The 72,089-nt window shown below is 43.7% G+C and overlaps 2 protein-coding genes across 2 annotated transcripts in view; both read right to left on the bottom strand.

The window, feature by feature from the left end:
• FHL1 (four and a half LIM domains 1) overlaps positions 1–8,441 on the bottom strand; it is a 47,448-nt gene extending 39,007 nt beyond the window's left edge. The window contains exon 1 of the mRNA XM_024213305.3: positions 8,420–8,441. The gene's annotated coding sequence lies outside the window, so the exon portion shown is untranslated. The remainder of the gene's footprint in view (positions 1–8,419) is intronic.
• Positions 8,442–37,514: 29,073 nt separating this feature from the next.
• On the bottom strand, positions 37,515–67,326 carry SLC9A6 (solute carrier family 9 member A6). The gene is made up of 15 exons (XM_024213292.2): positions 67,075–67,326; positions 66,497–66,574; positions 65,315–65,391; positions 63,358–63,470; positions 60,313–60,418; positions 52,215–52,356; positions 50,690–50,795; positions 50,190–50,278; positions 49,894–50,007; positions 48,020–48,131; positions 47,248–47,401; positions 45,290–45,320; positions 43,403–43,482; positions 41,581–41,686; positions 37,515–40,732 (listed from the first exon to the last, which is right to left on the bottom strand). Exons 1-15 carry the CDS (start codon positions 67,324–67,326, stop codon positions 40,457–40,459), a joined length of 1,836 nt encoding a protein of 611 aa, XP_024069060.1. The 3' UTR covers positions 37,515–40,456.
• Between the last annotated feature and the right edge of the window lie 4,763 nt (positions 67,327–72,089).

The following is a 72,089-nucleotide window of genomic DNA, read 5'->3' as shown; positions in this document are numbered from 1 at the left end:
TTAAATTCCCATTTTCCCCTGCTGCTCGTTGGCCTGGTCCTGTTTCGGTTCGAGTAAGTCTGCCTACACACTTCTGCCTGAAATCCACACCTAGCGAGGCACAGGCTGCCTGCGGGTATGTCTCAGGGGTAGGCGCTACGCTCTAGCAGGACTGGGGATGGGTGGCAGAGTTCAGAGAGGGTTAGTCTGCACTCACAGTGCTGCAGCATACCGCTGAGCGCTCAGTGAAGCCGCTCACTACGCCAACGGGAGAGCGTCTCCCATCAGCACAGGTCCTCCACCTCCCCGAGAGGCAGGAGCAATGTCGAGGGGAGACGCCCTCCTGCCGACACAGCGCTGTCTACACTTGGAGCTAGGTCGGTATAACTGGGTTGCTCAAGGGTGTGGATTTACACCGGCAAAAGTTTCTAGTGTAGACCAAGCCTCAGACTTGAGAGGTCACCTGGGGAGGGCTAATGCTAGCTTTGAACCAAATAGTCCCCTCTGTGTCCCACCCACCAAGGGGATGAGGGAGTGACTAGCAGGAGCTGAGAATGCCAGGAGGATCGGAGGCCATGTGGAAGTGCTCCTCACCCCTTCCCCGTCCCCCGCAACACACACACAGCCTGCAGACATTCTCGTGAACATGGGCTCCATGCAGCTGGCTGTCCCACTCCCCCCATAACAAACTGTATAAACCCCAGCGGCTGGGAAAGGTGGAAAGGGGGCAGCAGAGGCAAGGGAGTGGGGCTGGGGTATGTGGAGAGAGGAGAAGACAGAGGGCTGGTAGGAAGGGAGAAAGAAAGAAAGCTAGTTGACCGTAACAAGACACACACCTAACATCAGCTCAAACCCATTTTAGCTGGGCTTTTTCCAGTCAATGGAAGCAGGGCACCTCCCTCCTTCCCTCCCAGCCTTTGCTTGGATCATTGCCTGTTTAGAGTGATAACTCCTTGGGGCAGGCACTGGGGCAAAGTGAGGTAGCACAATGGTTTGCACAGCTCTCCGAATGTCTGGTTATCGTCGTGCGTTACGGCTGGCAAGGGGCTGGCTTTCTTGTCATCCGGCCGCACTATCTCAAGCGCACTGTATTGTTAGAGAGATGAGCTCAGCGCCTAGTTCAGGTTTCAATCAGCACTGGGCAATCACCCCGGTTACCAAAGCAAATGACGCGCTGGTTTATAATAGATATATTAGTTGTTTGTCTCTTTACAGACCTTAATGCCCTACAAAGTAGGAAATAAATATCATACCCATTTTACAGGTGGAGAAATTATGGCACAGATCAGTTGCATGACTTCTCCAAAAATACATCAGCAGTAACACCACTGGGGAGTGGGGGAGGGGGATCAATTGACTTACTCCAGTGTATTTAGCATGTTATAGTCTCCAACACGTGGCATTCAAAAAAGAGTCAAAAGAAATGTGTCCATTTTGCCCTGTCCCAGAAGTAGAACTGGATGAAATTTCTAATTCAAAATATTTTTTTGACAGGGTAATCTTTGTGTCCGACAGCCAAAAAGAAATGTTAAATCCTTCCGAACACAGAAGTTGGTACAATAAAAGATATTACCTCACCCATCTTGACTTTCTAAACACACAGAAGTTAGTTGGCCCATATATATCCATAAATAATCTGATCTAGGACTCAAACACAGCAAACGCCTTATGCTATTGATTTATATCTCATAAGCTACCGTCAACAAGTCTGGATCCAGGCAGTGTTTGAATAGAAGACCACTAAGGGACGTATAAATGGTATTGGTGAACCAGTCGTTATCATTCTTTCTTCTTGAAACAGAGAGAGCAAAATGAAAACTGAGATTTAAACAAGGAGATGCAGAAAAGAGGGTTCAAAAGAGAAGTCATAGCAGACTGCCAAAAGGCTGGAAAGATTATGAGTGGTAAGGCTGCCAGGTAAGGCCCAAAAGTGGGTCATGCTTAGTCTTTGCTCTAATGGTTATAGAATCATAGAATTATAGGATTGAAAGGGACCTCAAGAGGTCATCTAGTCCAGGCCCCTGCACTCATGACAGGACTAAGTATTATCTAGGCCATCCCTGACAGGTGTTTATCTAACCTGCTCTTAAAAATCTCCAATGATGGAGACTCCACAACCTCTCTAGGCAATTTATTCCCGTGCTTAACCACCCTGACAGTTAGGACATTTTTCCTAATGTCCAACCTAAACTGTCCTAGCTGCAATTTAAGCCCATTGCTTCTTGTCCTATCCTCAGAAGTTAACAGAAACATTTTTTTCATTCCTCCTTGTAAAAACCTTCTATGTACTTGAAAACTGTTATCATGTCCCCTCTCGGTCTTCTCTTCTCCAGACTAAACAAACCCAATTTTTTCAATCTTCTCTCATAGGGCCTCTTTTCTAGACCTTTAATCATTTTTGTTGCTCTCCTCTGGACTTTCTCCAATTTGTCCACATCCTTCCTGAAATGTGGCATCCAGAACTGGACACAATACTCCACTTGAGGCCTAATCAGCGCAGAGCAGAGGAATTACTTCTCGTGTCTTGCTTACAACATTCCTGCTAATACATCCCAGAATGATGATTGCTTTTTTTGGCAACAGTGTTACACTGTTGACTCATATTTAGCTTGTGATCCACTCTGACCCCCAGATCCCTTTCCGCAGTACAGTACTCCTTCCTAGGAAGTCATTTCCGATGTTTGTATGTGTGCAACTGATTGTTCCTTCCTAAGTGGAGTACTTTACATTTGTCCTTATCAAATTTCATCTAATTTTTCATGTAAAAAACAGATAAAGAAGGCGGCTGATAGGGTACTAGTTGACAGGGACAGCCAGTCCCAAGTTAAACAAATAGTGGCTGTTTGCTGATAATCCTGCCAAGTTTGAATGGTTCCCACAACTTTGGGCTTTTCTTTAAAGGAAACTGCATTAATTCTTCCCTCCTACTCCAAATTCCCTTCATCCATGGATAAGCTACAGTCAGGGCCGGCTCCAGGGTTTTGGCCGCCCCAAGCAGCCAAAACAAAAAAAAACACAAAAAACAAAAAAGCCGCGATCGCGATCTGCGGCGGCAATTCAGCGGGAGGTCCTTCGCTCCCAGGCGGAGTGAGGGACCGTCCGCCGAATTGCCGCCCAATACCTGGACGTGCCGCCCCTCTCCGAAGCAGCCGCCCCAACCACCTGCTTGACAAGCTGGTGCCTGGAGCCGGCCCTGGCTACAGTGTTGGTGCCTTCTATGGCTACTCATAGTAGGAAGTGGGGGGTTGGCCTGAGACTGCTGGAAGCACCCAAAGATTGATCATTCCCAAATCAGAGTACTGGGGAAGATTCCAAAGCCAGATCCCAGCTTGGTAGCCAATCAACGAGCACCATGGGGGGCGGGGGGGGGGGGGGGCAAAAATTTCCAAGGTAAAGGAAAGTAAACATTTGGCTGTTCTCAGAAAAAGTATCTGACTCGCCAAACATTAGTGCCTAAACATTGGCAAGCGTCCAGGCTTGCTTTTCACACTGAACCTTATGGGTGAGTGCCAGGAAGTTGGTGACCTTTGCCAAGTGAGAATCTAGAGGGTCTTTTCCCCCAGAGTTCAGATCTCTGGTGAATAGCTTATTCTCGCTAACCTGCAATCTGCAAGATTTAAGCACATACTTAATGAGACAACACGTGGGGTGTAAAGTTAAGCACATGTGTAAGTCTTTGCAGGCTCAGGGCCTTAGGGAATCTGCAGTCGAAACCTGCTGGGCACCTCTATGTTCCTTCAAAGGCAACAGCACTTGGGGGCATTCCAAGCTTTGTAGAACCTAGCTATCTTAGGTACTTATCTGGCCCTTAACCCCACAGCATCTGAACACCTCACAATCTTTAATTTATCCTCACCTCTCCCCTGTGAGGTAGGGAAGTGCTATTATCCCCATCGGGGGCGGGGGCTGAGGGCCCAGAGAAGCCACATTCCTTGCCCAAGGTCTCACAGAAAGTCTTTGGTGGAACAGGTACTCGTTCACGTCTCCCAAGCCTCAGAGCAGCACCCTAACCACTAGGCAATCTTTCCTCCCACAAAATCACACCCCCAATTGCATGGTGACTTTTGAGAGATCTAACTCCAGGTGAAATCATATGGTGCTTTTATTGGTCCAGAAATGACATGATTTCGGTATATATGGGGGTAGAGGGGTGACAGCCCTTACTTGTGCAAAGCATCTACTGGCTTCAGATGCAATGCTGTGGAAGCAGGGACAGTTGGATTAAGGCTAGAATATGGCACCGCCCTCCAGAAATATGCGGTGAAAATAGAAACATGCATTTTATCTGAACATTTAATCCTTCAGAATCCTGGTATCTCAAGAGCCATCTGGTTAAAATTCCTTTCCAAATCAAAGTAATCTAAATGAAACATGAGGTGTTTCTTCCTCCCACAGTCACTCTGCCAAAATCAGAACGGGAGCGACTGAACTTAGACATTTCTGTTGTGGTTTCTCCAGCCCCTTCTTTTATAACTAGACGAAACACATCAATAACGTGAACTCAACGGTTTTGTTTGTAAAGCATAAAATGTCTCCTTTTGCAAAATCACAAGCCCCAATTTGGTAAGGTTTACAATAACAAAAGTACTTCCATTACCTTTGCAAACAAAAATGCTGCCATGTATCCAAAAGTTACATAAATACAGCGGAGAGCTACACAAGACATCACTGCTTTTAAGTTCTATACACAACTACAGTAGCTCTAGAGAAGTCTATGGGCTAGGAGCATGGGGGGATAAGGGGTATGCTTTCAAAGCTGCCAACGCACTAACTCAGGGTCACCTTAAACAAGGACAGGGGACAATGCTGTAATGTTTGCATCTCAACAGGATGCCACATGATAACTTTTCAATATCCTGGCGTGATACAAATGCTGTTCCCTAGAACTCCTGTGGCATGTAGGGTCCAGAGCCGTAGGTCCACCCTGATTCCAGCTACATACTGTCTATTCAGTTCAGTTAGGCTCAACTTGCTGTAAGAGGCCACATGGTTTCCTTTAATGCCAGCTCTGAAATGGACTCACTGTGTGGTCTATGCCTCAGTTTCCCCACGTATGAAATGTGCATGGTAATACGCACCTGTGTTGTGAGTTCAGTGTGTGTCCATCACAATGAGAGTGGAAAGTAGAGCAGTTTGCAGGACTGTTTTTTTAATCCCACGCCGCAATACCCACTCCCACCTGCTCCTGCATTGTTTATCCCACTTCCACCTGTAAAAACCTTAGATCCCACAAATCCCACAAGAGAGACAGATTCCCCCATGTTATTTTTAAAAAAGTTTATATAAATATATACAGAATTCAGACACAATTTTTACCACTAAAAGAATAAAACAAATCTTACTTAAACCATGTAAAAAATACTTTAACTCCTGCTATAACAGACATTTAATCTCTTTATATTCCTCGCTTAAATGTAAGTATTAAAAACTTTATTTAAAAAGAAAAAAGCAAAACTTGATTTACGTTGCTGCAATTCTATTTATGACAAACTGACAAGAGATTTAGTGTTTTCTTGCAAATTACCACCGTCTGTTGGTTTTTCCCCCCACTCAATCCCACCCGCAATAAAGTACATTTTACCCTCTTCTGCTATTATAGCAGTGGGTCCTGTGGGACCCGCGGGATCCCAGTCCCACTGCAGGGCTTTAGTGGAAAGTGCTGAGAGAATAATGTACCACCCAGGATATTAAAACTTCAGCAAAGGACTATAACTCAAGTGATTAAGGCTGGAGTTTTCAAAGGAATTTAAGGGGAATTAAGTGCCTAAATCCCATGGAAACACTTTTGAAAATCCCAGCCTAAAAGTGCATCAGTAGCCTAAGTTATTGCTGATGGGAGGGTACAAACTAGGCTCCAAAACCATATCCAGCCTGCAGCATTAGAGATCTATATTGCAGTATAGTCTAGAATCCACAGTCCCAGATCAGCACCCCAAGTCAGTAGGCGCACTACAAACACAGCACATTAGCAGTCCCTGAAATGATTGTTTCTGAGTAACTTCAGGGGAAGGGTGTCCACAGCCTTCAGAAGTCCTTTCTAAAGGACACAAGTTTCTCAGCAATTCACATGTAACACAGAAACAGTGATGGGAACTGTACACCCTAAGATGGAATAAGCCCCTTTTAACGTAAGCATTCGGAGCCCGAAACATTAGTTTCTTGGCGAGAGAGGGAGTTTTTCAAAAGTGTACATTTGTTATAGCTTTCTACAGTCCCTAGTGCGATGGGGCTTGGTGGGTCAGCACTACCTCAAAACAGATACATGACAATTTATAAAGTACTGCCCTAAAATTCATATCAGCATCAGTCCCAGGCAGGTCTATTGCTATAGTATCCAGCTGTTCAGTGCTACACTTAACGACACATCTCCTGAGCTTGTTCATGCCACACAGCTGGATAATGTAGGTGGGTCTGGTTTAATTAAGATACAGTTTCCAAAATAAATGACAGATGTTAGTGTGTTTATTTTCAAGAGCTCGAAAACCTTACACATTATCTCTTTTCTGGACAAATACCAATATTTACACTCTGTGGGAGACTTGCGCCAGCATATATGGATGGTTGCCATAATTCACTGCAAAAATAGCACTTCTGTAGAAACACATAAAGAGCCCAATCCAACAGTCCTTGCTCAGCCGAATCTCCCAGTGAAGACAATGGTAGTGTGGATAAGAAATGGACTGCACCGTCAAGCCCAGAATTGGCACGTAAGCCTAAACAGATTCATGCTAAGAACTGAGCAAGGCATTCTTTGGTTCCACTGGCTTTTTATTTTTGCATGTATGATGTTAGCTGTAGAAACCCTTTACTGCATTTTTTTAGCAGTTATTGCACAAGATTGAATTTTTATTTACTTAAGTTTTTGAGCAGAAATTTGGAATTGGGCTGCATTCAGGAATGCAGACTTGAAAAAAAAGGCTGTTGTCTCACTTCCTTAAAAAAACAACTTAGAAGTTATAAATTCTGAAGCCATATTTGGTTACATGTATCATCTATTTACTCAGAGGTGGTTTGCACATATCACGGCTTAACAATGTAATCAATTTCCTCTTCTGTAAAAAACCACCTCTTAGTGAGAACTTTTCAGAATGAAGGTAAAAAAATAGATCGGTGAACAAACCATTTTAGTCTGACTTGTTAATGTTCTTGTTACAGGCTAGAGTCTGATGAATTCAAATTAAGTTGGTTATATATTAACACAACCGCAAGATCATTTTCTAGACGGCAAACATACTCATACTTGCACTCCTGAGCAAAACATGATGCTGCAGCCATAAAATGTGAACAAGACAGAAATCATATTCATTAACACACCTTTTGCCTGCTTACTAAAGACTGGAAATAGAAGCCCCAATCCTGCAAATACATCTATGAATAATTTTACTCATGTGAGTAATCCCTTTGAAGTCAAGATGACAAACCTTGTCTCTCTAATATCCGGGGACCAACACGGCTAGGACTACACTGCCCAGGTGTAAAGTTATTCTCAGGTGTGTTTGCAGGATCAAAACCATGAACACGTCTCCAATTAGCAGGACTGTGTAAGTATCTACCTCTATAATGTGGGGAGCAGAAAGGGGGGTACAACAGACATTGACTGACTTTTTAAAATTATTACTTGCATTAGCATCACAATTATATAATCACATATATAACCAGGTCTAGTTTTCACAACTTACTTCTAGGTTTCACTTGGCTGCATTACCCTGTATCTAAAAAAACCCAATTATCATACCATCCCTGAAAAAACAACGGGTTTGGGGTTCCACACACAGGTATGATTAGATGTTTCAGTCAAGTCAACCACCCTTTTGCCCCCTTCCTACAGAAACGAAGGAAGCCAGCCCTATGTGCCAGGCCTTGCTGCAAAGCAGCCGGTGGAAATACTTGCTAAACACACAATTTACTGTCAAATCAAGAAAAAGCTTGAAAACCCAACAAACGCGCTCTTGGCTTGCAACGCTACCGCCTCGCAAGAGGCTGACCTGAGTTAGGAGACAAGAAGGATGCAGCAGGAGACGGGGAGCAGAGCAGCAAATGTTTGAACGCTCAGTCGCCTAAACCCACCAGCACAGAGACTCTTGGAGTCACTTTCCCAGGTGCATGCAGTGGAAAATACAGTGTGTGTGTGTGTCTCTCTCTCTCTCTCTCTTCCTACTGTATTTCCCACTGCATGCATCCGATGAAGTGGGCTGTATGCTCCCATAAGTTCTCCTGTTCTTTTGGCGGATGCAGACGAACAGGGCTGCTGCTCTGAAACCTTCCCCAGGTGATGATTACTGCTGAAGGAGCTGCTTGCAAGAGAAACAAGCCAGCCTAGGCAGAAAACCCCCCAGCTCCCCAGCCCCGCTGCTCTAGCCCCTTCCCCAGCGCGCCCGGCCCCGCTCTGCACCGCGGGGAGGCTGAGGGCAGCCCGGGAGGGACCCGTGCACCTTCTTACTGGCTGGCGGCGGAGCCCGGGAGCGGCGCGCGGCGGCGGCTGCCGGCAGGAGGGCGGCGGTGGGACTGAGCGCCGGGGCGCGCGGAGTCAGGGGTGGGCGGGCGGCGCGCGCGGCTGCTCTGGGCCGGGTGCCGCCCCCCAGGCGCGCGCGGGGAGCCCCGGGGGTTTGCAAAGGGCGCGGGGCGGGGCGGGCTGGTTGCACCCCCCAGGCGCAGGGCTAAGGAGGTGACTGCTCTGAGCAGGCTCCCCCTGGCCGCGGGGGGGATGGTGGTGGTGGTGGTGGGGAGCGCAGGCTGCAAGCAGGGGTCAGTGACCCTTAGATGGGGGGGCAAGGAGGGCACCCCCTAGAGAGGGCACAGGGTGCTGGGTGGGAGGAGCAGGGGCCTCCTCACAGGCTGAAACTGTGAGTAGCCACCAGAGCAGCCTCCAGGAGCAGTGACACAGGAAAGCAAGCTAGGTCTGCCTCTGTACAGCACCTGACACGGTGGGGGCCTAGATGCTACCACAAGACAAATAAAGTGGCAGTCGGGCCTGGCCCCAAGTCACACGGGTTCCCTGCTGACCCATCATCGTGCCAGATCGGGGAAGTTAGCCAGCCTTGAAGCCCATCCCAGCGCTGGGCGCTGCTGGGTACCTGCTCGCCACAGAATATGCCCGGGACTTGCTGGTGTTTTAGATTGTACGTGTCTGCCCGGGCTGCTGTAACAGGCATTAAATATCATTAAACAGATTCCGTGTATTTAACAGACACAGTCTCGGCATCTGTGTTCAGGCTGCGTGATTCTAGGTTGGTTATTCAGCAAGGTAGCACAGGCACATTGGCCATAACGCTGGGGACCATTTAGCTAATTCACTTACAGTAGGAGTCAAACCCATCGGTCCTACTAGAACTGGAATACATTAATTTTCTACTATTCCCAAGTACTTATTTTCCTAGCACTGTTTTGCAAGGAGATGCAGTGCAAACAAACAGCATATTCCCTCTCTGAGGGGAATTCATCTGTCTCAGCCATCAGCCTCCGCTGCCCATCCAAACATACACTAAAGCTTTTATTGATGGTTTAGTTGCATTATGTTTCATGCTTGGATTGGTATTCAGAGTTTCCAGTACAGAGAAATATGTGTTGTTTAAATAAGAAGCCTGTAGGGAATGAACAAATCCAGACTAAAGAGAGTACAGCATAAACAAAACTCTGAGAAGAAGGGATATTATTTCAAATGGTATACTTAGCTCATTAAAAGGAACAGTATCAGGTTTAAAAAGATTGTGTCTGTTTAAACAAATCTCCTTACCCATGTTACTGACACCACCTTTGATCGTTAAATCTGAAAACATCGACATTTGCTTTTTGCTATTTATTCTGCTTGTTTCTACTTGCCTTTCACCCAAGTTGGGCTATAAAAATACATTTGTCACGTTCACTTTTGTGAAAGCTTCCCTTTGTGGATCTCATTTTGCTGGGTGGCAGGGTGCATGGAACTTAGTGTTTCATTTTCATTTTGAAAAAGCTTTTTCTGTGCCACAGGGAGTTATGGGCCTTCTGACAATCAAGAGGATGGCAGGGGGGCCTGTTGGCTAGGGCTGGGACTCAGGGGACCATTCAAGGATCAGGGCCCAGGTTTCCCTGGAGGGATGTTTGTTCATCTAGTAAAAGGAAACTGAAACATTGCCATATTGTCAAAACACACTCCTCAGAGTAGCATTTGCATTTTCCAAGCCCTTCTTCATTTTACTATAATTTTCCATAAAGCAGGGGACTTTCGCAGGGTCTACTAACCCACACAGTCCCGATTTAACGATGCCTAGCATGTTAGAGAACATGCATTAGTTGTGATGATTGATGGTTCAAGGCCCAAATTATCATTACTGAGAAAAGCTTTTGTCACACATCCATAAAATACGAGTGTTTGAAATACCAACATTTTTCATACCATAGATTAGTTGAAATTTAATATTCTGTAGGGTCAATAATGTGTATTTTAACTTGTAACATGGTGGAATAACTCAGCAGGAACAAAAGGAATATGTAGTCAGCAAGGGGCTTTTCTCAACGATTACTGGCTGATGAGAAGTCAAAACAAAACAAAAAGATTAACAGAAAACTCCCATAGCCTGGGGCATGATGCCATCTTATGACCCAGGCTGCCTTTGCACAGGCAAAAGCAGCCTCCATTATCTCTCTGGTAGTTGGGGAACATTTCCTGACAATACAAGAACAAGGGGACAATTAAATTAAACTAGCAGCTGACACACTCAAAACTACTACAAGGAATTGCTTTTTCACACAATGGACAATTACCCTGTGGAACTCACTGCCACAAGATATCACTGCGGCCAAGACCCTTGCGGAATTTTAAAAAAGGATTAGACATCTAAATGGACAACAGGAACATCCAGGGTTATAAGATAAAAAAAACACCTACTCAGACTGGAAGGGATATAAATGTTCACATTTTGGGGCATAAGCCAAACTAGCTATTGGACAGGAGTTGGGTGGCTCACTTGGTGATCACCTATTCTGTTCATTCCCTCTGAAGCACCTGGTATTGGCCACTGTGGGAAGACAGGATACTGGGCTAGATGGACCATTGGTCTGACCCAGTATGGCCGTTCTTAGGTTCTTTCTCCATGGGCGGTTTATCCCATTACTGCCTCCACTGCTGGCAGCATTTCTTCCTCTGAACAGGTGGCACTGGCCATCATCAGTGGACAATATTGACCTCTGGTCTGATCCAATACAGCAATCGCTGTCTCCCCCATGCGGCCAGTTTATAATCCTTCCCCATGGACATCGGCACAAACTGAGCTGAGGTTAACGCCTTGTTTCCCAGAGATCAGCTAGTGCCCCTGCCTGAGTCACAAAGCTATGAAACATTTCAGAGTGGATACTGCATTCCTAGTGCACCCAGAATTCCTTCCGAAGTCACTGAATGCTTTGGGTGCAGAAGGAGTGCAGGACCAGACCCTTAATTGAAATGGAAGGCAATGCTTTGTTATCCTTTGGTTAATGGGTTTGGAAAGATATGTGATCCCCTTGCAGAAGGCGTGTCCCAGCTGGCGAGGTCAATGAGGAGACTAAGAACCAGTCTGGAACTCTGACAGGGTTACATACAGGGAACTCCCCTACTGACTTAGCTTTTTCCATACTTACACCAAAAGATTATCTACACCAGATGCTGTACAGGAAAATTACTCGGTAACCCGCAGTGTCTGCAGGACAATTCCATTTAGCAGCAATTTTCAAGGTTTCAAAATTTGTTTTTCATTCTAATGTGGAATGAAAATAAAAACCTTTCCAACATTTTCACGGAAATGAAATTGTGTCAAAATATCTGTTTTCAGACTGAACCCTGAGTTTTTCAATTCAGGGAGGTTTTCCAGGTTCAGGTCACATCAGACAAGAGCCCAGCCTCATTGCTAGGGTACTAGCCTAATCCAACTTCATGTCTGAATCAGAGCAGAGTTTTTCCCATCCCAAATCACTCTAGATCAGGCAGGAACTTGAACCTGGGTCTTCCACATCCCAGGGCAGTGCCCTAATCACTGCACTATAGAGTCACTCGCTGGTAGACTTGCTCTGAACCTTGTCAAAACCAATACATTTAATCAAAACTTCATTGAAGATATTCGAACCTGCTCTACCGATAACATACAATCCCGACTGTGGGCTTGTCTAGACCCAGTGTTAACACGTGGGAAGCTGGGAGGACGCACCCAGTGAGGATTGCTGAGAAACTGCACTTCCACAACCAGACCCCTCACTTATGGAATCCAACAAGACTCAATTCTCTTTCCCACCCTTTTCAACATCTATGTACAACCACTAGCTGAACGGTTCAGACACCACAGACTCCAGGGCCAGCAATATGCCAATGACACAGAACTCTACCTATCCTTCACCACGTATGACTATATCAATACCACCAAGATGTCCCAGTGCTTGGATGAGATCAGCTTGTGGATGAAGAACAGCTGGCTCAAGCTGAACCCGAGCAAGACAGAGGTGATGCTGGTGGACAAAGGAAAGCATTTTGAAGAGTCTTGCAGCCATGTTGCAGTCTCCTTTGGTTGAGGATGCACACACAGTTGAGCAATTTAGTCCATAGTTTTGGGGTGCTCCTGGATTCCTTACTGACACTAAGCTCTCACATAGCAGCATTCAGTAGTAATGCTTTCTACCATCTCCCATTGGCTAGGAGACACCATTCCTTGCTGGCAGACAATGACCTGGCCTCGTTTATTCACTCCTTTGTCACCTCTCAGCTGGACTACAGCAATGCGATATACCTGGGCATGAAGCCTGCAGCACTTAGGAAACTGAGTTCCCTGCAGCACATCTCCTCAGCAACACAGGCTACCATGAGCACACCAGACCTGTCCTCCTCTCTTTATGCTGGCTTCCCATAGAATATCCAATCGAGTTCACGGTCTCGGTCCTTAGCTTCAGGTCGCTCAATGACCTGGGCCAAAGCTATCTAAACGATCAGCTAGATCTCTGGTATGAAAACTCTGGTGAACAATTCCCCTCCTCTGGCACCATGGAACTCTCCACTGTAAGGGTAAAGCTTGTCTGTGTGGGAAACAGAACTTTCTCGAGGGCTGGTCCAATGAACTCCCCCAGGAATGAAGGACCATCACAAACCTCACTACCTTCCATGCCAAGTTCAAGGCACATTGCTTTGACTTTGGCTTCTCTAACATAAATACATAGCCGCATGTACATTAAAAAAAAACCACCCACAAAAACAAGACACTCCACTCCACACACTTCTCATCCTGGGGAAAGGATGCGAGAACAGATATTAATCACTTTGCTCAATGCATGACTGGAATGCACGCAGACACTATCGTCATGAGTGTGGTATAAAACCCAATATGAAACAGAATCTCATGTCTCAGTTCATTATACCCTTCCCTGCTCCCTTGCCTCCATCATCTCTGGATGGCAATCTTAAATTGTAAATGCTAAGCTGTAGACGATTCCATTCGTATCACAATGTGTCTGCTCCGCAGATATCTTCAGTATGCTCGCAACATATTCAGAGTCACCTCTGTGAGTGTGGGGGGCATAGCTGGCCTGTTGATGGGCTCTTTGCTTTATTCAGAGTATTATACATCAGATTTGTAGTTTTAGGGGAGTAAAATCCTGTCTTTAAATCCATAATCAGAGCAGAACTGTTTCCAGCTGTTTAACTTAAAATCATATTTGCTGGAGTAATGAGATAACAGATAGCTATTTAGGGGATCTACGTAACATACTAGATGTTAATATCACAGCTTGCCAGTGATTACCTCTGATTGAAATGTTACTTTTGATTTATTCATTGTTCCTCACAGGTTTATGTTTAAGGCCCCAATCCTGAAATCAGATGCACATGGGTGGACCCTGATGCCCACATCCACTCCCATTGATTTCATTCGACAGCGTCACTGGCCTGAGGGCCCACCCACACTGAAGCAATTGCAAGGTCTACGAATCCAGTCCTGGAACCACCTACGCCCAGGCGTAGTACAACTGCAAGTAGCCCCACTCACTTGCTTGAGTTGGACAATTTGTTATTGTAATTGGAGGTTTGCAGGATCTGACCCTAAATCTGTAAGTTGAAATAACTAATAGATCTGACAAGAAGAAATATTTAAATACTCATACTATAAATTAATCTATTCCTGTGATCTTAATTTGCTTCTTGACAAGACATGAATTGATTTAGCGAGAGACAGCAAACAGCTAAAATAAAGAAAAGGCAGGTAGGTGAATCATCTTTTAATTTTAAATAGGAAATATTTTCCTATTACAGTTTCACATACACTATGATGCCAGAGAAACCTCTGTAAGTGAATTATACTCGAGAGGAATAATAAATAGTAAAAACTGCACAGTAGATTTCAGATGTATTAAGACAGCTCTGAGTCACTCTGGTGCTATGGTGCCGAAAAATAATCATTCGTTGTGTTTACTGATTTTTGGCCAACATAATAAAAATGGAGACAAATGAATCCTTGACTTGTTAGCCAAACAAGAATGAGCTCTGAGCACAGCGACTTGACGCCGATTCAGTTGTTTGAGTCATTGAGGAGCTAACTGCAGGAGAACACTTTATTTGGAAATCCTGGAGCTTGGAAAGATGGCAAAGGGAGTCGCTTTTCTGCAAAGTGTTACACGGAACCCCAAGTAGCAGCACGTGCCACTTGGTCTCCTGAGATCTCAGAGAAACAGTCTGTGAACCCCTGAACTATCCTGCCATTTTCTTTATTGCAGGAAGAGGAGGATAGCCAACATGACAACATTTGTGGACTAAGTCACACTGCCATGGAAATACATATACAAAACTCCTAGGAGACAAACTGATTACCTTTCAGGTCATTAGCCAAATTTACCAAGCAGGCAATTTGCTGGAAAAGCTGAAAGGAAACATTTCAGAGTCATTTCTCACAGGGACCAAGGGTGGGGTTGTTTGGTTTTATGACATTGTGGTTAAAGCATCAGTGATGTAACACTTTTTCCATGGAGCTTAAACACATAAGCACACTGTTTCCCAAGTTGTTCTAAGCTAGTGCATCACAGCTTGTAAATCATGTATTACTGGGATGTTGTGATCCTCAGATGAGAGGGGTTAAACTGCCTAAGTGCAAAGAACTACTATCATGAAGATTATATGGTGTCATTACCAAGACAATGTTCAGTCTTGACTATTCAGCCTATTTTAGAGATATAGATTCACCCTGGGAAATACCCAGATGACCTCGCTATGATTTAATGACATACAGAGCCCTGTAAAACAAAGGCAATTCGGTGACATCTTTCCTGGGGATAGTACAAAGCAGAGACTGGAGAGCCATATACTGCTCTCATTTAAGTCAATGGCTAAATACGCATGGATTTCAATGGGAGCTGCTTTGGGCCCTGAATTTTAGCATAGGTAAGAGAAGCAAGGTTCCATCCTCCACCCCACCCCCTCTCACCCCCCACAGTCAGCTAAGGAATCATGTCACATTTAAGTTTATAATAGAAGTTACCATGATACTGGCAGAACCTTGCTAGTTTGCAATAATGTCTGTGTGATGCACCACAAATTACAACGTTTGTGAATTAGACAGAGCCAAAATCGTCTCTTGCCCACATTCCAGTGCTAAAAATCAAGAGATTGGCTTCTTGAAAATCCTAAGAATTAAATAAACATTGGGTTTCATTTTATTTGCCTTCTGGTATCTGAGCCCTTTGGATTGACATGCTCAAGCTTTTCTCTGCAACCACCAGGTACTCTTTTTTTAAAATGAAAGCTGAGAGTCTCAAGTCATCACATGACTCCAGGAGCTGGGATTTAAAAAAACAACAACACCCTGTATGTTCTCTTCAGTAGGGTGTAACAGGCTGCAAATGAAAGTAGGATTTAACCCTAAGGGAGCAAACAATTATAAAAGTAAGTTTATCACATCACCAAAGACCCCCCCCCCATCATTTTCATAATTGTGGGTCTATTACCCCGTAATTTGACATTCCTGCATGTACCCCAGAACTTGACAGTACTGCAGTCAGCCATTTTCTATGTTCAGCCACTGCCAGCTGAAAACCAAACATCACATAGCTAGGAATAATCTTCGGCCTTTGTGAGACAAGGTCAGACAGCTGCATACTTGCAGTTTGTTAATCAGAACGGGAGGATGGGACAGAAAGTTAGGGAAGAGAGTGAGTGAATAGCAACCTTGGTTTTAGGTATCCCTGATACATTATTGTTATAGCTGGAAATACTAGAAATGTTTGGAGATCATGAGTAGTTTGTTGAAATTAGGAGAATGGGTGACCCAGTAGAGGTTATGATGCTGACCCACTAGGAGTCATTATAGGTTATGTGCTTTGTTAGAGTTAGCTATAAAAGAGTAGGTGAAAATAAATACCTCGGAGCAGTCAGAGGAAGCTTTTCTGCGAGCAAGGAATTGACATCTAAACTGCCCATCAGCTGGATAGAAAGAGCACCCGGCTGGAAGCCCGGCTGGTGATCACTGGGAACCATCTCAGACTGTGGGTAACTATATCTGGGATGTCCTAAACCTATTGCGTATATATGTGTGTGTGTGTGTGTGTGTGTGCGCGTAATATCTAATAACTAGATAAGAGCACACTTGCTTGTATCAATCACTGATTAGACAGAAGTGCTGTGTTCCCATTGATTTATTTCTGACACCAACTGGAGAGAAACAGTAAAGTTGGCACTGCTTTGGGTTCTGAAAAACCCTGGGTAACAGGTCAGGACAGACCTCACCTGTGAAAGTTCTCTAATTTAGTCTAGAAGAGTAGTGCCGGCCCTAACCCTGCAATGAGCTCCATGCATATGAAATCCTGCACCCTCACAGAGCCCCAGGCATCTGTCCGCATAGAGATCATTGCAGGAATGGGACATTAATAATTAATATCAAACTTCACTGCAGCGCTCTGCTTTGGAAACTCTGGCGAGAAGTGGGGAGCCAAGCAAGGATTCTGACTAAGCTCGCAAGTGTGTAATTAGCACAGGATGAACTGATGAAGTTCCCCTGTATTTACTGGGCAAAATAAAAAGATACATGGAAAGTAAAGGTATGGTCTGCCCATAAAATAAATCAACTTCCTACCACATTCTGTCAAAACACAAATGTAGTGTAGCATTACCTACACAATGCACTAAAGAGAAATCCCAGACTCAGGGGGCAAATGTTTTCCGAGCACTTGGGAAGTCACCAGCTAAAAGGATTAAGGGGGTTAGTTAACACAGTGAGCTATTAATCTGATCACATCACTATGGACATCTGTATAGCAAGAACGGATATAGTTCACACCTAAAAAGCAATAGGCAGGGATTGCTCAGATTTTAGAGTAATGGAAGCAGCGGTATCCTGTATGTGTCACCCTTTGGCATATGCCATAAATATTTCTCCAAGTACAAGCTGCTCTCCCTGGGCATGGAAAATTACTAAAATGACCTCCACTTATAAAGATGATGATGCATCAGACCCCAACAAAGAGTTACTCAGCCGGTATCTTTCTTGCCTCAGCTATCCTACATTTGGAAAGGGCAACACAAACCCAGGTTTCTACCCATGCTCTCCAAGTTAATATAAATCTGCAGGGAATTTTGGCAGTCTCCCCAACTATTCATCTTCCAACCCCTAGGAGGTTATTCAGACTCTACAGATTTTCTGCAAAGGTTTGGCTTTTTGGTTTCTCTTATATGGTCATTAGAGTCCTAGCATTTCTGACCAGGTTACTGCTTAGAACAGCGGTTCTCAAACTGTGGGTCGGGACCCCAAAGTGGGTCAGGACCCTGTTTTAATGGGGTCGCCAGGGCTGGCTTATACTTGCTGGGGACAGGGCCTAAAGCCAAAGCCCAAGCCTCACTGTCTGGGGCCGAAGCCTGAGGGCTTCAGCCTTGGGCAGTGGGGCTGAGATTACAGGCCCCCTGCCTGCGGCTGAAGCCCTCGGGCTTCAGCTTTGCCCTCAGCCCCGGGGCAGTGGGGCTTTGGCCCCCCCACCCGCGGTGGCAGGGATCGGGCGGGCTCAGGCTTCAGTCCCCTCTCCTGGGGTCGTATAGTAATTTTTTTTGTCAGAAGGGGGTCGCAGAGCAATGAAGCTTGAGAACCCCAGCTTAGAAGGAGAGATTAAGATAGCAGCTTGCTGGACCAAGACAATTTATACAATCCTGGGATGCCTGGCAGAACCCCACAAACTAAACCGGGGTGGGGGGAGGGGAGCAGCCAGTGTAATTAATGTCTTTAATTTAGGACCTGATCGAGCAAACTCTTAAGCACGTGAGCAGTTTTTACACACACAGGACTGCCCCTGTGAATAAAGTTGCGCACCTAGGACCTGATCCATTGTCTGTTGAAGTCAGCTGGAGTCTTTCTATTAACTTCAATAAGTGCTGGATCAGGCCCATGCTTAAATGTTTGCAGGATTGGGCCCTTGGTTTCAGCAAACATCTCAGTCATCTGAATAATTAAAACATTCCATAAAATATTTGAATAGGCAAAATAGACAAAGCATAAGGTCTCATGATTACCCAATCACTTCTTGATCGTTATCTGCAAAGATATATTATTGGATGGACACCTGTCTGGAAGAGTTAAAGTAAAAAAAGAGTACTAATGATGACAAGGTAATGAAATGTTTTGAAACCAGTTTTATTAGTCTAAGGTTTTACTGTTAACACAGATAAGGGATTTAAAAATCTATTCATACATTGCTTTTTAGCCTTACGGTATGATTTTACCCTAACAGCATGCCTATAAATTACTATCTATATTTCCACTCGAACTTCATTTATCCAGTTTTGAAAAGAGGACTTCCAGGCACCAAATTAAATTTAAACAGACTATTTTATTAACTTTTGCTTTAGATTTTGCTTTTGGACAACATTGCTGCAAGGTACCACCCGGGGCTAACTTATGTATAATAAATATTGGAACAAAGAAGGTTCCAAAGGATGACAAATGTATTTTTGTTTAGTCTTCAGCTAAAATCAAATCAATTCAAAAGCTGAGGATGGTGGAAAAACAAATACAACTGGGATGAAAACTGAAATGAGCAACAGGCGTGAAAGAGGAAGGCTGATCCAGTGATTAGGGTGCTTGGACTCTGCCATGGACTGCCTGGGTTATCACGGGTAAGTCACTTACTTTTGCCGTACCTCAGTTTCCCAGCTGTACAATGCGGCTCACAGAGGTATTGGGAGGATAAATAAAACAAGGTGCTCAGATACCATGGTAATGGAGACCACATAACAATCTAGATATCTAGATAGATAGCAACAAGTTGGGAAAAGTGTCAGATTTATAGCCTTGATGGAGACACCCAACTCAGACAGGCAGATGTTCATTACTGTAGGAAGCTCTTAGGCCCTGATCCTGCAAGGAGAAGGACGGGACCTAAGCAGCAGGTCTGATTTGCCCCTGCAGCACACTGTCACTGAATTTGTGCATGGATGAACTTTAGGCACTAAGATATTTTTCAAAATCAACCACTTTACTAAGTATTCAAACTTCTTAAAACAACATTTTACTATTAATCCCAACCAGCTAGGTGGCATTAGGTTGGTATTAACTATGAGGAAAGTGTTCACACTTCCACGCTCAGTAATCCAAGGGTCTAGTGCCCAAATTCAGTGAGGTAGTTAAGGTACTTGACTTAACGGGGCTACTCACATAATTAAATTTGGCCGTGGGCTTAGGGAAGGGACTTGTTCAGGGTCACACGGGAGATCAGTAGCAGAGTAAGGAACACAGCGCAGGCCTCCTGACTCCCAGGCCAGAGCCCTATCCACTAGACCATGCTGCCTTTTGCTAAAGTATGGCAATAGCCCCAAAGTCGTTGATGTTAGAATGATAATAAAGAAGACTACTCTTTTGTCACTCCTCCTGGTCCATGCTATCTACCTCACAATTGCCCTAACCCAAACATAAGGTAGCTGCCTGCATTAACTGAGATCACTAGTCTCTGAGGGGCAAGGTTGGCTCTGAATGCTAGTTTAAGAGACACGTGCATTGAGGAAAAAGGCTCCACTGACCCGGTGTCAGATTGGCTGCAGCATCTACGCAATTCAAAGCATTTTGTAACTCTTCTCAGGTTTTTTTCATCATTGCATGATTTTTATGGGTGACCCCCTTCCTGGAAGGTGCGTCTACCTGGGAGAAGAGAGACACAATCAGCGATTGCTAGGTTCTAAAGGGGCATAATCATCATCTTGAAAAAATCACATTTCTGTGTGTATCCAATGTAACTCCTAAAATGATTACAGCTGAAAGACGTGTTGTTTACTTCTTGCATTCGACAGCACTTTGTGTCTAGTCCTTTCACTTTCCCCCAGAGTCAACATCTCCCTTGCTCAAAAAGCCTTTATTAAAAATATCATTTTACAAAAAAGAATGATTGGATTTAAAAAAAATCAAGTCTCTGGCTGCACCTCCTGTAAATAATACAAATCACATAACATAAATTATTTACAGAAGCCCGTAATCAGAAACTGGATTTAAAAAAAACCACACATTAGTTCCAAACAAATCAACTTGACCATGGCTCTTTAAACAGCGCGATTCATTTTAGTTTCACAGTTATGCAGAAACTAAACCTGTTTGTGCTTTTCACAGGCTTTATTTCACATACAAAAAATACATAGCCATGGGAAAACTACAGATGATTTGGCACAAAAGAAATTATGAATGCCATTTCCTGGCTAAAGCATTCTTGGCGCTGTAACAATGGGCTCTGAAGGTACTTGGAGTGCAGCCCTCTTTAACCTTATGTAAGAGCTTGTCTACATGTGAAAGTTGCTCTATTTTAACTTCAGGTGTGAAGTTTTAAATTGATTTAGTTTAACTGGAGCAAAAAGGTAAGTGGACATTCTTACATTGGTTTAAACCAGGCTCATTTTGGGAATAATTAGACTTAAACTAACCTGAAATAAGATGCTTTGGAACTGAAGTAACAGGGTCCACTCAGTGATTTGCACTGTCTGAACTAAACCAATTAAAAAATAATTTGAAGTTAAATTGGTGCAACTACTGCGTATAGACAAGGCCAAAGAGATTGACTTCATATCTGGCTGTGGATACAGAGAACACCTCTCCCTGCCACTTACTGGAGTAAATTGTCACTGATAAAAACAGACAATGGTGATTTTCCTCAGGCAGTCCCACGCCGAGGTTGGGAATGTGGGCAGAGAGGAAAGAACAGAACCAACAGTGGGAAAAAGAAGATTGGCAGTGGATGCCTGAGGCCCTCAGAAGAATGCAGGAGTTATGTACAATCTGGTCTGATTTTGACAAATGATCGTCCGTTGGGAATGAGTAAAGCCACATGGCGAAGGATTAGCTGAAGCAGAATATGCTTCTGCCTTTGCTGACTGTGAGCCTGAGTACGGCCAGTGCGGGTAGCAGCAGGGGAAGGGTGGTGACAGGATGATCCTGCGCTGGTGAGAGTGCTGCCATGTAGCCAGTGAGTGTTTCTGACTGAGGAGATTTCAGAGCCATTAGCGATTCTCTTTGAAAAGTTATGGAAGACAGGTGAGATAAGGGCAAATGTAGTGCCCACCTGTCATAAACATACAGCTATGGGTAGCATAAAATCCCTCCTTTACCTGTAAAGGGTTAAGAAGCTCAAATAACCGGGTTGGCACCTGACCAAAAGGACCAATGAGGGGAGAAGATACTTTCAAATCTGTGGGGGAAGGTTTTTGTTTTGTCTCTTTGTGTTGTTCTCTCTGGGTCAACGAGGAAGCAGGGCAGGGAAAATACATCTCCCAAAGCCAGACCTGAACTAACGGCCTCTAAGATTACAAATTGTAAGTAATAGGAAGGAAATGTGTTAGGTTATCTTTTGTTTTAGCTTGTGAATTTTCCCTATGTGAAGAGGGAGGTTTATTCCTGTTTTTTTGTTACTTTAAAGTTTTGCCTAGAGGGGAATCCTCTGTGTTATAAATTTTATTACCCTGTAAAATTACCTTCCATCCTGATTTTACAGAGGTGCTTCTTTTACTTTTTTCTTTATGATAAAGTTCAGCTTTTAAGAACCTGATTGGTTTTTAGTGTCCTAAAAACCCAAGGGCTGGTCTGTGCCCACTTTGTTAACCTATTTGGTTGGTATATTATTCTCAAGCCTCCCCAGGAAAGGGGGGAGAAGGGGCTTGGGTGGATATTTTGGGGAAACAGGAACTCCAAGTGGTTCTTTTCCTTGAATCTTTGTCTAACTCACTTGGTGGTGGCAGCAGTATTCATCCAAGGACAAGGAAGGATTTGTGCCTTGGGGAAGTTTTTAACCTAAACTGTTAGAAATAAGCTTAGGGGGTCTTTCATGCAGGTCCCCACATCTGTACCCCAGAGTTCAGAGTAGGGAGGGAAACCTGACACCACCTATAAAAAGGGGAATAAAGGCAACCCAGGGAATTACAGACCAGTCAGTTTAACTTCTGTACCCAGAAAAACAATGGAGCAAATAATTAAGCAATCCATTTGCAGACACCTGGAAGATAATAAGGTGATAAATAACAGTCAGCATGGATTTCTTGAGAACGAATCATGTCAAACCAACTTAATAGCTTTCTTTGACAGGGTAACAAGCCTTTTGGATGGGGGGGAGCGTTAGATGGGGTATATCTTGACTTTAGTAAGGCTTTTCGTACATGACCTTCTCATAAACAAACTAGGGAAATACACCCTAGATGGAGTTACGATATGGTGGGTGCATAACTGGTTGGAAAACCGTTCCCAGAGACTAGTTATTGGTGGTTCTCTCAAGCTGGAAGGGCATATCGAGTAGGGTCCCACAGGGATTCGTTCTGGGTCAGGTTCTGTTCAATATCTTCATCAATGATTTAGATAATGGCATACTGAGTACACTTATAAGTTTGCGGACAATACCAAGCTGGGAGGGGTTGCAAGTGCTTTGGAGAATTTGATTAAAATTATCTGGACAAACTGGAGAAATGGTCTGAGGTAAATAGGATGAAATTCAATAAGGACAAATGCAAAGTACTCCACTTAGGAAGGAACAATCAGTTGCACACATACAAAATGGGAAATGACTGCCTAGGAAGGAGAACTGCGGGAAGGGATCTGGGGGTCAGAGTGGATCACAAGCTAAATATGAGTCAACAGTGTAACCCTGTTGCAAAAAAAACAAACATCATTCTGGGATGTATTAGCAGAAGCGTTGTAAGCAAGACACGAGAAGTAATTCATCCGCTCTACTCCGCGCTGATTAGGCCTCAGCTGGAGTATTGTGTCCAGTTCCAGGCACCACATTTCAGGAAAAAATTGGACAAATTGGAGAAAGTCCAGAGAAAAGAAACAAAAAATATTAAAGGTTTAGAAAAGATGCCCTATGTGGAAAGATTGAAAAAATTGGGTTTGTTTAGTCTAGAGATGAGAAGACTGCGGGGAGGCGGGGAGAATTATAACAGTTTTCAAGTACATAAAAGGTTGTTACAAGGAGGAGGGAGAAAAATGGTTCTCGTTACCCTCTGAGGATAGGGCAAGAAGCAATGGGCTTAAATTGCAGCAAGGGCGGTTTAGGTTGGACATTAGGAAAAACTTCCTGTCAGGGTGGTTAAGCACGGGAATAAATTGCTTAGGGAGGTTGTGGAATCTCCATCATTGGAGATTTTTAAGAGCAGGTTAGACAAACACCTGTCAGGGATGGTCTAGATAATACTTAGTCCTGCCATGAGTGCAGGGGACTGGACTAGATGACCTCTCGAGGTCCAGTCCTAAAGATTCTGTGAGTCTAATAATATGATTCTGCCTAACTGCAGGAGTAGGGCTTGAAGCTGGGCCTACACATTTTCTGAACTTCTTCCACCATTGCACTGCTTGTGGGCACAGCCCTGGTGGGAGCACCGGGGTAGACTGCCAGCTAGTGTAGCATAGGTGAGGCTGAAGTGGAGAGCATATAGCGGAGGCCTCTCTGTTGAGATGAGAATTGCACTTCGGCTGTGCCTGTCTCCTCAGATCGACCCCTTCCCTGCCCCCCTCTTTTGTGAGTAAGGGAGCAGGTGTGCAGGGCGCTGAGGACTCTGCCAGGTCTTAACCCCTCTCACACCCACACACAGGCCAGCTGGACTACTAGAGCTGACCATTGGAGCTGGTCTCCATTCCACCCCCCACCTCCCAGAGGAAAGGACCCTAGAGGCAGAGAGGGAGGGCAGAAGGGGTGGGAGGCTACACCAAAGACTGACTGACCACTGGTCAGAACAGAGCACAGGGCACGGAAATTCATGCCAGCACATCCCTCTGGGGTTCTGGTGCACACAGGTCTCAGTTGTACACCCAGAACAACCTCCAACTGTGACCCTTCGGCCAGGTGACAATGGCAGCAACAAGGGCCTGGTTCAGTCAGTTTAAGGGCCCACGTCCACAATAAATAAAACAATGGCTCAAGCCCCCGTGCAGAGCCAAACTCCTACTTCTGCCTCTGGGGAACTAAAAGAGAACCTCCCTGGACCCCGATCAAGATGGTTCTTCCCTGTTCACCAGCACCCAGAGTCTTTGGGAACACAGAACCACACATCTCTTCAGCTAGAAGGAAAAGGAAAAAACAAACAAGAAACATGTGAGAACCACACTGCCAATATTTACATGCACCAGCACAAGCAAACCCCGTCAGTGAACAAGCAGAATGACCAACCCCAGGGCCAGGTAGGAATTGTCTGGTTTGTTGAGGTCCAGCACTCTTAGTGGCACAATAATCACCACCCACCGAAAAGCCAACTCACAGCTCTGAGTCATCTCCTCCAGTCCAGACACAGCCGCACCACCAGGTCCTGCTCCGATAAGCGGCTACCTGGCTGGTTCTGCACCACTGCTGCTGGTCCAGTTGAACCTTGCTACAAAAGCAGCTGTCAAGTGGACAGGAGGGCCTCACTGCACAGACAGCTGTGTATTACTGCTGCAGGTCCAATCACCTCCACCCTCTGAAGCCACCTGTCCATTACTGGTGGCCCACCCTCCCCGTCAGAATCATTCTACACAGGCTTCAGAACTGAACAGGACACTGGGCTAGCCTCTTTGCTCCCTGAGACAAGAGCTCCTGGTCTTTAAAGCAGACCTCTCTACTCTCTTTTGTTGAGTTTGAATCCCATTCCCAAACCAGGGTCCACTTCCTATAAAGTCAGGGTGACCCACTTACTCTGGATGTATCTTCCACAATTCCAATGCCCTTTCACAAATATATTCATAGTAACAATCTATTATTAGCTGTGCAATCGGAACACTGACAAATCCCAGCTAATGCAACAAAATACAGTGTGTGGAACTATGGGTAACCACCAGTATAATTCATGTCAATGGTTCTGGCCAGAGCTGGTTTTTCACTTCTTCCCTATAGAGGGAGCTGAGAGTTCCATCCCTCTAAGCCTTCTAGTTTTGAGGCTTACACAATTCTCTTATGTACCCTACTACAGGATCAAGGCTTGTGTTTCCCGCATCAGAGAAACTGGGAGATACTGGCCACAGAGAATGAAGACCCTGGAAGTCCTGAGCCAGGTTTATCCCTGGTGTAATTCTACTGAAGGCTTCCTGACTGCATCTTCGTAGGATCCACCCAGCACTAATTCTGGAAAAACCCAGTTTGTGAACAACTCTGTGTGATACAGCAGGACTGTGACTCAAAGCAGCAGCAAGGTCGTCAGGGAATTAATTCCTCTTCCATAGTGAGCAGTTCAACCTCTAAAAAGAACAGGAGTACTTGTGGCACCTTAGAGACTAACAAATTTGCATGGGGTGCTGCAGATGCTGATCTAGTCTCACTGGACTTAAAATGTTTCATCTGTATGCACCTTGCAAGTTCGTAGCTTCTTCGCCATACAGTCTGCACAAATCTCCTGAGCAGCCACGCTTCTGTCATGGAGAAATTCTGTCTCCACCTCTCACAGCAGAGACCAGGGCAAATATGTGTTGATGAAACAGTTATTTTAAACTGCTCAAAGACACAAATAATTTAACTGCACAACTTATTTGAGTTTTCATGGGTATTTGTTTAAATAAAAAAATTCCTGCAGGTTTTCCAGAAGTGTCCATAAAATCTGGGGAGGAGGGGAAAATTTCCATTACATCTGGCAACCTTCTGCACAGATTTCCAGTGGCCCATGCCAGCCGTTTTTTCAATTCTCTCTTACTACAGATTGCAGAGGGACCTACGAAGTATAGGAAGATTTGCACAAGATGTCCTGAAAATGTCAATGATCTCCCTGCAACTGTCTGGGTGGAAACCACCCGCACCCCCCAAGACATTGCATTTAAAATGCCCCTCATCTGGTCTAGCTCATCCAGTGTTAACTAGAAGTTATAACAAACAAACAAACAAAAAACTGGTCTAGCCATCCATGATCATATTGCATTAAAACACCCCCAACATGCTGTGCAGAACAAGGGGCCTGCAGGCCAGGAGGGAAGTGCATTTGCAGAGCTGCGTTGGGAGGCCCATAAATGGAGCAGCAGGAAGTTCTACTAGGCAGACATGAGGTGCCTTGGGACAGCTGGTGTCCCCAAACAGGAAGAGCAGGGATGCTGCAAAGGAGATGCACATGCAGAACTGGGCTGGGGGCTCGTTGGGACAGCAGGGGGCCATGACTGAGCTGTGCGAGGGGCCCAAGACTGGAACAGCACAGGGTGCTGCATGGCAGGGTTGATGTGCACTGACCCAACAGGAGGCTAGGATGGGCACAGCACTCAATTCAACAGGCCTCCAATGCATGCATCTAAGAGTTGGCAAAAAGTCGGCCTCATACAGTATTGGTGGGGGGAATTCCACAACTATTACCGTCTTCTACTGTCTAAGACTGGGCTCCATTTCTGTGCTGACCCAATTCAGTAGTCAGAGCAGGTGATTTTCTCTTCTTCATAACACTGACATTTTATCCTCAGCATTGCTCTGCCCTTCCAGTTGGATGTAATACATAGTAATAGCAAAGAATAAAGAACCTAGTCACAGCCATTAATAAAGCTGACATGATGCACAAAGATGACAATTTTAGTTTATACATTTTAAGATTTTGAGTTCTACATTCCCGAGTGCTTAGGCAGACATAAAGGGAAGAAATATTCACACACAACCTTAAAAGTGGATGTGACCAATGACCATACTATTCTATGAAACACCCAGGATTAGGGGATTATGACCATATATGGCACTCCAGATTGTTGGCTGCATCTTCCTACCTCTCTTGTAACGGAAGAGGCTAGTGGAATTTCTTACAAAAGGGTGATTAAGAAACACAAAATTCCCTGTATAAATGTCTGTCTAAATATTTGATGATGCATTAAAAAGACTTTACTTTCTGAAGGGCCTCATCCTGAGAGATTCTTCCAAAGACGTTAATGGGAATTGCAGAAATTTAGCATATCGCAGGATCATGCCCTCAATGCCCAAGATTTACTAAAACTCCAGGACAAATTAAAGTATTGAATTGTCTCTGTTCATGAGGATGACCATCTATCAACTGTGTGAGGCACTATATACCATGGGCCTCAGTTACACTCCTGAACCTCCATGGGCAGAACTTACCCCATGGTGAAATCACTTCCCCAAACTCTTATTTATAGATTAGAAGGTCTTCAGAGCTAGATCTGGAAAGAACCAGGGAACAAATTTGATGCTATTCTGGTGCTATTTAAACAGGGACAAGCTCTGATTCTGTCTCTCAGGCTTTAGCTAGTTTTCTCTCAATCCACTGAAGGATCTCATGGTTTAGGCTTACTTGTGGGGTTTCACCTCTCTGAAGCAGCCAGGTTGCTGAGAGCCCACTTCATTTCTCATCAGGCTCCTCTGAGATAGGAGGGACTTTCCAGAGGTCATAGAATCATCAGGGTTGGAAGGGACCTCAGAAGGTCATCTAGTCCAACCCCCTACTCAAAGCAGGACCGATCCCCAGACATTTTTTACCCCCGTTCCCTAAGTAGCCCCCTCAAGGATTGAACTCACAACTGTGGGTTTAGTAGGCCAATGCTCAAACCACTGAGCTATCCCTTCCCCCCGGAAATTCACAGCAGCGCTGCATTGCTTATTTTTTGCCATAAGCAAACCAGAACTGGGGCACTATAATAGAGAAGAGTGGAGGGTCAATGGGAAAATTCTTCTTGCACAGTCACTTAAGGCTTAGAACAGGAGATGGGGAGTCCAGAACATTCCTAATGTTGCCACCAAATTGCTCAATGACCTTGAGCAAGTCCCCTAGTCTCCATGTCCTTATCTACCTGATGTAGAAGCTTAATTACTTAATGTTTGTCAAGCACTTTGAGATCCTCAGCTGAAAGGTGCTATGCTAGTGGCCACAGCGCTGTTCAGGGCTCACAGAGGAAGCCGAAGGAATCCTGTCAAGTAATGGCCAATCTGCACATCTGGGAAATGTGGTGTTTCTGGGTCTAACCAAATGCAGGCCTGTTACTATGCATTGTTGCTATGTCAGCACTGGACACACAGAATACACAAATATTCCCAGCTGGTCTGCACTATCTCACTCGCTTGACAGATTTCATTACAGCACTTGGTGAGAATTCAGTCTCTCTTCATTTTTCTCCCATCATCTCATGGTCCAATTATTTCCTAGTTACAGATAGATGAAACTAGACATTCCTGCAGTTTATATATACAAATACACTCAGCACCCTAAATATCTGAAACGGTATCACATTTCCCCCCACTGCTGTGTTAGAGAGACACTGTCAAGATGTTTCCTCCCAAATATTCCCCATCTCTGTGACAAACACTGATTTGCCCAAGAGCTTAGGGGAGCGACAGAACCAACACAGCCCCTCCAACCACGAAAGGGGAGAGGCCATGCTTGATTTAGTCCTAAGTGAAGCACAGGGTCTGGTCCAAGAGGTGACTGTAGCTGAACTGCTCAGTAATAGTGCCCATAATGGAATTCAGTTGAACATCCTCACAGGAGGGATAATACCAAAAAACAACCAAACAAACAACCCCACCACGGTGAGACTTAGCTTTAAAAAAGGGAATGGCACAAAAATGAGGACACTTGTTAGCTGGAGATTAAAAGGAGCTGTCACAAGGGTTAGTGCCTGCGAGCAGCCTGGGGACTATTAGAAACACCATAAGAGAGGCTCACACGAAATGTAAATCAGAAAAGACAATAAGGGGACCACGGTGGCTGAACAGCAGAATGATGGAGGCCGGTAGAGGGGAAAAAGGCATCTTTTAAAATTTGGAAGTCAGATCCTCGTGAGAATAAGAGGAAGGAGCACAACCTTGGTAGGTTAAGTGTAAATGTATAATAAGGTAGGCCCAGAAAGAATCTGAGAAGCAATTTGCTAAAGATGCAAAATCCAACAGTAAGAAATGTTGTAAGTACATCTGAAGCAGGAAGCCTGCCCAACAGGCAGTAGGGCCACTAGACGACCAAGGTGGTAAAGGAGCACTCAGGGAACACAAGGTCGTTGCAGAGAAGCTAAATGAATTCTTTGCATCAGTCTTCACTGCAGAGGATGTGAGGGCGATACTCACACCTGAGCTATTCTTTCTGGGTGACAAATCTAAAACACTGTCCCACACTGAGGTGTCAACAGAGGGTTTTAGAACAAATGGATAAATTAAACAGTAATAAGGCACCAGGACCAGATGGTATTCACCCAAGAGTCCCGAAGGAACTCAGGTATGAAATTATGGAACTCCTATTGCTGAACTCAGCTTCTCTAGCACATGACTGGAGGGTAGCTAATACAACACAAATTTTTAAGAAGGGCTCCAGAGGTGATCCTGCCAATTACAGGGTGGTAAGCCTGACTTCAGTACTGGACAAATTGGTAGAAACTATAGAAAAGAACAGACTTATCACACAGATAAACACCATTTGTTGGGGAAGAGTCTACATGGCTTTTGTAAAGGGAAGTCATAGCTCACCAATCTATTAGAATTCTCTGAAGGTACCAACAAGCATGTGGATAAGGGTGATTCCCGTCAATATAGGGTACTTGGACTTTCAGAAAGCCTTGAACAAGGTCCTTCACCAAAGGCTCTTAAATAAACTAAGCAGCCATGGGATAACAGAGAAGGTCCTCTCATGGATCAGTAACTGGTTAAAAACAGGGAACAAATGGTAGGAATAAATGGCCAGTTTTCTCAATGGAGAGTGGTAAACACTGGGGTCTCCCAGAGACCTATACTGGGAGCAGTGCTGTCCAACATATTCATTAATTATCAGGAAAAGGGAGTGACAAGTGAAGTGGCAAAGTTTGCAGATGATGCAAAATTATTCAAGATAGTAAATCCAAATCCGACTGTGAAGAGGGGAGCTCACAAAACTAGGTGATGGGCAACAAAATGGCAGATGAAATTCAACATTGACAAGTGCAAAGTATTTCACATTAAAAAAAATAATTCCAAGTACACATATATAATGGTGTCAAGTATCAGAGGGGTAGCCGTGTTAGTCTGAATCTGTAAAAAGCAACAGAGGGTCCTGTGGCACCTTTAAGACTAACATATATAATGGTGGGGTCTAAATTAGCTGTTACCACTCAAAAAGGGATCTTGGAGTCACCATGGACAGTTCTCTGAAAGCGTCCAAGGTGGTCAAAGAGCTAACAATATCAGGCGCTATTAGGAAAAGGATAGACTGTAAGACAGAAAATATTATAATGTCACTATATAAATCCATGGTACGCTCTCACCTTGAATACTGTGTCCGGTTTCTGGTCGCTCCATCCCTCAAAAAGGATAGTGAAACTGGAAAAGTTTCACAGAAGAGCAACAAAGATGATCAAGGGTATCAAGACTTCCATAGGAGGAGAGACTAAAAAGATGAGGGCTGTTCATCTTAGAAAAGAGATGACTAAGGGGGATATGAAAGAGGTCTATAAAATCATGAATAGTATGGAAAAGTGAATAGAGAAGTGTTTGACACCCGTTCCCACAATACAAATACCAGGGGTCACCCAATGAAATTAACAGGCTTCAGATTTAATATACACAAAAGGAGTACCTTTTTCCACAATGCACAGTTAACCTGTGGAACTTATGACAGCTCTTATGATCTTATGCTCTAAAAACAGCCAGCAAAGACTCATCCCATGCCTCAAGTCCCACAATCCTTTGAAGTCACAAGTGGATGGGAGGTGCAGGATGATTTCTTTGGCCACACTGTGGGCCTCTGAGCAAAAGAATCTGAGACCGGCTACCTTACATTATTAAGACAAACTATTTTAAAATATTCAATCATTTGCACCAACCCCCTACTTCTCACAAGGACCATTTGCTTGGGATGCTGCAAAGCAAGACTGTTAGTGAGTGTTAAGTGCTTTGAAATCTTCACTCTTCTATCCAAAACGCTCTTTTCTGGGGGACGGGGGGAAATGTGGGTTAAAGCAGAGAAGTTGCTTCCTAAGCGCTGTGATTGTTTCAAGCCTGAATGATGCCACAGAGGGAAGAATAGAAGAGCTTAGGAAGGGGCCTCGGGCACAGAAACTTGTTACTAAGGGTGGGAAATTCAACAGCACTGAGCGTTGGTCAGCAGCGCTAATGGGAGCAGAGTTTGGCGAATACGGAGTGCGGTTGAAAATCCCACTGTAAGTGGCTAAAATTGGTGACACCATCAGCTCGTCTTGCCCATTCACAAACTGCTGGTTTCTTTCTTTTTTAATCTCTGGTCTACAAGAAAAAGCTAGCCCAAGTGCGAAAAGCAGCAGGATGAGGGAAGGGAAAGGCAAGATTCACCAAACAGGTGCAGAATGCTGAGAAATAAATCAGGTGCTGATCCAGCCTGGAACCTCCATAAACTCTCTCTCTCACACACACAGGCACCCAGCTCAGAAATAACCAGATCCAGGCTGCACTAAGGCCTTGGCCTCTGTTCCTTAGTTATCGGCGGAAAAATACCCACTGACTCAATGTAACCACAGCCCCAAAAAGCAAAGGGTCAGTCACCGTGAAAATGTATCACTCACAATATAGCAGATTTCAACAGGCTTCTCCATAGAAAGGCAAACTGTATAGGCAGCTAGGTGTTGTAGTCAAGGGGTGGTGTATAGCACTTCCCATAAACGCAAAGGCCAGGAGAACGAGCACCTGCTAATTGATGAAAAAGTAATAAATGTCTTAGCCGCCCAGGGTATAAGGCATTGTGAATGCTGCCGCCACAATCATTGTGACAGGGATGCCAATGGAATTGAGCTTCGGGGACAAAAGCAGGGACATACATTTGCCTCCCCACAGCTTTCTCGTCATGCAGGGCACGACCTGCGAAGCACACACCCGCCCAGGAGTGGGAGGGGAAGATCGAGGTCTGTGCAGTTGGTCTCTGTTGCAAGAGCACCATCTAGTGCACCCAGGAAGGACGCCCACAGTTCAGACAGAGAAATGGCAAGAAATGCAAGATGATTAAGTAGCTTGATTTTTTTTGCTCCACTCAAAGGCTTTTGGCCTGGTAGACAAGATGAGACGCAGGCTCTCAGGATTGCCAACTGCTTGAGCATTAAAATACAGGAGTGTTCTGATTAACAATCCTGAATAACTTTGAGACAGCAAACACTAGGCACCTTAATCTGCAGTGTAAGGCCTCGTCTACACACTCACTTGCAACACTTTAATTAAACCAGTTTAGTTAAACCAGTGCAAACCCTTATGTGGAAACTCTTGTTTTGGTTTGAGGTCACATCTACGTTGCAGGTGTTATCGGGGCAGAGCTACGGGGCTGTAACTATTCTGCTGGAGCCCCCTAGTGTAGATGCTTCCAACAGTGACCGAACGGGTGTGTCCATTGCAGTAGGAACTCCACCTCCCTAAGCAATGGTAGCTAGGCCGACAGAAGCATTCTTCCGTTGACCCAGCTGTGTCTACACTGGGGGTGAGGTCAGCATAGCTACATCGCTCAGGGGGGTGGATTTTTTGACCTAGCGATGTCGACCTAACTGTTAAGCACAGAGCAGGCCTAAGAGTTATGTAACCGGTAGCTTAAACTTCTTCCTAAGCAGCTTAAACTAAACTGAAACAAGCTTGGTTCAAACCGAAATAAGAACATCCACACGGCCTTTTGCACCAGTTTCACTACATCGGTTTAAAACCATACCTTCTCTGACTGTCCAAACCAGTGCAACTCCACCTGTAGACAAGCACTGAGAGGAATGCTACGGGGGAGGAATAGCTCAGTGGTTTGAGCATTAGCTTGCTAAACCCAGGGTTGTGAGTTCAATCCTTGAGGGGGGCCACTTAGGGATCTGGGGCAAAAATCAGTACTTGGTCTTGCTAATGAAGGCAGGGGGCTGGACTCAATGACCTTTCAGGGTCCCTTCCAGTTCTATGAGATAGGTATATCTCCATATATTTATATTTATTTAAGCTACTGCAAATTCCAAGGAGGGGGAGTTGGCAAGATACAATAACTTATTCTACCTTAAAATTTTCCCCTCCTGATGCTGGTAGTTATCTTAGCCTCCTGCCTCCCCCAAACAAGAGCTGCAACTAGTGAGATGTGGGTTGTTTTACAAATCCCCAAGGCTAAGTTTGGGTGGTATTGCACAATGCTCCATGCTGCCTAGCTGCCCTGCTTTTGTAAGCAGACCAGGTACTGAAATAGATAATAAAATTGATTCAGGGAGCAGGAGCCTTGTATGTTTCATTATCTTTTCTGTTCTGCAGAACAGCACAGACAGTGGAAAGACAGTGCAGTATGAATGAATGCGGCTGTGTATTCCCACACCGCTGACGTCTAACTTCAGTCCGACTTGCCTTGACAACGTTTTTTAAACAGGTTTATGTTACACCGTTAAAATCAAGTTCTGTTGAGTTGAAATGTCCACGTAAGGGACATGCTGTGCTCCTTCGGAGGATCTGCAAGAATAAAAACATCTAATAAAGCATTAGTCCAACTGCTAAAGTGCTTCCTTTTGTGCGTGGGTTGTACCCACAAATACTAGCCGGGGTCTTGGGGTTGTAAATACTGCATGATGGACCAGTTGTGCTGCGTGTCAAGTCCTATTTCTATCTCCCTATTTCTATCACTCCTACACAACAGAACTGCTTTAATCTCTTTACAGGAAGTGAGATAGCATTCCACTGGGTTGGATTAGTCAGCCCTGTATATCTCTGACAGAGAATGCTTCATATAAACCTGTAGAGAAGGGGTTCATGAAGTGCTTTTCCAGGACATGTGCAGGAAGGAATAATCATGGGCTTATGGTTAAAACAAAGGCCTGAGAGTCTTCAGTCATGGGTTCAACCCCAAGTTTGGCCACCCACTTGCAGTGCCCCTGAGCCTCAGTCTTCCCATCTGCAAAATGGGGAGAATACCTCCCACGCAGGGGTGTTGTGCAGGTTGTTTTAAATACACCTGGAGATCTGAGGATGGGAGATGCAACAGAACTCCATTGTATTGCTACCACTATGTACCACAGATGAGTTGGTATTGTATTGTAATGTCCTATTTCAAAAGATGGGTCAGTTATGCAACCTACTGAACACCAGTAAGGTCGTATCTTCCCCAGGATATCGGGCAATGTCCTTCCACATGCCTGCAGAATAAAAATCTCTAGGTATGACAGAGGGAAGGAAGGGGAGGAATTTTTCACTATTGATGGCCTGCGACAATGTTGTTCTCTGGACTGTGGGTACATGAAAAACAGCCAGTGTATTTCTGGATGTCACAGGGTTCACTCACCACTTCGGCACCTCCTGCTGGCCTTCACAGGGATTAGCTCTGCTAGCCGGTGTGCCCTCTTCTGGTGGTGCCTCGCCCCTCATTGGCTGCACCTGCAGACCCACCTCAGTGCAAGTACTGCAGCATCCTCTTCCTGACTCAACCTTCTGGCCACGTCACTGTTCGTGTTTATCTCAGTTCTAAAGTGTTGCAGTGGCGAGTGGGGGGGGGGGGCCTGGGCACACCCACTACTCCGGGTCTCGGCCTAGGGACCCTGTAGCTATCAGCCTCCCGCTGCTTCTCCTTAACTTCTCACCAGTGCTGCTTCAAATTCCCTGGCCCATTTCCCCACAGCCTCAGCACCTTCTTCACCCTCTTCCCAGGGCCTTGAGCCTGCAAGTCCTAGCAGCCAGCCAGGAGTGCTCTCTAGCTCCCATGGTCCCTGATAGCAGCTGCCCTGTCTGAGGCGCTACCCTCCTGCAGCCCTCTAGGAACCCAGTCCTCTCCCTTGGGCTCCTTGCAGTAATGGAAATACTCTGTCCTGAAACTCCCTTTTATATGGACCTGCTAGGCCCTGATTGGCTGTTCTTCACAGCCCCTCTCCTATTGGCTGCTCCCTGCACAGCCTGTCTAGGCTGCTTTTAACCCCTTCTCTGCCAGTGTGGGGTGGACGCCTCATCACACTGCATGCAAATTTAGCAATAGGCGGTCAATGAAGATTTATGAATGGCACAGGGCTACAGAGAATAAGGGATTTTCAGCCACTCAAAACTCCAGAGTTAGGTGCTCATCTCACTTTGGAAATGAGAACAACCCCCAAATTACATCTCTGAAATTTCCATAACATCTGTCATGCTGAAGGACCTCTGAGGCCTTAAACAGAAAACAGGAACCACTTCATCCAAGCCCAAGCCACCTCAGCTGGGGAACACGATGGCTGCTCCAACAACACACGGCTCCACAAAACCAGGTAGGACACAAAGTGGGAGAGGAGCGTGGTATCAAAATGCAGCTGCAAGGGGGAAATCTGGGTGAGCAGAATGTAATTAGAATTCAACCAGGATCCAGGGGCTAACATCTGAGTGGGGTCTTCAGAACCCACAGGTGGTCAGCCCCTTTGTCTTATGTTGTCTCCTACAGCAACACCTCCAGCAGCACCATGACTCCTAACTATACGGTAGGACCCTGATTGATTCAGTGCAGTCTACAGAGGTACTACCTAATGACAACACCACCACAACTTCCAGCTGTTTCTGAGTGTTGCAATGGCCACTTACCATATGACCAGTATTGTCCCATTGTTCCCTTGTGTTGTCTGTGGTATTCACCTACTGCCTCTGATCTTAGACAAAGATTGTCAACTCTTCCAGGCAAAGATGGTCTTTTTGTTCTGGGTTTGTGCAGCACCTAACACAAAGGGCCCTGGGTCGTGGATGCTACTGCAAGAATTACAAGCAATAATATCACCAGCCATTTCCCACCCTGCTTACCTTCCACACTCCAAAGTTGTATTGATGTTGGGACAGTCAAGTTGTGAACATCTTTTAATATTCCAACCTACTGCTCCAAATAAAATAGTTCTAATTGGAAGAAACCACACGCTATGCAATGTCAGTGATTTGCAGCAGTGGCTGATCACTTCTCCATTTATCACACGGCTGTGAAAAATTCTTTTAACAATGCAAAAATGTCATGTCTCTGTTACATTTGTTATAGGTTTTTATTTCCCTGTGAATTAAAGAAACACTACAGACTTATTCAAGAAAAAAAGAACTTTTTATAGGCCTAGGATCCTTCTTTCACAGTACAATGCAACAGTAAAAAATTTAGTCAGCGTAAACAGAAGGTGCAATACTGATCATCAACTATCACAAGCCAACTGCACAAACACCACAACTACTGAAGTTAATGCCATTACTGGACAATTCAACAATACTAGAAGAAATCAAAACTTGATCAACAGTGCTTTTTCATGTGCAAAACCCAAGTCAATTCAATTTACAGATGAGAGGATTCCCAAGGGGTGACATCTCTAAATCTTTATAAAAGCATTGTAAAATTGTGTATCTGGGGCTGTTTTACATATTTGGCAAAAGATCTACAGGCTTGAATGCCAGGGGTGCTAAGCATTCACCACTTCCTTTGAAGTAAGTGGAAACTGTAGGTTCTCAACACCACTGAAGATCAAGCCCTCTGTATTCTCCACTACAACAGGATAAAGGAAATAGTTTACTGTTAGTTTGAGCTGTTTCTGTAAAGTCACTCCTGAATCTCAGCTTTGATTGATTCACTCATTCCGTTTTTATTTTTAAAGCAGTCCTTATATTATGTTTAACGCACAATATAATTCCTGACTACACAAAAATATACACACTGGAATATTTCTCTAAAATACTTCAATAATCAATTAAAATGTTAATTGACATCAAAAGCCTAGGACTGTAGTAATGCGTTGGCAATTCAAATACTGTAGCTAATGTATTAAAGTTGGAGAGAGAAACACATTAACAACAGTTAATTAATAGGAGTTAATTCCGGCCTTGTGATGATACCTGGAATTGCCAGGTGAGTCTTGATTTCTCACAGGGTTTTAGGCTATAGAGGCCATGCATGCAGGCCCGAACTCCAAAATCAAAGGCCTTGTCTAGGGTAGGATTTAAGGTACGACAGTAGCATATATTAGCTAACGCCTTCTTCCTAACGTGTTTTAAAAGTTGAGCATTGCCTAGTTTTGAACTCGACCAGTTCCAAACATAAAGGCTGCGTGCAAACACCACACCTTTCGTCCTAGGCTAGACAAAACCAGTGAGGCTTTTGCCACTGCTTCCAAGAAGTACCAGATGAGGCCCTAGCTGCTAGGGACACTTCAGCACACTCAATGCAAAGTGGGTGAGGTAATATCTTTGATTGGACCAGCTTCTGAGCTTACACAGAGCTCTTCTTGAGACCTGTGTAACCTCAAAAGCTTGTCTCTTTCACCAAGAGAAGTTAGCCCAATCAAAGATATTATCTAACCCACCGTCTCTCTTTCTCTCTCATAAGCGGGACCAACACAGCTATAACGACACTGCAAACCGTTTTCAGGAATTGTCGCTTAGGAATGTCTACGCAGCATCTGGGAGGGTGCTTCCCCATGCAGGTAGACAGACACATGCTAGCTCGCCTAGAATAGTAGAGTGGCTGCAGCGGCACAAACTGGTAGTACTGAAGAGTCGGGCAGAATTGGACGGGGATAGCTAGCTGGAGCCATCACGGCCACACTGCTATTTTAGCGTGTTAGCTTGAACAGAGCTAGTGCATTTGTCTACCTGCATTGGGAAGCACCCTCGAAGCCGCAGTCTAGACGTACCCTTATAGGAATTCTGACTGGGATCGGAGTGATTGGGTATTTCCCCACTGAAACTACTAAGTGGGCAAAGCTGGGGGTCTCCAGTGCTCTGATAGCAGTGGAGCCTGCCGGGGAGAGATTGGGAAGCAATCTCAAATTGCTTTGAATAGCTAGTAACTGAAGAAATCAGATGATGCACTCTTATCAGAGGCATATCTGAACAACTATAGCTGCGTTTTCCACATTCTATGGGATCAGCTTGGATCTTTGTAAATTGAATTCACAGGCACCCAGCTTACAGAGGAAAAAACAGGAGGTAGTTATTTAACCTACCTCTTTTTAAAAAGGCAAAATAAAAAAATATTTGCTGTATAATGGTGCGGCAGCCAAAAATCAACACATTAACTTTTTTCTCTCTTTTTTCTTTTTTTAAACACATGAAGTTAAGATACAGACATAATATAAAATTCACACTGCATGGAAACCCTGCATAGCAGGGAACAAACTGGCTAGCACTAAACAACAAATGGGTATGTTAACAGCTAAAACTGCCATTTACTGGGTGCAATGAAGATTCTTATTTCCTAAAATGTAAACGCAGAATGTACAGAGTTCTAGAGGAGTCCTATAGAAAAAAAACTGTACATTTTGCTTGAAAAGGAAAAAAAAATTCTTGGGGATATTTTAACTGCAAAATATTAGTTCCACTTCGGTAATTTTAAGGCAATGTTATTTAGACCTGAGAAAATGAAGAAAGGTCATTTTATTTTCTGAACTATAAATATACACTCAGTCAAAGTCTAAATATTTCCTTGTTTCTCCTCCCCTTTGCATGAATGTCCCACTCCACAACAGTGGTGGGGGGTAAACATCCAAAGAAAACTGTAATGAGGTCTCAGGTCCTGATCTGAGAGGTGTAGAGTACTCTCAATTCCAAGCAAAGTCACTGGGAGCTGGGAGTGCTCAGACATCTCTTAGGATCAGGTCCCGCGCTACCTTGAGGAAGTGCGTTCTTGTTTTAACAGAGTGAGTCAGTGCTAACTCTGAAATCAGTAGCGTGTGTATTTGTGACTGTGAAAGGACTGGCTGATTGTGTGGCTAAAAATAAATTAAAATTATACACAGTTACGTTCTAGGCTGGAACTTTTTTCTTGGGGAAAGCAAGAAATAAGAGTTCTCAGCTTCGTAAATTTTCACTGCACCTTTAGCCATTCCCATCATTGAAGAATAAATCCCAGTACTCTAATGTGAAATAGCAAATTGTTCTGTGCTCTTCCTTGGAAAAATGTAAAAACATGGAAACTCACAAACATTTATTATAAACAGTAAGAGACATGAAAATGAATCAGGGAGGAGATTATAGTAATTCCTTAGCATGCAGTGTATCAAACAAAGTGCAACAATTTCAACTAGACAGGAGTACGGACGACTCCCTTTCAGTACCACCTCATTTTCTAAATACCTCTGAAGAAATCTGCATGTACAGTTTCAATCTACAACCTTTACACTTCCTGTTTGGATAGGTGTGACTCCGTGGTATAGCATGGAACTGCAGTAGACTTGTACGTTTATTTAGTTTCCTCAATGACTAATTAGTAAAAGAGCTTCAATCGCATGAGACATGGCCCCTTCCCAAAATTCAGAACTCAATCACCTGTTAAAAATGTGTTTGTTATCTCTAGAAAAGCTGTTTAAGCCACACCTGAAATGCAAACTCACCAACTACAGAGCCTGTGCAACAAGCCTGATGCAGCTTGTGTGTGATCAATTCTTTCCCTCAAATACTACAGCAAAACACAAACTGACGCTCTGGGTCCCATACATCATGGTGACCCACCCTGGACCAGAGGAAGGCTGGGAATGGCTTCTGCTTATTCCCCATTATCTAAACAGTGGCTTAGTAGAGTAGGTGAGTCACTTCAGAGCATAATGCTCCCTTTCCTTCCCAGGAGCAAAGCATTCTGAGTCAATGATGCCTTACAGCTCCTCCTGGCCTGGATAAATGGGGACCCCAGCTCAGATTCAAATACAGCAGTGCAGAGTATGGCTGGCTGCTAGACCATCAGGCCAATCTTTGAGCAGAGATTTTGCCAATATTATAATGTGAGTATTTGACAATCAGAGATATGAGAGACCAAAACAGTCATCATGTGACTAATAAGCAATTTACATCTTTAGCTGACACCTCCCTAACAACTCTAGGTAGGGCAAAGCAAAGGCAACATTTCATTTGTCATTCCGGTCTGTGTCAAGCTGAATTCTGAGTGCTAACAACAGAGAAATCAGCCACTTTCCCTACCTAGCTGGGACCTAAGGCCATACATCACACCACTTGAAAAGAAGTCCACCATGTGCAAAAGATTATTATGCTAAAAACTAGTTTCTTTCTACACAGTGCAGACAGCCTGGTTTTCAACTTAAGAAACTGCCGCTTGCTCTTCACAAGCCATCTTGTAGAGAATATTTATATTCTTCTGACACCATATAAATAATATTTATACAGCTTAGACATTCTGAGACATGCATTAGATTTTAGGTAGTACATATTTCTTCGTGATCACATATGCAGATATTATTGTCAATTAAATTGAGCAACGTCAATCTTACGCTGGGCCATGTCTTGCACTATCTACCAAACTCGACGGAGGCTCGGAATCATCCATGGGAAGGACCAGGCGTGTTCCCCGTATTACAAGTTCATGGTCCCCAAATGCCAGCTCCCGATCCAAAGCATCTTCAGAACTGTTTCCCACAATCCTCCTCGACGTGCCACCGGATGTGATAGAATCTGCGTTCACAGTAGAATCCCCGTATGTCAAACTGATGTCTCCGTCATTCAAAATAAGGTCAGAATCATCATCCTTCAGCTGCTCTTGATTCTGAATGATAAACAGAATCAAGACTTTATTTGCTTATCGGTTTCTTATACATACAGCTAGAATTGGTCCCAAAGTCTGAGAACAACCAACAACAGACGAGAAGCAGTATCCAGTGATGGATTCACCTTCACATCTCTGACCACAAAGTCCTGCCCTCAAAGACTTCCTCAATCCAAAGACACAGGCATAAGATATTAGCTTAACCGAGTGAGGACAAGAAGGGCTTTCATGTCAATGTTTCTTCTGAGCTGTCACTTCTCACTAAACTCTTGGTAGGGACAGAGTCCATCATAAGAAGCTATCATGTACAACAGTTCACAAATGACCAGATGCATTATGGGTACTAAGAACTGCTGTTGTCAGGATTCTATAAACAGTTTGACCCTGACTGGCTATTTTCTGGTTTCTAATTCAATCCATCCACTGTGGTAAATGTCATGATCACCGCGTGGTATGGAAGACACAACCACCTCCAAGGCCATGGTCACTTTGTGACCAATTATTTTCAGCTGTGAAGGCAAAATGCACAAAGAAGGTACTTCATCTGCCAGACTAAGCATCTGACTTTCCATAAAGCTCCCAGCATCAGCTGTTTCATGGAGCAGGAGTCCCAAGATAGTTCCCAACAGTGACCTATGTGTTGGCAACACATTGTTGAAGAGAAAAAGCTGATGAATAAATACTTTTACTATATTCTATAACTTTAGATAACAGATGAAAAAACCCAAAACACTGGACTTAAGGAATCAGGGTACATCCTCCAGAAAGTGGACAGAAAGATAAATACATCCGATTCACACAACACTGGGGTAGAAAGAACACATTTGGCAGACTAGTACTAGACTTACTTCATAAGCCTGAGGACTCGTCAAGCATCTGGCAACAGGTCCGCAGCAACTAGGCAGTGTCGTTGTGAGAGGAGGGCCACTGTGCGTTAACAGAGGCTTCAGATAGCTGTGGGGTGTGTTAAGGCAGAGATGGAGCAAGGCTGTATTTATAAATCAAAGCACACAATGCCATGGGGCAGAAATACGAAGCTGAGACAGGGCACAAAATTTAAACATTTCTGTTGATTAGGGAGCCAAGAAAGAACACAGCATCAAGCAGCCCTGCTGAGAGCACCGCATCAAGCAACAGAGGTAAGTCAGTCAAGTCTATGCCTGACCCTTTGCGTAGCTGCTGATTCTGCTATTTGCTGTGTGCATCCCTTCGCACACGCTATCGCTGTTCTTTGGCAAGCGTCTCCGGCAGACTGTCTCAGGGCGAAATGTCACTTCATCTTCTATTTTCTGGGTGTGTTTAAGGGCAAACAGCAAAGGTTTGGGGTGGGATTTTCAAGAGTGCCTAAGGCATTGTCTTCTCTAGGAAAGGAGGGGCATTCTTCTCTCGTGTTAGCTACTGCATGGAACTAACAAGAGGTAAAATAGTGAAGACGAGGCGGTTAGCAGTTTGCACACAAGTTAGCAGGCCAAGGCAAACCCTGGGCTCTCCCAGTCTTTACCTCAGCCTCCTAACTCGTGTGCTAACTACGAACCGCCCTGGCTTCACTAGGATTTCCTCTCGAGCCAGTTCCTGCACATTAGCTAACGTCAGGTGAGAACACATCTTTTTTTCCTAATGAAGATGTGCCCTGTGTGACTGAAGGAGCATAAGTTCCAATGACTTTTAGTGGGACTTGCGCTTCTAAGTTACTTTGGAAAATCCCATCACTGGGTTAGCAAAAGTGTTGAAGAGACTCAAACCATGACCGGATTCCAAATCTAGTTCCGCATCCACATGCCGGAGCTTGCGCCCAGCTGTTTGCCCCTGCATGATGCATTCGCTTCCTTCCTACATGCTAGTCAGTGGTTTTCCCCCGGAAAAAACGCTGCAGCTGCTATTGGCACAGGCAGCACAGAGACCTGCTAATGCTCAGCAGAACAAGCTCAATGTTGAAACCATTTTGTTTCCGAGAGGCTTATGTCGCCTCTTTATTTAAAAAAAGCCTTCTTCCCACTTCCTGCATTAAAGAATACAGAGCATTTTACAAGGACTATGGTGCTTCAACTAAAATACAGCAACCAGTTCCAAACATACATTGTAAAGGAGGAAATCTAGATATTTGGGACCATCCAAATGAAAGACACAAGGAAACACGATTGCAACCAAATGAACGGGGAAACCAGCGTAATGAACATACCAGACCACAGTCCCAGTTAAACACCCTTTTCTAGAAAGGGCAACACCACCACTTTTCCAGCAGACAGCACCTTTCATAAGAGCCTGGCAAATCACTTCACTATTAGTTCATTGCGATGCATTAGGACAAACGAGACAGCCACAGCGAAAATTCAGAATGTTTTCACAGGACAGGAAAGGGCTGAGAAAAGCCTCAGAACTTATTACTGGACTCTTGCCACAAGAACCACACACACACGGAACTTAAATAATTCCATATCGTGATCCTTATTGTGAGCCTGGCTTTGAGCCAAGCCATTCATATAAAACTGTGGGTGGTAAGAGTTGGATAAATTCTCACAGGTGCAGACATTATAAGAAGTAAAGAAGAACAATGGATCAGTTAACGCTGGCTACTCCACTCCCAGGGGACAAAGCATGCGCTGAGTTAACAGGGTTACTCAGATGGGCCAGATTTTGGCTCTTATGTGTTCTTATTTCCATGAAGGATACTTGTGATCAAAGTTGTACCACAGCCTGAACAGCCAGGCACTTTCCGCTTTTGTACTCCTCCTTTCACTTTCCGGGACACCCTGCAACAAGAGTCATAAGTTAAACGATGACTGCACAATGCAATTCTCTTTCTCTAGGAACAGGATCGGCATGAAAACCCATTGTTCTGATGATATGTGTAAGTCGAGGAAGAGGGGTTCTCCAGCTTTTTCATACAGAATAATGAATTAAGGTGCTAACACACACATCTTCTTCTTTTGGCAATAGTGTAACATCCTTATGGTGCCTTCAGCAATTGCTTACATGGCAATTAATACTAGTGAGGTATTTCATCTGAAGCTTCTTTTAGCACAGTTTAGCAAGCAGAAATAAGAAGGTGCAGCCTGTACCATGTGACCAGCCAAAAAATCTTTGCAAAAGAAGTGTTAGTACTGCTCAACCTCAGAAACCACTTCCTTCTACCACCTTTCCAGCGCAAACCCTCACTCCTGCGACTGTTTAAAGTGGAATTACACATCATGCCCAATAGAAGTGGAAGTGGGGGTGGGATAGCTTAGCTCAGCTCAGCTCAGCGGTTTGAGCATTGGCCTGCTAAACCCAGGGTTGTGAGTTCAATCCTTGAGGGGGCCATTTAGGGGTTTGGGGCAAAAATCTGTCTGGGGATTGGTCCTGCTTTGAGCAGGAGGTTGGACTAGATGACCTCCTGAGGTCCATTCCAATCCTGATATTCTATGACTTCCCTTCCCCCTTGTCTAATGTTATTTGTCCCTATAACAGAGCCAACTTGTTGGGGCAGAGGCTATGTTTTTTAATGCCCACCAGTGCAGTGTGCTACTTTTGAAAAATCAAGAAGCTGAACAAAGAAAATGTCTGATCCATTGCAGTGTTTGCTACTCAAATGATATTTCTTAAAGAAGAGATTTTTATATGCAGATGCTTCACATGGATTCACTGTTTTTGCCATTTGAACAACAATATTTTTCTTCAATCAAATATTTCATAGAAGTTTGGCTTGCAGACTGATGGGTCTGGGCTCCTCCTAACAGTATCTTAGTAATCACAGAGAGCAGAATACCCCCCTACAGATGTTGTTGTGCATGGGATCCTCGCAAGCAGAACCCCAGTGATTTCAGTGAGAACTCCAAATACAGAGCAGCTCAGGCCCTAACAGTGCAGGTGTCACACCCACTTTAATAATTCTGATGGGGCATTGCATGAGTCTTCATCTTAGAGCTGTAAGTATTTCCTGTTTTACAAAATAAACAAATGCAGTAAGGCAACAGAGGTGCGAACAAACAATAGTGTGTGACAACCCGAGGGTTAAGAATAGCATGGCAGACACAGAAAAGAAGATATCATCAAAGGAAACTGCTGTAAAGTGTTACATGTTGGAATGAAGAAGAGGAAGGGTTTAAGTATTATTAAAGATCAAACAACTCAGTAGCAAGAAAATTAGGGTTCTGGTCTTAAAACCCAGTCACACTCCAACTTTAGGGCACTCTATCTATAGCATGTCTTGAAATTCAAAATAAAATGTGTAGAGGTTTTTTGGCTCCAATGCTTATGTTTAGAAAAGCTTTTTTACAGCAAGGGAGAGAGGGACTGTACCAGGGAACAGATGGAAGTGACAATATACAGAGTGTTGTGATGCTTTTCCCACTACCTTCTTTCGGGTTTAGTTATCTTAGACGTGTCCCTTCTTTCATATTTTCACCTAATGGCACTAAAAGCCTCCACCTACCCCAGAGCTGGAGTGGAAGAGAGAAAGAGCACTCGGATGTACGTGTAAACCACTCACATGGTTCTATGTAACCTTCTGCCACCAGACATGTGGTGCAAGTCCCTAGATAAAGGTTCATGTGGAAGCAGTTAAGGAACAATATTTACCAAGTGTTCTTGATCCGAATCCACACCGACCCTGTGGAGGAGAACACAAGGAAATGGTTAGCGTGAACACAAACAAACCCACAGCCATGCGTGACAGTCTTTAGAGGAGCTCTCTTTTAGGTTTGGATTCATAGCAGGTTAAGTACATTCATCAGCTTTTCCTATCAGAGGGGTAGGGTCAGATTTGGCTCCACTCACATGGGAGAGATTGCCCATAATGGACAAACATTGATACGCAGCACAACCCTAGCTCAGAATTTCCAAAAAGCAACAGAGGGTCCTGTGGCACCTTTAAGACTAACAGAAGTATTGGGAGCATAAGCTTTCGTGGGTAAGAACCTCACTTCTTCAGAATTTCCTGTTTCCACACTCTGATCAGCCACGCCCCCAGGCCTGGATTAGCACCAATCATGGCAGCTCAAGGCTGACGTCCATCGATGTCCCTATTCAGAACAGCACTTAAAGCACCTGCTTAATTTTAAGCACATGCTTAAATCCCACTGACGACTATATAGGTGTGCCATGTGCTTAAACGTTTTCCTGAACTGGCGCCAGAGCTGTGTGAGGAAAGTGGTCTGATGTGCCTGTACTGAGCATGGTTCCAGAGCATGCTAACGCCCCTCACTCGCAATATTCAAAATCCAGCCCTCTCTCCCCACAAGTGTGCTAACAGCGCTGCATAAGTACAAGTAAATGCATTCAGAGGCCACGGTTACAATACACAGGACTATGTGGGGGTGCCAATAACCATGAATATGATGCTAGAAAAAGTTGTCCAATGTACCTCGCCTGTTTTTTGCTCTCACAAGGGGTGGGACTCAGCAGAGGAGCACTGGAAGGGGAGGGTGAAGCGTGCTCTCCCCAGAGCGTTACTCTGGAGGTGTAGTACTTCTTGTATTCCATCCGGGGGGGGAGGGGCGGGGGGAGCCGGCGGAAGGAAGCATGGTAGATGCCCAAGATAAAGTGACTGAGGTGTTTTGATGACTCTATCTGGACTGGCCTAAGTTGTGGGCAGGGTTTACGAAAATGAACCTGCGCACTGATGCCCAAGGGTAACCACCATCAGGAACACCTTATTTCAGAACCCAAGTTACCTATTGCTTCCACTCTGCTACTGAGTATTTGCCAGTTACCACAGTACAGTATGTATCTACAGCGACACCCAGTGGTGAAGAGGATTCATTTCACTTGTATAACAGAGCAGTCTTCCATACAAACATAAGAGAACATGCAAAAATTGAACGGCTTTGGTTTTGCCTGGAAGTGAAAAAACAGGATTCCAGGCTTTATTCAGTCTTTTGTATTCTCATTTGAAAGGGCTGGAACATTTTCAGACTCTCAGTAAAATGAATGGCAGTTCTCCAAAGGTTGGCTCCTCTGCACACCCATGCCTTTTGGTTTGGTGGCTCTGCTGGGAGGCACCCAGCATGTATATTCAAAGCACCCAAACATTTCTGGTGTCATCACTTGGTGCAGAAGCCATCGAACACAAAGAGAGTGTGTGCGCATATACAGGGCATCACATAAGGCAGCTTCTACCCTCCTTAAAATCCTAAATTCTGCATGTTTGGGAGAACAGTGGTAGAGAGGAACAAAAGGAGATGAGTTTCTTTGATCTCCCCATCATCCACACCTGTGAAAAACTCCTACGGGCTATAGGACCCCAATGCTTAAGCAGCACTTACTGCTGAGTCTCAGACAGCTTAAAGTACACAGCTGAAGGTGGCTGCCTCCATGGAAACAGATGTCAGACTGCCATAATGGGATAAGGGGATTAGAAATGACGACTGTTTCAGTTTTAAGGCCCAATTGTGAGATTCCAGAGTGGGGAAATCACAGAGACTTGCACCTTGGAAGGAACCAAATAATACTGAGTCCTGCTACAATACTGCACCGGATTCCAGGGGGATCACTGCATTCTAGGAAAAGAGAGGATGGGGGACAAAGGTCTCACTCACCTGATATGCAAGCAAGATAACATGGCTGTAGTGCCACCGCCAAAAACCCATACGGTGAAAAACACAATGAGGAGTGTTGTGCTGAACATCATCTGTCTAGCGTAGGTGGCAGTGTCTCGAATAGCCAAGGCAAAAGCCATGGCGCCTCGCAATCCTGAGAGGAAAGGCAAAGTGGTGAACTCCAGTAGCCTCATGAAATCTGCAGCCCATGCTGGTTCCCACTGTCCATCTCCAGGTTTCTACAAGCCCCAAACAGGGGCTTACTTAATCTAAGAGGCGTACCCTTGGCATCCTACAATCCTCTCCCTAGACTAACCGCACCCATTCTGCCTGCCAGGTTACTCTTGGCTGCAATCAAGTTCTCATCATCCTTTGCATTTCCAGAGCACCTGCCACTGGAGATCTCAAAGTGCCCCCATGAGTTGAGTGAAGCTGGCATTACAATCCCCATTTTAAAGATGAGGAAAACAAGCAGTGAGAGGTCAAGTGTTTTGCCCAAGGTCACAGCTGGTCATGGCAGAGCTGAGAATGTATCCTGGCCCCTTAAGCACTAGGCCCTTTTGCATGTCAGAGAAGAACTGTACTCAAAACTGATACATTTATATTAACTAGTTAGGATGTGGATGTCTGATGTGCAGCCCTGGTTTCACACGTAGCCCAGCTGAGTGTAAAGTTGGAGGAAGAATGTTTCAGGCTGTTGACACAGGGTGGTTACTTGTGCATTCATGAGAGGGAGTGGCAGGGAAGAGACACAGGGACTGCGGTAACGTACCGGCAAACATCATCATGTGCTGGAGATTTGTTCCAATCTTGTTTCTTCTCCCCAAATTAAGTAAAAAGGACAGGGGATAAATATTAGCAGCTCTTCCCAGGAAGATGGCAAGCTACATTTGTACACACATTAAGGACATTTTTTCTTCAGTTCATTTCCCAATATACCCTACATCTGCATTCAAAGTCAATTTCTACTGTACACCAGGATTCTTAAGAAACTTGAAAAGTGTCCCGTCCATTGCAATTAATGGATAGTAACTCAGCTTCAGGTGCTCCGATATCCCGGTGAGGGGCAAACTACAATCTTATCTAAGCAGAATCCAGGACTGCAGTTCAAGATAATCATAAAGAGACAAGTATAAACAAAAGAAACGAGACAAAGAATACAGTGCAAATTACATAGCAGGGAAGAGGGGGGAAAAAATCACTAGTTCTCCATTCCATACCCTCCCCTCCAGCTCTTGTTCAACCTCAAAAACTATTAGCTGCATATGTGTCACCTAGCAACAGTTACAGCAACTTTATCATCCTCAGGGACCTTTCTGGAGTTCAAGGTATCCCGACTACGTCCATCCTTCTGCTCAAGTCACTCTCCCAAGGGTACCAGATTTCCAAACTTTGCTGGAGTTTGAAGGACACATGCTCTAGGGAAGCGCCAGGTCCTACAGATTATCCCGTGAAATGAAAGCTGTAAGAGTCCAGCCAGCGGGGAATATTCTCACACAGTTTTCACAGCCTTGGAGATCCAACCCCTTCACATTTTTGCCTTTCCCTTTTAAACTGTACCTTTTAATACTGACGCCCCCCCCCACGGTAACAATAACCTTGTAGCCAGGTTCCAGTTCTGCCTACAATAACATGAAAAAACCCTTCCAGCTTTTATTTTCTTTCCCGAATGTCATGAATTGCATGAGACACATTTTCATCATAGTGCTCATGAACGTCCCCATTCCCTAAGCCAGTTTCCACTGCAGAGGCGCAATATACTACTCTTGTCTATTTCCCCAGGCAGGACTTCTTTGCTCTCCATCCCCTTGGCACATTGGCACAGCCTTGCAAAAAATCACGACCATTTACCACACCCGCCACAATATCTCTTCTCCAACCCTGACAAAGAAAAAGCTCATGATATTTTACTCATCCATCCAAAGCAAGTGACTCAACCCAGGCAAACGGGAGAAGACAATTTTACAAGGCTGTCCTGGTTTCCCTACAATCCCAAACTGAACGCCTCACAACCCTCACTCTTTGTTCTGAGACATCCAGATTCCCTTTTATTTGTCTGAGGACAAGCCCCCCGTCTGCATTAGCACAAGCCCATGCAGAACAGCAAAGCCTTTAGCGCATTGCTTGTAGGCACCAGCTCACGCTTTCATGCTGCTGATTTGAGAGGAATTTTTCAGATATTAACCAAGCTTAACAGTCGATCCTGATCAACAGAGAAAGTCGGATGTAAATGGCTTTTTCTACCAGGAAGCGTTCCATCTTGCAAAACCACTACAGTTTTATTTAGTGCCACAGGAACACGTGATAACCCTTAGTTCCTCAACAGCACATTTACAATTCAATGCAGAGTTTCAGGCTGAGGTGGTTATAATATCCACCGACATGGACTCAAGTAACAGACATAAAAGCTTGGCAAAAGCAGAAATTGACATCTTTAAAAATCACCAACCGAGACAAAAATGCATAAGGGCTTGTCTATACAGACAGGTCGTGTGCAGTAAGCTGGGGTGTATATCTACAGCACACTCACCCACTATGCACCAACTGGCTGTGTAAACCATGTTACTGTGCATCAAATGCTCCCTACTACACCCTGACCTACTCCTGCCTGAAACGCCCACTAAACTGGGTTGCTCCAAAGGATACAAAGGCTCCCACTATAAAAGTAGGGTTGAAGTCGTGATTCTGGAAGGTGAACAATGTGAGTCCCATGTAGGAGAAGATGAAATTTTCTGCCAAGAAATTCAGAAGCTCAAACAGCTAAAGAAAAAATAAACGTAGTTAGTTATCTTGCAATAAGACAAAGGTGCTCTCCTGCCTGTAAAATACGTCCACAAAAGTGATTTTTAATAAAAGCCAGGCACATTCAGAAAACCCAACTAGTTCTTGCAAAGGAGAGAGAAAAGTGAATTTGATATTCACAGAGGTTGAACAGTTCTTACCTGTTTAGTTCTATGCTGAGACTCTGTAGACAAGTTGTTATAGGTATAATGGGCCTGGGTGATTCCACAGAACAATACTGCTACCACACCTGGGGATCAGAACTCCACAGTCAAACTTTTGTACGTAAAATGGGAAACAAGAGTTACTTATTTATATTTCCTGATTTTTATGCAACACTAAAATATTGAAATAATTATAACTTTTGCCTTCCTTTCTTCTAGTCTTCTCTCCCAAGAGACTCATGAAATGTACACAATTTAAATTTGGGGCGGGTGGGGGGGGAGGGGGAAATCACTAGATTTTTTCCCTCTAGGCTACATGATAAGTTTTGTGCTGTAGTGTAAGTTACTTGATGCTGAGTGAGATTATTGGCTGCAATAAATACATTTGAGCATAGGGAAGCCATTTAGTAGTTCAACACATGTGTTAATGTGTCTCTCAGCTATACGAATCCCTAACTCTCCTACCCATTTGCAGCAGCTAACACGCTGTATCTTACCTGTAAAACCACATGCTTCAGCCAGCAAGAATGTGCTCCAAGACATCAAGAAAAACAAACCAGTTTCCAGCAAGGGGAACTCACGGAGTTTGGTAAACTTGGTGACGTTGCAGACTGTTAAGGACAATATATTAACACAGCAGATTGTAGCTACACTACATACAACAAATAAACAGGAAGACTCACGCTAGAACTTATTTTCTGAGTATCAGACATTTATATTATGGTAGAGCCCAAACCTATCAGGACAAATTTCCAAACAGCAAAGGTGAGAGGCAGAGAGAGACCATACTAACAGCAGGGCAGTGGCAGAGTAAGGACATGGTGATAAGCCCTTTTTTTTTTTTTTTACACTGAGTTAGGGTGGGAGTATATTTATTGACTTTAATAACTGTTGGATCAGTCCTATGGCAATTAACTTCACATAATCCAAGAATTGAGATGTAATGTAAACTTTTGATTTAAAGAATTACAGAAAACTTTCTTGATGACTTACTGTCCCCAACTTGGTAATATACATGGGCATTCATATTTCAGGTGTACCTAAAATCACTACAGAAGTATTTATCTTCCCTTTAAAATGTTGATTGTGCCAGGTACAGTAGTAACTCCTTGCTTAACACTGTAGTTATGTTCCTGAAAAATGCAACTTTAAGCAAAACAATGTTAAGCGAATCCAATTTCCCCATAAGAATTAATGTAAATGGCGGGGGGGTTAGGTTCCAGGGAAATGTTTTTCATCAGACAAAAGACTATATATATGTACAGTATATGTACAGTATTGCACAACTGATTATTTTTAGTCTAAAGGGACAAATGTTATTTTGAGTGCTGAAGAACTGTGTATGCAGAGAAATCAGAACAAGGAAAATTAAGCATGTTTTTCTGTCAAAGTGAATTTTAGGGGTGTGGGGAGCTGATGGGGGGCTGCTGGTCCACCCTGGTTCCAAGCCCCCACCAGCTAGTTCCAACGGGCTGCTCTTCCTGCAAGCAGTGGACAAAGCAGGCGGCTGCCAAACAATGTTATAAGGGAGCATTGCGCAACTTTAAACGAGCATCTTCCCTAATTGATCAGCAACGTAACGTTAACCAGGACGACTTTAAGTGAGCAGTTACTGTATATATATCAGGCCAGATCCTGCTTGCCTGACTCACACAAGAAGTCACACTGAATTTAACTCCCAATATACCTTTTGTAGAGCTATATAACAAGTGCAGGACTTAGATAAACTAAGCTGCAACTTATGAACAATGGGTAGTATCTGAAATCTCCTTTAAATAAAATGAAGTGGTCTATATTAACTGTCCCAATGATATAATGTTTGTGATGTAGAAAGAAACTGTGCACTGCAAGGAAATCAGACCATGTTCTGTACAATGGGTAACATTACATGGCTTCCCTCTAATCACACAACTTTAGTAGCTTTCATTAAACTAGAACAGAAAATCATAAACGCTTATGATTATATGAAACACATTCTAATAGCATGGAATACGCTTTCTGAAATACCAGTGAAAAGGATATTAAAGCTGTGACTACTCCAGTAGCAGCTCCCATTGCAAAAGAGCCACTGAATATCCCAAGGAAGATGCCAATGGACTTAAACATTGCTGTGACATCAAACGTGTGGCTGTTGTCGCCCGCTGGCTGGTATGCTACGATTGAACTGGAAGAAATGAACACTCCTTAGTTTGGAAGGAAAGAAAGGTGTGTGGAGCTGCATGCTAATCTAATGGCTGTTGCCATGGCTTCTACTGATGACGATCTCGAAAAGATGGAGAAACATGGGATAAAAGGCAAAAAGGGGACTTCAAGTAGTGTGCTGAAGCCACGCTGCGACTGCACCTGACTTCTCAGCACACATCGCACCAGCTCGAGGAACCAAATCAAGCTCTCACTGTACTTTTGGAGCCACCTATACTACTGGGTTTTGAGGAGGTTTATTCTACTGTTTGTCACCCGCAGGTAGCCAGGAGGCAGGAGCCATTCCATGAGGATACTGACCCCTCACCACGGTCATCCATGCCTTTGCCATTTCCATGCCGCTCTGCTAAAATATGCTCTACTTGGGGCTACCCTTAAAGCCCATGTTGGCACTTCAGCATAGTCCAGAATGTAGCAGCCCACCTGTTTCCCAGAGTGGGTAGTGAGAGCATATTACACCTGTGCTCTGTGAACTATGCTGGCTCAAACTATAGTGCCCCATGTGACTCACCTTCTCTTGGACCCTATCTCCCTAAAGAGCAGCATGATGCCTGGGAACAGCCAAGGCCCATTTACCAACAAGCCCAGATGGTCTCACTGGCCGTGAGAAGTTTCCAGGGAGGCTCCCCAACTGTGAAACTTGCTCCTCCTGATGATATGCAATACCCCAAATTTAGTGACCCTCTCATCCTGGCGCAAGACACGTTTTTGGACACTAAGCTGTGCACAATTGCTAGTTCATTTACAGTTGTTTGGCGGCATGGGAGGAATACATGGAGAAGGGCTGTTTGTGATGCCCACTGTGTGAAGTTTAAGTTAACAGGATGCTGCAGCTATCTATGATGTCCAGACAACACGGACATGGGCACATACAAGTCAAATATACTATTCCTACTGTCGTCTGCTGTCCCTGAAGGCATAGATTTTAAGGCCAGATTGTATCTAATCTGACCTCATGCATAACATTGGTCATAGGACTTCCCTGAATTAATTCCTGCTTCAAGTCCAATAGCTGTGGTTGGTCTAAAGCAGAGCTTTTCAAAAAACATCCAGTCTTGATTTAAAAACGTCCAGAGTTGGAGAATCCACCACCACTCCTGCTAAGATGTGCCAGTGGTTAATTAGTTTCACTGTTAAAAATTTGCTCATTTCTAGTCTGAATTTGTCTAGTTCCCCTTGTAGTTACTTATAGACTGATCAAGTCACCCCTTAACCTTCTCTTTCACAAGGTAAGCAGGCTGAGCTCTGTAAGTCTCTCGCTGTAAGGTGTTCTCCAATCCTTTAATCATTCTCATGGGTCTTCTCTGAGCCCTCTCCAATTTTTCAACATCCCTCTTGATTTGGGAACACCACAACTGGACCCAGTATTCCAGCAGTGATCGCACCAGTGCCAAACAAAGAGATAATATAACTTCTCTCCTCCTACTCAATGTTCCGCCCCTTTAGTCACAGCATCACACTGGGTGCTCATGTTCAGCTGATTATCCCCCATGACACCCAAATCTTTTTCCGAGCCACTGCTTCCCAGGATAGTGTCTCTCATTCTGTAAGCATGGCCTGCATTCTTTGTCCCTAGATATATGACCTTACATTTGGCTATATTGAAACATGTATTGTTTGCTTGCGCCCAGATCGCTTTGTGTCAGTGACCTGCCCTCTTCATTATTTACCACCTCCCGACCTTTGTGTTACCTCAAACTTTACCAGTAGTGATTTTATGTCTTCTTCCAGGTCATTGGAATGCTAAATGGAGCATGGCCAAGAACTGATCCCTGCGGGACCCCACTACAGACACAACTGCTCGGTATGATTTTCCCTTTACAATTACACTTTGAGCCCCATCAGTTAGCCAGCTTTTAATCCATTAATGGGTGATGTGTTGATGTGTTCTAGTTCCTGAATCAAAATGTTATGCAGTCCCAAGTCAAATGCCATGCAGAAGTCTATGTATATTACGTCAACACTATTACCTTTAGCAACCAAACTTACACTCTCATCAAAAAAAGATAAAACCCATAAACCTATGTTGACTGGCATTCACTATTACCCTCCCCTTTAATTCTTTATTAATCAAGTCCCATAGCAGCCATTCCATTATTTTGCCTGGGATTGATGTCAGGCTGAAAGGCCTGTAATTACCCAGGTCAGCCTGTTTACCCTTTTTAAATATTGGCACAACATTAGCTGTCTTCTAGTCCTTTGGAACTTCCCCAGTGCTCCAAGACTGATTGAAAATGAGTATTAATGGTCTGAGAGCTTCCTCGTCGGCTCTTTCAAAACACTTGGATGCAAGGTATGCAGACTGGATGATTTTAAAATGTCTAACTTCAGTGGCTGCGGCTCCTGAGTTACTGTTGGAATGGAAAGTATTTCATCAATATCATATGATAGGAATATATCACCTGGCTTTTTACCAAATATAGAATTTTTTTTCTCCTGCATTACTACTGACAATTTTACCATTGCCATCTAGTAATGAACCAATATTATTAATAGGATTCTTTTCCCTCCTAATATACTTAAACTCCTTATTGTCCTTAATTCTGCTGGCCATACATTTCACCTTGTGTCCTCTTGCTTCCCTTATTAATTTTCTACAATTCCTAGTTTCTAATTTGTATTCATTAAATCAACTTCCCCTTTTTTTCCAATTGTTTTATATATATTTATAGCAGCTTTCACTTCCCCTCTAAGCCAGGCTGATTTTTTAACCAGCATAGCTTTCTGTCTCACTTGTGGCCTCTAGTAAAATATTCTTCAATAGTTCCCAATTATCATTCACATTTTTCTGCTTAAATTCTTTCTCCAAGCTGATTTGGCTCAAATTGTTTTCAGCTTTGTGGATTTGACCCTTTATAGCACCATATATTACTGGTTTGGATGTTATTCTATTTACACACAACAAACGTAATCAAGTCATGACCACTTGCACCTAAACAACCACTAATTTCAGTTCTGTGATCAACTCCTCATTATCGGTCAAGATTAGGTTTGATACAGAGTTAGATCTACTCTAGCAGAATGGGGGCTCTGCCATGGCCACAAGCTGAGCTGGGAGCCTTTACAAACATCTTCACAACTTTACTAGATTTTTTTATTTTGTTGTCTGATTCTGCGTCTCACTCTCTCCCTCCCACAGCATCTAGAGAATTGAAAGGGCTTATTCCACCTTGTTGGCTACCCAGTTCCCTACTGGCACCAAACCCTCTCAGCTCCATATCCTCCCCACAACAGCAGCCTGTCCAGAAATGGGAAGTGGTGATGACAAAGAAGAGGGTAAAATGAGAAGGGAGGAAATGCCCCCCTTCCCACCACAACCCAGAGTACACCACCATCCTTTGTCTGTGGTGCCTGTTTAAGGACCATAATGCAAATCTTCTGGACTACAGCATAACACGGCCAGACTCTAGGGATGTGGCAACATGGAAGACCAGCCCCTGAAAGCGCCTCGAACCTCATTACCCCACTTCTTCCCAAGCCCTCACTGTCACTGGGTTGAGGAAACAACTGCTTAGACCACCACCCACTAGGATACATCCTAGGCACCTAAAGCCAAATTCTTGATCAATAATATCGTTCAATGGAGGAGGAAAAAAATAACCTGAAGCTCCTGCTGCCAAATGCAAGGTCAGTCATCAAGAAAACCAGCACCATCCCTGATCTCCTTTTGGATGAAACACCTGGCTTTGCTTATATCACTGGAACATGGCTCAATGCAACCTCTGATCCTACCCTGGCACAGCTAATCCCCAGAGGATACTCTGTATGTTGCAAGCCAAGACAGACTCCAGAATGAACCCCTGGGTCCCATCACCCATGCCAAAGCTCAAGAAGCCCTGAAAAATATTAGAGCCACAACTGTGAAAGATCCATGCTCCTCCTGGCTGGTAAAAGTGAATGGGAACAGTCAATGCCTCCTTCTGAGAAGCACACCAAACTCCTTGAAAAATTCAATAGTTCACCAATCCTCAAGTAGCCAACGCGTGACCCTGAAGATCTCCCTAACTACCGTCACATCTGCAACCCCTCATTCCTGGGCATAATCACTGAGAAAGTAGAAACCAATAAACTCCAACAATGTGTGACATCAGCCAACCTCCTGAACCCCTCACAATAAGGGTTTGCACCAGGACACAGCTCTAGTGGCATTAAAAGATGATTTCCTCACAGTTGTGGACACAGGTAAGATTTCCAGACTCACATTGACGGCCTTCTCTGCAGCCTGTGACACAGTGGACAATAAGGGACTGCTAACACTCTACATGATGCAGCAGCAGGAGTTCCTCTTTTCCAGCGCTCAGAGAGTGATGATGGTAACTGCTCCTCCTCTCTAAAGGCCCTCACCTGCCGGGATCCATCCTGTCTTCAACATCTCCATGAGACCACTGGGATGCCATGGGTTTAGCTACCAACAGTATGCTGGTGGCACTCAACTCTCTCTCTCATTCTCAAATGATACAGCCACCCCCACTACTAAAATGCCAGGAGGCCTACAGGAAATTGGCTCTTGGACGAAGACCAACCGGCTCACGCTGAACCCTGGTGAGATCGAAGTGATGTGGGTTGAAAAGAAGAAAAGCTTTGAAGAGGCGGCCAAGACATTGTCACCACCTTCCACTGAAGGCACACAGCCCCATTCATCAAAGTGGTGTGAAGGCTCAAGGCCCTGCGTGACTCTCCGCTAAGCTTGGATGGTCAGGTGGCCTCAGTTTCACCTGCAGCTTGCTAGGAAACGTCACCCCTTCCTCCCAGATGAGGACCTGGCCATAGTGACCCTCGCATGTGTCCTCTGCGGGCTGGATCACTACAGCTCATGGTACTGGAAGCTGAAAGTGAAGACGATGCACAGGATCCAGGTGGTACGGACTGCAGCTGCTCCCTTCTCCATGGCTCACGCTGCCGTGAGCCCACCAGGCCTGTGCTCAAGTCCCTCACTGGCTCCCGGTCAGCTCCTGATGCCAGTTTATGTCCTTGGTCCTAATTTTCAAAGTAATTCATGGATCAAGCCCCAGTTACATCAAAGACCAAGTTTTGATTCATGAACCTGTGATAGCCATGCTCCTTGGGGACAATGCAGATCACAAAGCTCAAGTGATCTGCCTATGGAACAGTCTTCCAGAGGAGATCAAGCAAAACCAGACCCTGACCATCTTTAGGAAACCCTGCAAAGCCTCTCTCTTTGAGAAAGCCTTTCCACCATAAGCAACAATTCAATCACAACTTTTATTCCTAAAGCCTTCCCGACCCCACCCCACCAAAGCCCACCAGACTCCAAAACCTGCCCCGTAAAGGGAGAAGTGCCAGAGACTCCATGACGCTCAATAGGGACTTCTCTATTGATTTTCTATGGAAGGTGCTCAGATACTACAGTGATAAACAACTTCAAGCTTTAGCAACAAGTATAACAACAGAGGCTTTGGTGATTTCAATGCCCCACATAGCTTCTGTCCACATTAAAACTTTAGTTAAACTGCAGTTTGTGGTTTTCTCCTGACCCACCATTTCAACAGATTCACATTATTACTAGATTGAATTTTAACGGTAAACTATCCAATTTAAGGCTTTTTAAATGCATGCTGCAGCACCCTATTCTAATGTTAATCTTTTCTTAGTTCTTTCCTAAGCAACAGCAGCAAAAAACTTAAATGTTTAAAAAAAACCCAACAACTATGCATGCAGTTTCCCCCTTTTTATAGTAGGAAAGTGAGAGCAGAATAGAATTTGCATTTACAAAGCACCTTTCGTGACTGAAATAGAAGTAGGTAATGCAAATGCACCACAACACAGCTAACTATCCAACTCATTCCCCTCCTTTCAACCCTGAGGGGAGATTGGAAATGGTTTTACTACACTTAAAATTTAGGTTTACTTAGCTACATCACTCATGGGTCTGGAAAATTCACCCTCCTGAGTGACAAAGTTAAGCCAACCAACCCCGCAGTGTAGAAGCTGCTAAGTCAACTAAAGAATTCTTCCATCAACGTATAGCCACTGCCTCTCAGAGAGCTGGATTAAGTACAGCAATGGGAAAACCCCTTCCATCGCTGTAGGAAGCATCCACAGTATGCTACAGCAGCACAACTGCAGCGCTGTAGGTGTGCCACTGTAGCGCTTGTAGTACAGACAAACCCTAAGAGGAGGAAAGCTGTCCTGGAGATGCTGGGGCAGGCAGGATCTAAGCCTACATGCAATTCCAGAATTTTACCTAAGCAGTCTCGCCTTTTTTTGTTAAATATTCAAAAACTACCCCAGTAAATGGGAGACAACAAATCAGAGCTTTGGACTCCTAGCACAGTAATTATCTCCAACTGCAAGCAAGACTGAGTTGACTCTCCTGTTACACTTAAAAATGAGTTCTTTTTTCTGTGTCAAGGAAGAGATTTCTGTAGCTAACTTACTAAAGGTAGGTAAGCCTGGTCAGTATGCTCTGAGCAATTGGTATGCATCAAATCCACATAAAGAGAAATCCTTGTAGATTATATATTTAGGTCTTCAATGTAATCAACTAGTTACAGTAATGCACTCTATACTTACAAACCTAGAGTATATTTAAAAAGTGTGTTTCTGTCTGTTAGACATCATTGCTAAAGGGATGTGTATTAGGTAACCTAAAACACTTCTACCTTTGTCACTCCTCCCCATTTCGAGGGGAGGGCTACACACAAACTTGCACCAAAATAACTCAATGGATTGTAGCTCACACCATTTTTATTCTGGTACAAGTTGTACAAGTGAATGCTCTGATTTCTGAATAAGAGTGTTTTATTTCGATTTAATTTAATCAGAAGAGGATGCTCATAATCTGAAATATGAGCCTCCACATACAGAACTTGCAACAAAAGGGATGAATTACAATTGATTTATTTATTTAGGTTCACACAGGCAAGTGGGTGTGTAGACCAGCCCTGAATTTCATCATTGTGATGTGCAACATATTCACCCACTCTCACCTAGAACCTTGCAACACACACCCTTAATGTTCAGTTTTATGCTGGGACACGTCTTAAATATGGCTGAATCAGGCAACACTTACATACTCTGGTGATGGACCCAATATAAAAACAAAAAGAGATTAATACAAATAGTCGAAGAGACATCAATAGGCTATTCAATTTAGTAAGTACTGCTCAGATACGAGGTGCAGGACTGGTCCACACATTGTAATTAAAATGTGGACAATTACCAGTCTGGATTCTCAAATGTTTCAGAAGATCTACATTATTTTCTGCATTCATCTTAACCATAAATGAATCTGCCATGATCACAAATACTATATATTTCAAAACAAAACTTTCATGATAACAAATACAATGAATATGCAGGAAAAATATGTTACAGATGCAGAAAAGTTTGAAAGCATCCACTTGATTTAAGGAGACACTGAATTTCTGGCACTGGTGCTCTCAGTCCAGATATTAACTACAGTTGCAACAACTGTCTTCTTCTCAATGCAATGGCATGTGGAAGGTGAAAGGAAGCAGCTGCTTTCCCAAGAATTTCCACTAGAGGAAAAGCAAGTGTGTGTGGGTGGAGAATTATTTGAGAGTGATCTCACCCGTGAGTAGCATTAGCAGGATGCCACAGCAAAAGAGCAGACGTGTTGTTCCTTTTTCACATTACAGGTGGGTGTTAAGATTTCCTATTGACTCATTCAATAGGCAAAAATAAATAAATAATAAAACATGCACTGTAATAGCTGTAATTACGGCCTCAGTGTTGCTTTCAATTCCCAGCAGCAGTCTTTCATGGACAGGCTAATTCGAGAGTGATTAATACAGAGGATTGTATTAGGTGGATTAGTAATGAATTGTGATTATTATAAATATTGATATTTCTATTTTCTCTGATGCAAGACCAGGTGATTTTTAGTGTCTCACATGTGACATACACAACAATTAAAAAAACAGAACACACTTACGAAGACAGGACTATGGCAACGGCATCGTTGAGGACGCTTTCACCAAAGAGAAGGGCATACAGCTCAACATCAACCTGAAGCTCATGGAATATGGCAAGAACAGTCACTGACAAACAGAAAAAGAGAGAGACATTTAAAAGATGCCATTACTTTTTTTATGTAGATATATATAAAGCAAACTTGGCCTTTCTAGAATTCTACCTTCCTTCATATTTTACTAGTCTGCTTCTCAGTGTAGCAATGGTTCATGCAGTCTTTGCTACTCTTCCCTGTGCCCACTCAACTTTGTGTTTTTTACAGTTTATGTTGTTTTTTACATACAGAACGAAGACCTGTTTCTCCCCCGTATAACACAGAGTTATCCCCCATTGGAGGCCTTTTTTAATTCTATCTTAATCTCGGAGTAGTCTTGATTTTATCATAAGATCCTAGAAGTGCTGGTTAATATCAATATGAACCAACATCAAGGAAAGTGCCAGTACATGTTAGAATTTTGGGGTTATCTGGAAACAACAAAACAATGGGCCAAATTCTGCCTCCAGTTACTCTGGTTTTACAGCAGTGTAATGGAGATTGGAATTTGATCTATTGTTTCTGCAACTGTTTGACTCCGAGTTGGTAATGAAAATAAACCAAGTTTTACGATCAGTTTCATGGGAACCGTAAGAATGTCTAGAATAAGCAAGATGTAATACACTGCAATCCTTGCTCTTGTGTCATGCAAAGTCACACGGAGGTATTTCTCACATAGGCTTGGACTAATGCAATGTGACTGCCCTAAAAACCCTTTTAAAACAATTACCATATGAAAGGCAAGAAACTCAGATATGCATATTTAAGGAGCTTTAACCCATTTACACACAAACAAAGGCATTCATTGATTGACAGGAGATTAAAATCCACGTAATACTTTATTCAGGCTGAAGCAGCATAGGACCCAATGACCAAAAACAGGTCGGTTCAAGAAAACATGCCCATTGCAGAAAGCCACTAATGCAGATACTTCATTTTAAGCATGTATTTAAGTCCCACTGAAGTCAGTGAGACATACGCATGTACTTAACTGCTTTCCTGAACGGGGGCCATAAAGAGAATCATTTGTTAAGCACTAACGGTGTGCTTGGCGCTGCAGAAGACACAGAATAGACAATCCCTGCCCAGAAGAATTAACAGTCTCAACAAATGGACAACACAAAACACACTGGGAGAAGCTGGGAAAGGATTTGAGTTCATATTTTAAAGTGTTCTATTAAGGGGTAACTGTCAGTGTCACTTGACTGTATTAAGTGTACAGGCACAACTTTTACAGTAAATTGAACAATACTATGATACCGTACAGTAATGATCCAAAACAAGATAGTGACTCTATGCTAAGAGGTTATGTTCTGGACCATTATTTTAGGATGCCGCGGTGGTTTTTTTATTTTATTTTTTTTAAACAGAAAGTAATTGATGGGTGAGATGAGGAGGTAGGAGTCAAACTCCATCTGGCAAGAATAACCATAGGCATTCATTTTATTGTCCAGATTGAGAAAAAGACACAGGCATTGCACATACACAAAATCTGCCCAGTCTGTACAACACAGGATGTCAATATCAGCTTTTAAACAGGTCTAAGTGGGTATGTCTACGTGGCATCTCGGAGGGTGCTTCGCAGCACATGTAGACACAAGCTCCAGCCGGCTTGCTAAAAAGAGCAGCATGGCCACAGTGGCACAGGCTACACACCTGAATGCAATTCCGCCTGCTCCCCGGGCACATACTCAGGTGGCTGGCCCGAGCAAGCCCACCTGTGCCGCAGTGGCCACATAGCAATTTTTAGTGTAGAGCACTAGAGCAGAGCCAATGCATGTCTGTCTACCCGCACTGGGGGCTTGTCTACACCACGCAGCTTTTAGCGACAAGGCTGTGTCGACACTCTTTGTTGGTACTTTGTCGGCAATACTTCCAGCCCCGCGAGCGGCGTTAGCTTTGTCGGCAGGACAAAGCCGCGTTCACACTGTTACTTTCGTCGGCAAAACTTTTGTCTTTCGGGGGGGGGGGGGGACACGACACACGACTTTTTAAGTACCTGTGAAAGACAAACGTTTTGTTGACAACTTCACAGAGTAGACATACCCAGATGCTATGTAGACACACCATAAGAGCGGCTATAACTTAGGAGGCAGAGCTAGGCTGCAGTGTCTCAGACCCCTGAAGGATTTACTCAAATTTGCTGCGAAATAAGGCACCAATGGAAGAAATTCAAGTTCTACTCATCCAGAAAAAAAAGGGCAAATTTTTGCTCTGTGTTCTTAGATTAGATTATACTGATGAGTACAAATGTGATGAAGACAGTTAACAAGCAAAAAAACCTTGTTGCATTCAAATATAACAACATTTAGCGTTTGTATAGCTCTTTAGATTTACAAAGAGCTCAGCAGACTGGAATAAATTTTATTTTTAAAAATAATCACCATTGTTCTTGTTATGGTTAGATAGAGTCAGTTCATATTTTAGATTAAGACCAAAAAAATCTATCCATGCAAAACGTTGAGGCTAGAGATTGTCTATTACATACCCGAAAACACCCTGAATTCACACACTTTGAGCAGTGCTGATTGCTTGCACAGGGTGCTAGAGGCTTACATCTGCCACACTCACTGTGGGCCTGAACTAAACCCCAGTAAAATCGACAGAAAGCCTCCCAATAGGGTGACCAGACAGCAAATGTGAAAAATCGGGACGGGGGTGGGGGGTAATAGGAGCCTATATAAGAAAAAGTCCAAAAAATCGGGACTGTCCCTATAAAATCGGGACGTCTGGTCACCCTACCTCCCAATGACGTTAATGTGAGGACAAGGCTTTGGAGGGGGCAGCTTTTATATATAATTCAAGTATTATTTTTCTTGATGGAGATCAATTTTACCCCTAAAAATGAGTCATAATTTGCTTAAACTTCAAAACTCAGGGAAAGACGCCATAAGCCACACATCTCTCTTCCCCCAACCCAAAACAGAACAATACTTTGGTAACATGAGAGAGGAAACAAGGATCACAATATACCTGGGTCAGTAGCTGATACTATGGCACCAAACAACAGACAGTCTGTAAAGTAAAAATCTCCTCCAAGTTGCCCAGTTACTTTCATCAGTGCTACGCAGCCGTACATGATCGACCTGTTGAATAAGCAGAGACATGGCTGGATATTTGAAAAGCATGTGAATATTGTTTTAATAATGCAATTCGCTTGAATTTGCAAGTTTAACCCGTAAAGTTACCTCAATACACAATATTTTATTTAATATTTATATTAAACAAGAACTGCAGAGTTTGACGGGTTGGGCTGTGATCAAAGACGGGGGCAAGTCTGCAAAGCACTAAGAGCCCTCAACTCCTATTTAATCAATACACAGTTTTGTATATGTGGTTAGCAGCAAATGGATTTAACATCTGAACTACTCCATGCATAAAGCTACTTAATACATGCAGTTTGACAGGATAAATATGTCAGCAGCTTGTGGAATGTGTAACAGAGACCATCGTACCTCCCCCATCTCACAAGTGGTTTAATTTCCACAATGTTTTATATGACTGGTCAATGTAATGACCTTTCACTGACTTTGGAACATGCCTCTTTTTCTCTCAATTTTTTTAAGACAAGTCTATATGGAGGCTGAGGTTGCTTTGATCTTCCACAATCTCCTCTTGAGAACATCCTATGTAATTCTCACATTTTTACTACTTAGAATAAGAATTAGTTCCCTTTGTCTGTATGGATGAATAATACTAAATAGAATCACAGCATGGCATAACCAACAATATCCAGGAGCAAACCCAAGCCCCATTAATTTGCCAATTTAACACGTCACAGTAATTCTCCTGCTCTCTTGCAATAGTAAGGGACATTTTCAAACACAAATTTGCTTCAGCTACTGCTACGTATGCACATATTGTATCCTAGTAGCTAAAGGGCATCACATCACTAATCACAGGTTAGATCAAACACAGCATGTGTGGGGGAAAGGGAAGGTATGAAATAGTTGGCTTCCTGGAAAGAAGAAAGAAGGGAAAAATCTACAGATTACTTCAATAGCCTTATCTTGTGTTACTTAGAGTAACTCCTTCTACCCCGAGGTACTTCCATATCTTTTAGGCAAAGAAAATTAAAATAGGTAATTTCGTTTTTTTTAAAGTTTACATCATCTTCTAGGTTTCTGCTGCATTTCTCCAGTCTAGTAGCACTGTGCCCTACCACAGACCAAAAGAATGGATCACAGCACAGCAGCGTTCCGTACTGCTCCTGAAGCAACTCCTAAAGCCCTTAATCCCTCTGGGAGATTTTTTTACTGCTAACACTAAAATGACCTTTGTAGAAACCGCTACTCTTAGGCCAAGTTTTCAGTTTAGACACTATTACAGTTCAGGTGTTTAGGGGTTGTTTTTTTTAAACCACTATGCAGTTTGTGTGACGCTCTATATTTCATACCAGTGCCTCACTAGTTACTTATATCTACCAATTCTTTCACTGATCCAGTCTCGTACGTAATACCTGGTATTTAAAGACCTGTGAAAATCTCTGGAAACCTTTTAAACCCAATTTAATATTTTTATATCAATATTCTATTTATTGCAGTAGTAACTAGAAACCAAGAAATACAGTATGATATTTGTGAGACCCTAATTGATCTTCAACACCTCTGAAAGGTAGGCAAATAGTATTAATTCCTCCTTTAAAGAAACTGAGACAGGGAGGTTGAGTATTTTGTCAGAGCTGGGATTAGAACCCAGGAGTCCTAGCTCTAAATCCCGTGCTCAAATCATATCACTCCATCTTACTCCCCATTAAGGATATGTCTACACTGCAAGTGAACATATGATTACAGAATGGGTAGGCATCTCCATACTACCTTTAATCTAGCCAGCATAGGTAACAGCACCACAGATGTGTTGGCACAAGCTAGCAACCAGAGTACAAGCCCTCCATATTGCCAAAACCTGTGGATGGACTTCAAATACTCACCCTATCACAAAACAGGAGATAGCCGTTCCAAGAAAGGCATACGCTAGGATTGACCCCAAGTTTCTGAAGAAATGCCTCTAGAAGAGAAGAAACACACTGCATTACAGCTGTACGGATGCTTTGTATTCAAACTGTTGGTACGCTCCTCAGACCATACACATTAAGGAAGTGTTGTCAGCATCTCGTCTTATACTTCGATTGTAAATTCTTTGTGGCAATCAAAGTGTGTTTGTACAGCACCTAGCAAAGTGGGGCCTTGATCCATGATCTGGCCCCTAGGTGCTACCACAATACTACTACTAATAAATAATAATAAGGAACAAATTGTTTGCTTTTAGCCGCTTGTTTAGCAGATTGCTGCTGCTGAGGACTGGGGGATTTCCAAGCCTGGAAGGATTGTTTCCTTTTACATGAGCCAAACAGGCTCATGTTTCCTTCCTTACATATTAGCACTTCATAGATTTGGTTAGGACAAGGAACCTGTCGCTCATTTCAAACCTGCAAAAAAAGCTTCACGTGACCTAATTTGATTAAAGTGCTTGTAGATGGTTTGTAACAGCTGCCTCCTGGGGAACTCCTGAGGAAGCTTATGTTCTCCTCAGTGACCCAGGCCAAAAAGCCGAGTTCCCCTATCTCTGCTTTTTGTAAGCCTTGGTAACAATTGCCTCAATAACGTCTGGATCCCAAGAGACAGCTCTGACCCATACACAATATTCTAACACGTACTGGACCCAAGTCTCTGACATGGCTATAGTTTCCATTGCCCCAGTCTTCGTTGCTTTTTTACGGGAACTCCCATACCTGATCCTTTATGCTTGTGTATTTTGGAGAGGGATACAGACAGAAATTTTACAAGGGATCAGGCAGACAAGCAGCCTCACATCTGAGTGCAAATTTGAACAAAAACTGGAGATTTCAGACAAAGATTATAAAAGTCACAATTATATTTTTTAAGCTTTTCTCCTTTTTTTGTATACATACACCACAGTATAGGACAGCATGAGAACCTTTGTGCTTAGTCACTCTGGCGATGACCACTCTAGAAATAACTAAGAGGGAACGTAGGACTGTGCACTACACATGAGGCCTGCTGACCTTTGTTCTGTATTACCGTACTTCCAGAGCTACAAGCATTTTAAACACCTACGACCTTCAAATAAAATGAAATGCAATGAGACATACCCTTTTTAAGCTGTATCCTGCATAAAATATAATTGGAGGGAGTAAGATATTGAAAAACACTTCAGGATCAAAAGTCACCTGTTTAAAAAGAATAAAATCTGTTGAAGTTAAGATTTCAAGAGACAAAATAAATCACAGTAATCAGAATATGCTGCATATTTTATATACAATCAGACAAGACAGTTGGGCATGAAAGCTACAAGACTAATATGATGTGCAATCCTTTAATTTGTACCTTTTACAATATAATTAGCTACTGTAGTAAGAATATATTTATTGTTCTGGTTTACAGTTTGGGCCCAATCCTGCCCCTGCTGCAGCTGAGAACGAAACTCCTATCTCATAGAGCTGGACGGGACCTTGAAAGGTCATCGAGCCCAGCCCCCTGCCTTCACTAGCAGGACCAATTTTGCCCCAGATCCCTAAGTGGCCCCCTCAAGAATTGAACTCACAACCCTGGGTTTAGCAGGCCAATGCTCAAACCACTGAGCTATCCCTCCCCCCGATTTAACAAATCCTGTCTTGGACATTTGCCAAGAGCTATGCCGTGCAAAGTTTCCAGACGCTAAGCAGCTCACCTTTCTCAGCATTTCGTTATCTTGAACGTTATTAAGTTCATGAGGGCTGATTTCCCCCTTCAGGGTATACTCATAATATTTCCCACTAACATTTACTAACAAAGTAGCTGGACTGGTTTGCACTTGGCAACTTAAGGTCACATTATTAACATCGCTGGGAACGTGAATTCCATATCGAAGGATGACGCCCATCAGAACACCTGGAAATAAAGACACAACGTTAGCTAGGCAACATCTGTAAATATTAACCATCTAAATTCCACCAAGAGATGTGGTAGATAAACTCTGAATTTGTACTAGCTCCTCGCCAGCTTCTCAGAGCTGTAAAACCCCAAACCTGTTTTAAAAAAGAAATTTCATCAGAACTTCTTCCTAGCATACTGACCTGCAGAATGCCCATATTGGTAGCACACTGCTTCTCGAGAGTGGACAGAATTAGCATTTCCTAGGATGCAGCTACTACATCCAGGAAACACACCTGAGATGTGGGCAGATAAACCATATACATCCCACTGACTGGAAACTTTTATACACAGAAACTGCCCCGTTTCCCATGACGCCTTCCCAAACGATAAACATTTATATAAAAGAAGAGAATAAAATACTTGCACTGCTGAGGGGAAATACACAGAGATGGTTGTGCATTCTTCTTAGAATTGAGGAACACATACGTATTAGTGTATTAGGGCACCATAAAAGCTTTAGAGGATTGAAAGATTTCTAACCAGGATAAAAGATCTCTTCCAGGTTGATAAAAAAGGAGCAGTATCACTACTAGAGTCCTAGGTGGAAATCAGTCCTGCCAACGTGGAAGGTGTTTAGTGCAGTGTAGCACCTGGAAATCAGGAAGAGGAATGCTGTGGAGCTGAGTTTAAGACTCCTGTTGCTTGGCCAGTCAACTGTATTGCAAATAAAGGGCACTATACAAGTTGCAGGCCCGTGCACTAAAACCACAATACTGCAAATCGGCTGATCAGAAAGCACCTAGTATATTGCTGCTGCCAGCTAATGAGTTGTTATTGACTCAGCTCATTCATAGGGGCAGGGGGGGTACATTTGCCATACAATAAGGACAGTGCTGTACATTCCTTTCATATAGAAAACACTCATCTTTTATGTAACACTCAAAGAACACAAGAGTCTTCAACTTTTTTCATTGGCATAAGGACAATCTTAAAGCGCTACTCATTGCACAAACTCACCAGTATTAAAGTTATACTGAAAGGCCCAGCTTCACCCACAAAAGCAAAGTGACTGAGAATTAACGAGAGGGGCTCCCAGAATAAAGAAGTTCTTGTTAGGTTTTTGCCCTGCTCCAGATTTTTCAAGTGTACACGACAGCTAGTACCCAAAGAGAAATCTGACTGGACTGATGTATGGGATGTTAAGCCCCTCTTGGTATGCACAATGGATGTATTTTCTTGGAAAGAGATGATTTTAGGACTGTCATGAATATTTGAAACTGTAAGAATAACTGTCAACCTTGTCTGAGTCTCCTTAATACAACCCAGGCAGTTCATTCAGTGATCATTTTTAACATTTCGAAGCTGGTAGGCCTTGATAAGACCTTCCACAGGACACCTGCTTTGTGAATTTCTAAGGGATCTCGTCTTTCTTCATCTGCTTCTCCACGTCTTTTAATCTTTGCAAAGCAGTGCTTCATTTGATCAAGTTGGTTTGCTAGCAGGTGCCTTTCTGCACATTGCAGTCCAGCTTTCAGTCCAACTCAAACAGATCTGTACATGACCCTGTGCACATATGAACAATGTAGGGGCACCTTAACAATACTGGCTTCTAAGTTAAAATTCCTCAACACCTGTTGCTCCTTGCAATATCCTGCCAAATAAATTTCCGGTTCCATGGAAAGCAGGAGAGGGAAAGCACTGGATAAACCTATAATGTTTTCTAAGAAGACCATCCAAGCCCTAAAGATACTGTATCTTGTGTGTGTTAACAGAGTGAAGAGCCTGAAAGACAGCATGTTAAAGAGCAAAAATAAGTACCCTTATTATAAACGGAATCACTAAATAGTATGCAAAAAAAATATACACATACACAAAAATGAGAGCTCAAGCACCCTGGGTCTGACCCACTTGGTGACACATCCTCACTTCTAAATGCAGATTTGTCATTCAGATTTACTTATTAGGGAGGGACAATGTTGCTATGCCCAAACCAGATCTGTTTTGACAATGGTCCAGTGTTACGCTGAAGATGAATACTGAAACATGGGACACACCTAGGCAAAATCTCGCCTGCCCTGCATTGGTTTTAGGTGTAACTGACCCTCTCAACAGAAATCTCGTGGCTACAAGATAGCATTAGTTTGAAATGCCAGGGATAAATCCCTAGATGGCAATAAACTTCAGAGCGACAAAGTGGGTGAAGTAATATTTTTTATTGGACCAACTCCTGCTGGTGAAAGAGACAAGCTTTCGAGCCACACAGTCAGCTCTCACTCTCTGTACCATGTATATGTGTTACTACTTCTTACCGTTGCTGGGGAATAGTATAAAATCTCAGGCAAAGATTGCTGGCTTGGAGCTCCACTCTGGTGATGCCACAATCGGAGAGGGTTTAATGTTTTAGTTTGGTAACACTTATAAAAACCTCTCCCTGAATCTGGCCTGGAGATTGATGGTGGCGAGCCTGCTGATGCAGAGAAGCAAGGGCATGGAAAGTTTAAAGGCGAGGATGGTAGATTAATTGGATCATTTTGAAACAAGATGCTAAAGCTAACTGTTTTCATCACATTTACCTTTCCAACAAACAGTGGAGGCCCATAGGCTTTTTAGGTATTTCTGAATATTTCTGAGCTAGGGTTTAAAATTAAGATCATGTACTGTCTATGAACACAGCTTTAATGATCTTACATTTTGTGATGCCTGGGTTGGGAGAGCTTCGTTTTAAACATCTGTGTGAAGCACAAAGACCATCAAAATGCTATTTTCCAATGTGCTGAAATAATTCACTGCTGTGCCTATGTCTTTTATTGCAGGCAGACTTTAGCCTACAGCACAATTTATGAGAGAGATACAAACAGAGAGAGAGAGAGGTGTTATAATTTACAGTGAAAATATGAACAAGCTGAACCCTAGCATTGTGTTTTACTGGCAAGAGATGCAGCTGAAAGAGATCAAATATCAGTGCTTTCTAATGGAATTAGCAGATAGGTTTTCAGCCCAGAATCAGCTAATTCTTCAAAATACCATCCAACCCAACATATGCTACACCTGGGCTGGCATCCTCTGTGCTTAGTTAGCAGCTTTACAGTACCCAAACTCAAATCCTGATGGATCAGAAATCCTGAGTCCAAGTTACTTGAGTCTGAGGACTTACAGGCAAAGATGAAGCTTAAGTAGTTTACTTTGTGCAGTTTGTAGCTAGCTGTTGTTGAGCAATCCAGGGTCCAAACAGCTTCTACAGCACTTCAAGAGATTAGCCTTCATTTTTCCTAATTCCACACTTGGGATCAGTCTTCAAAAGAGGCAAATTTCCAATATTTCCCCCAAAGCCATAGAGGCAGAGAATGGTCCAGCTTTTCCTATGCAACCACTGAAAAAGTATGTATTTGGTGTTATTCATTCTGCTACTGATTCTCTAAATTCAGTTTAGGAAAGTGCTGATGGGAAAAAAGCACATTACAGATTAGTCTAGGATCCAAATTACATGACTCATCCTCTAGAAATGAAGGGAGAACAACCCTGGGATGGGATAAGGGGTAGTGGTAGCACAAAGACAACAGCCTCAAGAGACAAGTGGAGTCAAAAGGAAGTCTGAAAAAAACTGTGTAATTGCCATCTTGGCTGACACACCACAGATCTCCAGAAATAAAAGCATGAGTTACTACAGCTTGAGCTAAAGAACTAAGTTTCTCTAGCTGGGGCTGTACCAACTCATATCCTCTGAGAATCGGGGGTCCTGTAACATACTCATCAGTGGGTTACACAATTTTTTGCACATCGATGGAAACAACCTTCTTCCATCGGTTTTAAAATTAATGAGAAAATAGGGCACCAACACTCAAGAAGCTGAATGGATAAAAATCACAACTTTTGGACAATGTTTTTGCTGAGGACATTTGCAGTACGATAGCTACCAGCTTGACGAACTCAATCACAAGCACCTAATCATGCAACGCCAATTAGAACTAACAACCAACAGGAAAACTGAAATAAAAGACATTTAATACTAGCTACAATTTTAAATACTGGAGGCTACTTTTCAATCCTAAACATATACTTAGTAAGGGCTAAGATTTGTGGTCAGGTTATAACCTGACTGTTCCTTCTAGCTCAACTCTAACTCTCTCTGCCCATACTCCTAAACGCTTCAATGTGTTGATTTCATCATGTCATCTCAATGCCACTGCTGGTTTCAGTCATGTCATCTCAATCATGTTAATACCCATGAAGCTCCACGGTAAGGCAAGATTCCAATGCTGATCCAAATCAGTCCTCCAGTGCTACTACACAATGCATGACAAGGTCCTCTATCTGCCCATCTCCCCTCTCTCCACTGCATCAGTCAGCTCCTGGGTCCTGAAATACCTGCAACTACACACTGCACCTTCCTCAGATAACTCACTTCCTACAGCTAACGAGAATTCTCAGTATGGTAGCACCTGTCACTACAGCTCAGCCCAGGAATCCAGGCTCACAAACAGCTAAGCAACACACAGGGAAGGAAACTAACAAGCAGACAACAGAGAGATGGAGTGCTGCCTTCTGGCCCCATGGATTTCTGGAACTGGTGAAAGGATGGAGTGTGGGAATTTTCATTCAAGTGACTTTTCCATGCACAATCCCCACATAAACAGACAAGCTCTACCACAAAGCCCTTCAAAATCAGCTGGATCCAGGAACTCGGGGATGCTTGCCACAAATCACTGCATCTAACATGGTTGAATGCTGGGACAATGTAGACGCGAGGAGGCTGAACAAATCCAAGATACATGCGTATGAATAGAGCATGAATGCAATCCACCAGATTAGTTTTAATGGGGATATAGAACT

The sequence above is a fragment of the Terrapene carolina genome, unplaced genomic scaffold (genome assembly GCF_002925995.2).
Source record: "Terrapene carolina triunguis isolate 2854851 unplaced genomic scaffold, T_m_triunguis-2.0 Scaffold131, whole genome shotgun sequence".
In the NCBI taxonomy this organism is placed as follows: domain Eukaryota; kingdom Metazoa; phylum Chordata; order Testudines; family Emydidae; genus Terrapene; species Terrapene triunguis.
The sequence above is the reverse complement of the archived record's forward strand: the minus strand, read 5'-3'. Positions and strand labels throughout refer to the sequence as shown.

What these genes read in the sequence shown, in the direction of transcription:
- SLC9A6 (XM_024213292.2), bottom strand. Translation starts at nt 67,326, where the DNA reads ATGGTTAATATTTACAGATGTTGCCTAGCTAACGTTGTGTCTTTATTT. An exon ending in CTTTTATAGTGGGAGCCTTT is followed by an intron (nt 48,132 to 49,893) that starts GTATCCTTTGGA and finishes GTACAAATGTAG; the next exon opens with CTTGCCATCTTCCTGGGAAG. An exon ending in TGGTACAACTTTGATCACAA is followed by an intron (nt 41,687 to 43,402) that starts GTATCCTTCATG and finishes CACACCCCACAG; the next exon opens with CTATCTGAAGCCTCTGTTAA.